At 44.1% G+C, this 72,089-nt stretch overlaps 2 protein-coding genes across 19 annotated transcripts in view; one reads left to right on the top strand and one right to left on the bottom strand.

Moving 5' to 3' along the window:
- The window catches only part of LOC118357847 (nuclear receptor corepressor 2-like), a 145,901-nt gene extending 136,975 nt beyond the window's left edge, over positions 1–8,926 (top strand). For all 14 annotated transcript variants that reach the window (XM_052478728.1, XM_052478720.1, XM_052478727.1 and 11 more), the window contains 8 exons: positions 2,276–2,415; positions 2,579–2,778; positions 3,081–3,203; positions 3,362–3,504; positions 3,607–3,660; positions 4,372–4,584; positions 4,861–5,037; positions 5,621–8,926. In XM_052478728.1, coding sequence (XP_052334688.1) covers positions 2,276–2,415; positions 2,579–2,778; positions 3,081–3,203; positions 3,362–3,504; positions 3,607–3,660; positions 4,372–4,584; positions 4,861–5,037; positions 5,621–5,799 — 1,229 coding nt within the window. In that variant the 3' untranslated portion in view covers positions 5,800–8,926. The remainder of the gene's footprint in view (positions 1–2,275; positions 2,416–2,578; positions 2,779–3,080; positions 3,204–3,361; positions 3,505–3,606; positions 3,661–4,371; positions 4,585–4,860; positions 5,038–5,620) is intronic.
- A 15,725-nt stretch (positions 8,927–24,651) lies between these two features.
- On the bottom strand, positions 24,652–35,212 carry LOC118358263 (refilin-A-like). Of its 5 annotated transcripts, none has more exons than XM_035735868.1 (4): positions 34,871–35,212; positions 34,425–34,791; positions 27,497–27,606; positions 24,652–27,224 (listed from the first exon to the last, which is right to left on the bottom strand). In XM_035735868.1, the coding sequence occupies exons 2-4, from the start codon at positions 34,635–34,637 to the stop codon at positions 26,891–26,893; spliced, it is 657 nt and encodes a 218-aa protein (XP_035591761.1). In that variant the 5' UTR covers positions 34,638–34,791; positions 34,871–35,212; the 3' UTR covers positions 24,652–26,890. The 5 variants fall into 5 exon arrangements, with proteins under 5 accessions (XP_035591761.1, XP_035591759.1, XP_035591763.1 ...); XM_035735866.1 differs by having other exon boundaries at positions 34,916–35,212; XM_035735870.2 differs by lacking the exon at positions 34,871–35,212 and adding an exon at positions 27,695–27,824 and having other exon boundaries at positions 34,425–34,562.
- Positions 35,213–72,089: the final 36,877 nt, after the last annotated feature.

The following is a 72,089-nucleotide window of genomic DNA, read 5'->3' as shown; positions in this document are numbered from 1 at the left end:
CTGTTGTGAAGAAGTTTAAAGCCGGATTTGGATACAAAAAGATTTCCCAAGCTTTAAACATCCCAAGGAGCACTGTGCAAGCGATAATATTGAAATGGAATGGAAGGAGTATCAGACCACTGCAAATCTACCAAGACCTGGCCGTCCCTCTAAACTTTCAGCTCATACAAGGAGAAGACTGATCAGAGATGCAGCCAAGAGGCCCATGATCACTCTGGATGAACTGCAGAGATCTACAGCTGAGGTGGGAGACTCTGTCCATAGGACAACAATCAGTCGTATATTGCACAAATCTGGCCTTTATGGAAGAGTGGCAAGAAGAAAGCCATTTCTTAAAGATATCCATAAAAAGTGTCATTTAAAGTTTGCCACAAGCCACCTGGGAGACACACCAAACATGTGGAAGAAGGTGCTCTGGTCAGATGAAACCAAAATGGAACTTTTTGGCAACAATGCAAAACGTTATGTTTGGCGTAAAAGCAACACAGCTCATCACCCTGAACACACCATCCCCACTGTCAAACATGGTGGTGGCAGCATCATGGTTTGGGCCTGCTTTTCTTCAGCAGGGACAGGGAAGATGGTTAAAATTGATGGGAAGATGGATGGAGCCAAATACAGGACCATTCTGGAAGAAAACCTGATGGAGTCTGCAAAAGACCTGAGACTGGGACGGAGATTTGTCTTCCAACAAGACAATGATCCAAAACATGAAGCAAAATTTACAATGGAATGGTTCAAAAATAAACATATCCAGGTGTTAGAATGGCCAAGTCAAAGTCTAGACCTGAATCCAATCGAGAATCTGTGGAAAGAACTAAAAATGGCTGTTCACAAATGCTCTCCATCCAACCTCACTGAGCTCGAGCTGTTTTGCAAGGAGGAATGGGAAAAAATGTCAGTCTCTCGATGTGCAAAACTGATTGAGACATACCCCAAGCGACTTACAGCTGTAATCGCAGCAAAAGGTGGCGCTACAAAGTATTAATTTAAGGGGGCTGAATAATTTTGCACGCCCAATTTTTCAGTTTTTGATTTGTTAAAAAGGTTTGAAATATCAAATAAATGTGTCCCACTTGTTGTTGATTCTTCACAAAAAAATACAGTTTTATATCTTTATGTTTGAAGCCTGAAATATGGCAAAAGGTCGCAAAGTTCAAGGGGGCCGAATACTTTCGCAAGGCACTGTACCTAAATCACTAAAGAGAAAGCTGAGGTTGTGTGTGTCAGTCGGTGTCAATATAAACCAGTGTGAAATGTAGTAGGAAACGGTCAGGCGAGCCTGCCAGGATGCATCACGAGAATAACGCCCCACCAGCCACCAGACAGACAGACAGCCTCCCCGGGGCTCCAGACAGCGTTGATCATCCTCTGGAGGGGGGTGGAGGTGGGGGGCAGGGAGAGGGCGTAACGGGTGGTGGAGAGACCCATAAAAAGATCCTGGGGGAGGGGGGGTGCTGCAGCTTCTGGCCCCCAAATCTCTGCATGTCCTTATTACGCCTCACTGTAATTTATTCTGATTTTTCCACATGCAAACCGCTCAATGCGGCTTTTCCATCATTAGAAATGCAATATTGTTTTCTTGTTTTTCCATTTGTAAAGCTATGTGCTACATCAATATTTATGACATGCCTATAGGGAAAGTGTGTGCATGTCGAGGCCAGATGAGTGTTGTGGTATAACATGCTGTAAGAGGTGTATATAATCATACACACACATATATATATATATATATCACACACACACAGAGTGTACAAAACATTAAGAACACCTTCCTAGTATTGAGTTGCCATTTTATGTCACCGCTAAGCTTGTCAGTGATTTATGCTTCTCTCCTTTGAGGAGAATTCAGTACATGAATAAGTCCGTAGTGTTCTGAAGTAGCTTGACACATCCAACGCCACTGGCTGACAACACTTTGAGGATTTCTGCAGCAGGAAACCTATCGTTAGGCTCTTATGCACAGCAGATGTGTCACTTATGCAATGTTTATCGAGCACACCGTATGCTGTGCACATAAGGGACTTAGAATAAACAAACAAATATATATATTTTCTATCATTTTACAACAAGCTCTCGTCAGTTTTCACCTTTAGAAACAGGGAAAACTAATACACGGTAGTTAGACTTCCTGTAAACTGCGTCTTCAAACTGACCCAGAAAACTGAATTTTCACCTTCTTTGTCCCCTCTGTGTCTACATGGTGGTGCTGCTTAATGTGTGTGTGTGTGCGCGCTGTGGGCACCACCCTGTGTGTATTGTCCTGTCCCCTCAGTTCAACAGAAGATGATGCCCATGGAGCAGCACGGTCTGTACCGGCCTCCCTCTGAGGAGAGGCTGTCCCCGGGCCAGCAGCCCCAGTCCCCCCTGGTCAAAGGCAGCCAGAGGGTGGTCACCCTGGCCCAGCACATCAGTGTAAGCCCCCACACAACTACAGGAATATATTTTACATATCATATCACTGTTACATTTACCGTACAGTTCTTCTTAAAGTCTGTAGGAATGAGAAGCAGACAGGACGGAAGGAGAGATGCTGTGTCTGACCTGTATCTGTGATGTGTGTGTGTGTGGGGAACAGGAGGTGATCACCAAGGACTACACCCGGCAGAGCCAGCAGGCCCAGCAGCAGGTCCCTATGCAGCAGTCTTACCATAGCAACTCTGTCCTGGACCTGACCCGGCCCCCCAGCGCCCCCCAGGCCCCACCTGCCTCCCAGGAGCCCAGCCAGGGGCCTCGCTACACTCCAGAGGGAACCAGCGGGGATCGTGCCCGAGACAGGTACTGGTCCAAACTTTATACTGTATATGGCACAGCTCTGTATCTTCCTAAGGGTGTCGCATGTTAAGTACTACGTTTAATCCTATGTGGAAATGCAGATACCGAAATATTACTGACATTAAATGATATTGAATATTGTTTAGATGACTGCATAATCAGCCAGACCACATTGGCTCGTGTGTGTGTGTGTGTGTGTGTGTGTGTGTGTGTGTGTGTGTGTGTGTGTGTGTGTGTGTGTGTGTGTGTGTGTGTGTGTGTGTGTGTGTGTGTGTGTGTGTGTGTGTGTGTGTGTGTGTTCCCAGGTCCCCACCTCAGCCCAAGGTGTCACCTGTCAATATGTCTACAGACGGCATTGAGCCCGTGTCTCCTGCCGGAGCCATGTCTGAACCAGAGACACAAGGGGCCTCCTACCCCAACGAGCAGGGGTAAGGTTTCACCCTACCTCCTTCCTCACACAGATAGAAATCATTCTCTAGACTACTCTTGGTAAAAAAAAAAAAATATTTAAAAAGGAGGGAAATAGCCGTAGTGTAGGAAGCAGTAGTTCTCCGGACGCTAACTAGATGTGGTCATCTCCCCACAGCATGGGCTCTCGCTCCCCTCCCAGCACCTCCCAGCCCCCAGCCTTCTTCAGCAAGCTCACTGAGAGCACCTCGGCCATCGTCAAGTCCAAGAAACAGGAGATGATCAAGAAGATGACCGTGGTCGGCAGTGACGCCGACTTCAGTGAGTCCCACCACCACAGTGACAGCATACAGCATTGGTACTGTAGATACTGTAGTCATAGACAGAGAGACTATGCTCTAAATATACTGTTTCCACATCCAGATCCTGGTCAGCCAGGAACAGAGATTTTCAACATGCCTGCCTCTACCACTGCAGGTAAGATACATCATTTCTAGAAATGATCGTGGGATATTAGTGGGGAGTGGTGGATTATTGTTACTCTCAACCACAATGTTGTATAATGTGCTTAGAGTAGTAGTTTTTCTGTGATTTAGGCATGGTAGACTGTTAGCGAGATGTTCTGTTTATGTGACTCTGTTGTGGTATAGATCAGCATGGTACAGCAGAGAGGTTCTCCTCCAGTTGGTATACATATGGCCATGTTCCCCTGATGAGCCCCTAGCTGACACAGCTCGGCTTTTGGCTGCGGCTCCGGGGCATGTGCATCAGCATGGCTACTCACAGGAGACTGGAGAGGGCAGGAGCTACATGCTGGATGTTATTTAGAGTCCATCACCTCTCTCTCCTGTGGCTATCCTCTGGAGGCTCATAACCTACATAATGCCCACTGACAGACTGAAAGCTGCGTCAGCACAAACCAACATGTCTCTCTCCATCTCTCTCTGAGGATGTGCTGACTGGACTTTTCTTCCCCTCTCTGCTGTTCCACTCTCTTTCTCTCACTCCCTTTTCTTGCTTTCTCTTGTCCCTGTCGTCCTTTTCTCTCCCTTACTCCTCCGTTCTCATGTTGGCCCTTTTCCATTTGTCTTCTATTTTACCATATCCTCTATCCATGTTTCTCTTTCGCTCTCTCTCCCGCTACTCAATGCCCTCTCTAACTTCCCCCTGCCACTTCCTGCCTCTCAGGACCTGTGAGTATACGCAGCCACCCGGCTCCCGAGGTGTCCGGTAACACCATAGGGCTGGAGGCCATTATCAGAAAGGCCCTGATGGGAAAGTATGATGAACAGGCCGAGGAGCGCCCTCCCTCCTCCAATGCTATTAACCCCATGGTTGCCAGTGTGCCTGCCGCTATGCTCCCTGCTGATGGACGGACGGAGGACTCTTACTCACTGCAAGGTGTGATATTACCTCGTAAATCTCCCTCTGTCATAAGCCTCCAATCCAAGTCGCAGGGCTGTTGGGTGGATTGTATGTACTGGTGTTCAGAGGGCTCAGTATTTCCATTATGAAACAGTACTGTATGTGTAACAAATCAAGTGAATTATTAATTCTTTCAGCTTTGCTAGACTAGTTTCTCACAATTTTAACTTCAGATGTATGGTAGATAAATGTGAATAGAACTGTCCACTAAACCACAGGGCTGCGTTGTGTTCTCTGTCTCTTTTTGTGTAGGTGGGGGGAAACCAAAGGGCAGCGGGCGTTCTAACGGGCGGAAGGCCAAATCCCCCGGGCCGGGCCTGTCAGGGGGGGAGAGACCCTCCTCTGTGTCCTCTGTCCACTCTGAGGGGGATGCCAACCGCCGCACGCCTGTCACCAACCGTGTCTGGGAGGACCGGCCCTCCTCCACAGGTACTGCTGCTGCCCCCACTGCCCCTCTCACCTCCTATCAACATCTCATCTCTCACTGCCCCTTTCACCTCTATCAACATCTCATCTCTCACTGCCCCTTTCACCTCTATCAACATCTCATCTCTCACTGCCTCTCATCTCTCACTGCCCCTCACCTCTATCAACATCTCATCTCTCACTGCCCCTCACCTTTATCAACATCTCATCTCTCACTGCCCCTCACCTTTATCAACATCTCATCTCTCACTGCCCTTCACCTTTATCAACATCTCATCTCTCACTGCCCTTCACCTCTATCAACATCTCATCTCTCACTGCCCCTCGCCTCTATCAACATCTCATCTCTCACTGCCCCTCTCACCTTCTATCAACATCTCATCTCTCACTGCCCCTCTCACCTTCTATCAACATCTCATCTCTCACTGCCTCTCACCTCCATCAACATCTCATCTCTCACTGCTCATATTCAACTGTATCAAAGACCGGAAACCCATCACCTTTAAACCGTGTGAACTGCATTCTGCTGCCTATGGCATCATGGTCAGTACTCAAGGATTTATTGTTGCTTTTCTTCCTCTTGCAGGCGCAACACCCTTCCCATGTAACCCCCTGACCATGCGTTTCCCAAGTGGCATGCCGGTGTCAAACCCCTCCCCCACCCCCTCTGGACAGATAGGGGCTCAGGGCCAGGGCAGGTCCTGGGAGGAGGAGCCCAAGCCCCTGCTGTGTTCTCAGTATGAGACCCTGTCTGACAGTGAGTGAGAGACCCTGCCATGGAACAGAACAGCACCCGCCAACTAACCACCTCCACTGCTGCTGCAGGAACACACGTGACACACACACACACACACACACACACACACACACACACACACACACACACCATTCCACTCTACAGCTCCATCTCCACCCAGCAAGGGAGTACGACAGGACCTGACCTCTGGGCCTCCCATCTCACACAGCTGACTGACGATCACAAGCACCGATGGTGGTGTGCTGAAACACTGCTGCTCTGTGTGTTAGTGTTTCAGTGTATGCAGTCACTCCAGGACTACTCTAAAGGACAAATCACTTGTTTTTTTTTTACTTCATTTTTCCCCCTCTTACTGGCCTTATTGATACGGACACATCAACTCATGCGCTTGTTTGTATACTGTTCTAGTGTCTTCTACGGTTTGTGGAAGGGACTTGGTACGGCCCCATAATCTGATGCTCATGTGTTTTTCATTTGGCCCGCGGAGTGATTCACTTGCCCTGGTCAAGGATGGATGTGTCCTCTGCTTGTACAGGAAGCCTGCTCTGTTCGGCCATGTCAGGGCTCTAAACAGGGATTCAACCTGGATCTTCAGCTTGGAGAAGCCTGCTGCCTCCTCTGACCAGCAAACCCAACCATAGTGGACATGCATCAGCACAGAAGTGTCTGTCTCTCTCTCTGTCTGTCTGTCTGTCTCTCTCGCTCTTTCGCCAGTGACCCCTTGGACAGGGTGCGAACCACACAGAGTTCTATTTGGAAAGGTCTGCTAGGGAAGTGGTCTTCCTACACTGGGTCATTTCACTGTGCGGAGGGCAGGCGGACAGGCATGTAGCCAGGCATGCCATCTATTGTACAGTACTGTGGACACTGAGTTCAGACGGCCTGTGTATTTCTACTACTGTTAGAATGCATCAGATGATGGACAGGAGGAGAAAACCAACACAGGAAAACAATGTCTTTATTTTCTTTTCTCCTTTTTAAATCCAGTCAGTCCAGTCCTGTGTTTGAAAGTGAGCTGAGACCTTTAGTACTTTTGATTGTGAATGTTTTGATGGTGTCAGTTTATCTCTTATTTTCAATGATCTATCTTCGGGGGTTTACAGGGTATACATGCTGTCCATTGCTGATGTCATCATACATTTGAAACGTTACTGGAGGACGGTGGTGGCATTATGGTCTCCAGACATCTAATAGAGAGAGCGGTCTGTGGGTGTGATGGACGGCACGAAGAGACAAGTGACACTTTCTCACTGTTTTTATATCAACCACATCTGTGTTTGTTGAGAATGTTTTTGGATGTTAAGCACTTAGTTGTCAATTTGTTCACAACGGCATTTTTAGGAATCTGTTTTCGGGCAGGCGAGAATGGACTGGAGAAGACGAATGTAGAGTCCTACTGTGGAGGCGTCCTCCTTTAACATCTCTTTCATTTGGTCTTGCCACCAACATTCTTTAGTGCTCCCAAACTCCAGCGACAATCACAGTTCTAGTGAAACATTACCTAGTCCGCTTTGAGTGGGTGGAGACCAACCTTAAAGCTGCTTTAGGGCAAATTTCCCAGCATCAGAGTTGGAATTTGCTTGCATTAAAGAGGTGACAAATGAAAGCCATCAATGTTTCTATGCCTCTTGGTCCATGGCGGTGCTGGCTGTGGCTGTAGTGTGAGTCCCAGCTGGCCTGCTGGAAGCCTGTCTCTTGGAGGGAACTCCTAATGTCTCTAGGGGCTGCCTGTTGTGACAGTCTGACCTCTGATCTTTTACTGTCTAGAGGAAGAGGAGCTCCGCCTTACGCCAGGCCAGATGCACCTTCTTATCGAGACCTGATTTTGTACAGTTATAAGATATTTCTAGTGTTAAGTGCCATTTATTTTACATAATACAGTACTGAAGTTACCAAGTGACGCACAATTTTCTTTTCTTTTTTTTCCTATTATTTTTCTTCATGCCAGGGTTATACGTGTCCATGCAGGGAAATGTTGAAACCAAGAGCAGATGAAACGTCCCTCTTTTGATTTTTTTTCTTCTAAATCTGTCACAGCCTTAGCTCTTAACTGTCACACATTCTGTCATGATCCTGATTCAGAGGAGGTTTAAAAGTCCAACAGTTTGGTGTTCATTTACCATGTGTGATTTTAAATTTGTACCCATTTTTTAAAGGCCCTCTCTTTGTTGTTGATGTGGTATGTGACAGTGTTCATGGCTTGTAATTGAGTGTTGAAGCAAGAGACTCACAGCTATTCTCAGTGTGACTGTTGTTGAGGGCGACTGCGGTGTGTTGTCCTGTCCGGGCCACTAGTTGAGAGCGGGTTGAGTTAGTCATGATGGAGACTTGTTAGTCATGAACATGTGTAACAGTTGTTGGACTGCCTGTGCTCTCCTCCCCCTTCATCTTCACTGGATAATGTAACGCTTCTTACCCTGGCTACCTCAACTGGTCATGTTTTACATCTAGTCAGTCAAGGTGGAGGTCAAATTAGACGTTTAGAACTGGGCCCAATAAAACAGTTTCGGCCTCTCTACTTGTATATCAATTTACTATTCATTAAGTCGTTGGGAGAGCAAAGTGACAGTACATTTTGACATGATAGGAAGACAGAACCATATCTACATTTCAGCTAAATAAATAGCAGAGGAAACTAGAAGAATCAGTTTGAAATGTACTGATGTGTATTTTAAGGATGGATGTTTTCCCCCTCTGGTTTCTGTTTGTTCTTTAAACTGCTTGCTTTGATTACTGTCATGTCACTCTCCGTGCTAGAAGTTAGCCTTTCATTTGTAATGAAAATAATCATTCAAGACGAACGATAAACCAATTAGTCGGATGGCCGATGCGATCCCTGTATTGTACAAGGGTGGGCGGGAGAGATGGCATTGACAAATGTTCAACCATATTGTGCATAATGATTTCTTTTTTTATTATTATAACCCACTGTATAATAGCAAGGATTGTATATAGAACTGAAAAGATGTAAATATTTATGTGGCTTGCTGCAAGGTTGGTATTTACAGAAAAACTATTCGCACTGTTTAATTCTACATGCCCACCAGCAAGCTTTGTGGAGAGCAGTGTAACAATGAAAATTAAAAAAACACTGCCTTAATGTTTAAATAAAAAGCTTATTGCCATTGAAACTTATGCTGTCTTTTTGTGTACTTTGACTGTCATTTATTACAGTGCTAAATGTATATCCCATTGAATAGCCTATTTAATAGAGGTAGACTCGGCGATATGACGTAGATGCAGAAAGTAAACTGCGTAGTTAGTTGTTGCAGAAATTGACCCAGAGTGTTGAAGCGCGACACTCCTCCGCTGTTTTAGTGCCCTGTCGACCACGTGAAGTGAACCCTTGCACATGCGTAGGGTGTGTGAGAGCAAAGTCTTCCATCGCTCATCTCAATGATCTGCGGTGCTGCTCATGGCAAAGTGATTTTGCTGAGTCTACCTTTTAAAACGAAAGTTAAAGCATTAGACTATAGATGACGCAGACGGCTATCTTAGGGGAAACAGGAACTATGATCACAGTAACCTTGTTCCCAGGCTCAATTGCTACTGCATGGCAGCCGGCCAGTTTACCGATCACTATACCTGTACACAGACAATCTGTAAATAGCCCACCCAACTATCTCAGCCCCATATTGTTATTTCACTTTTTGCTCTTTTGTACCCCAATATCTCTACTTGCACATCATCTGCACATCTTTCACTCGTGTTAATGCTAAATTATAATTATTTCGCCTCTATGGCCTATTTATTTCCTTTACCTCCCTAATCTTCTAGATTTGCACACACTGTACATATATTTCTCTATTGACTATGTTTGTGTAACTCTGTTGTATTTGTCTCACTGCTTTGCTTTGTCTTGGCCAGGTCGCAGTTGTAAATGAGAACTTGTTCTCAGCTGGCCCACCTGGTTCAATAAAGGTGAAATAAAATAAAATATTATGATCACAGTAAATACACTGAGTATACCAATCATATACCATATACCAAACATTAGGAACACCTTGTTTTTATACTCCGTGCAGTGGAAACCAGCTACCACAAGTGGGTGCTAAACTCTTATTTGATGTGGGTGTTGTGACGAGGAGCTGCCTGCATAGTTTTGCCACACACCACTTCTCTGACACACTGAGTACCATTAAACACAGGAAAAGGAATGTCACATTGCCAATCAAATGATTGGTTAATGAGGGGGTTAAATGCAGTGATCTGAGGACATAAGGTCATCTATCCTTCACTAACTGTCCAGACCTTGTGATTCCTTTACTATTCTCCCCTAACCCTACCACCCCTCCCCTAATTGGAGTACACTAATGGACAAAAATACTTCCAGCTTATACATACTACATTTCACTGACAGTATATTTTCCATTGGTTTTCTTTTGTTTGTTTTTAGTCCCAGCCTTCTGGTACCCTCAACCCCTCCCATATATCTCTAAACACCATCCAGTCCCATCCTTCAGCTACCCTCAACCCCTCCCATATATCTCTAAACACCATCCAGTCCCATCCTTCAGCTACCCTCAACCCCTCCCATATATCTCTAAACACCATCCAGTCCCATCCTTCAGCTACCCTCAACCCCTCCCATATATCTCTAAACACCATCCAGTTTCGTTTTCTAGCTGTCATCTATTTTTCTACTGTCCTGTGATGTTTCACAAAAGTTCTGAACCTTTCTATTCTCATTACGGCTGTCCCCGATTTTTAAAAAAATGTTGGTTGACTGGTCTTCTGACCAATCGATTGCTCGACATTTTGTATGTGTATTTTTCCAATTATAGACACCCTATGTGTTTTAATAAAATCAGCTGTATGCATTGAGCGTGTCTGCTACTTTAATCTTACTATTTGATGCCTCGGGCGCCAAAGATCTAGATCAACTGAATAAAAATAAATAAAAAAACGTAACCTGACCCAACTATTCTCCTCCCGCTCCTGCTGGCTTTCGCAGATACTGCCATTTCTCTCCTGAAGTTGCGACAATAGGCTACAGGAGGAGTCGGCAACCTTTCTCATGTGGAATGCCAGTTCTGGTTTTCATATGCACATTTTTGTTGAACAGTTTCATTTAATTTATAATAAAGTCTTCATATGTGAAAATCCTTGTCATGTGGTTAATCAACATTCTATCCAGATCTAAATGAAAATCACACAAACCTAAAAAGTGACTTATATTGCCAACTATGTAAGAATATCCTACATAAAGCCAAGAAATGAAAACATTGCCGTCTGCAGGTAGAACATATCCTGATCAAAATAAATATCCTAAAAATCACATTTGCTACCCATGGCCTGTCTGCAATGACCTTGATACATTGTAACTATCAACTATTAACTTGGGTCTGGCCAGAAGCTTGTTCCCAAGCAACATTGTATAATAAATATATTCTGGGCCCTCAGTTTCCTGTGCCAGGGAGCTCCGGACAAACACAGCTGTAGGTTATTTGCCCAAGGGATATGAAGAAGTGCTTGACTTGAGCACCTGAACTGAGTACAGCACCTCAAATTGTAAAATGCTTGAGCTCCTGTTCCTCTTATAGTATATTAACTCCAAAGTATTGTGGAGCTCCTGCACCTAAATATAAACAGGACCAGCACCCAAAATGAGTACCGGAACCTATTTCAGTCCAGGTCAAGCATTGATAAGAGGCCTATTTTATGACGTTTCCACTGTATCAGCGCATTGTATTTTTCCCTTTCACAATGAAGTGATATCAAATGGGAGAAAGCTAGAAAGTTTTTTCAAATACATTGAAGTATTGGAATTCTAAAATGGATGTAAAAACAGACTTTGTTTGCTTGCTTTTTGAGGTGAAGAAAACATAACTTTGAGAAGCTCCACAGGTCATTATTAGTGGTGTGGCATTAACCCAATCAGAAATATTATCAGATCACCTAATGTCAGCGGTGGAAAAAGTATCCAGTTGTCGTACTTGAGCAAAAGTAAAGATACCTTAATAGAAAATTACTCTATTAAAAGTAAAAGTCACCAAGTCTAAAAGTATTTGGTTTCAAATATACTTAAATATCAAAAGTAAATGTAATTGTTAAAATATACTTTAAGTATCAAAACTAAAAGTAAAAGTATAAATAATTCCACATTCCTTATATAAAGCTAACCAGACAGCATCGTTTTCTTTTCTTTTTTATTAGCGAAAAAGCAAGGGGCACCGTCCAACATTTACAAGTGAAAATCAGGAGCAGTAGGGATGACCAGGAATGTTCTCTTGATAAGTGTGTGAATAAGGACATTTTCCTTTCGAGCTAATCATTTAAAATGTAATGAGTACTTTTGGGTGTCAGAAAAAATTTATGGAGTAAATAGCACATTATTTTCTTTCGGAATGTAGTGAAGTAAAAGTTGGCAATAATATAAATAGTAAAGTTAACTACAGATACCCCCAAAGACTACTTAAATAGTATTTTTGGTTATTTTTTTACTTAAATTTACATGCCTACATTTGAGCGCATGCCAGGTAGCCTATAGGCCTACTTCTATGCATAATCAGGCCATGTAGCCTATAGGCCTACTGCTATGCATAATCAGGCCATGTAGCCTATAGGCCTACTTCTATGCATGATCAGGCCATGTAGCCTATAGGCCTACTTCTATGCATGATCAGGCCAGGTAGCCTATAGGCCTACTTCTATGCATGATCAGGCCAGGTAGCCTATAGGCCTACTTCTATGCATAATCAGGCCAGGTAGCCTATAGGCCTACTTCTATGCATGATCAGGCCAGGTAGCCTATAGGCCTACTTCTATGCATAATCAGGCCATGTAGCCTATAGGCCTACTTCTATGCATAATCAGGCCATGTAGCCTATAGGCCTACTTCTATGCATGATCAGGCCATGTAGCCTATAGGCCTACTTCTATGCATAATCAGGCCAGGTAGCCTATAGGCCTACTTCTATGCATGATCAGGCCAGGTAGCCTATAGGCCTACTTCTATGCATAATCAGGCCATGTAGCCTATAGGCCTACTTCTATGCATAATCAGGCCAGGTAGCCTATAGGCCTACTTCTATGTATAATCAGGCCATGTAGCCTATAGGCCTACTTCTATGCATAATCAGGCCAGGTAGCCTATAGGCCTACTTCTATGTATAATCATGCCAGGTGGCCTATAGGCCTACTTCTATGCATAATCAGGCCAGGTAGCCTATAGGCCTACTTCTATGTATAATCAGGCCATGTAGCCTATAGGCCTACTTCTATGCATAATCAGGCCAGGTAGCCTATAGGCCTACTTCTATGTATAATCAGGCCAGGTAGCCTATAGGCCTACTTCTATGTATAATCATGCCAGGTGGCCTATAGGCCTACTTCTATGTATAATCAGGCCATGTAGCCTTTAGGCCTACTTCTATGCATAATCAGGCCAGGTAGCCTATAGGCCTACTTCTATGTATAATCAGGCCAGGTAGCCTATAGGCCTACTTCTATGTATAATCAGGCCAGGTAGCCTATAGGCCTACTTCTATGCATAATCAAGCCAGGTAGCCTATAGGCCTACTTCTATGTATAATCAGGCCAGGTAGCCTATAGGCCTACTTCTATGCATAATCAGGCCAGGTAGAGGTTGTGGGGGTGGTGTGGGGGCTGTGCTTTGGCAAAGTGGGTGGGGTTATATCCTTCCTGTTTGGCCCTGTCCGGGGGTGTCCTCGGATGGGGCCACAGTGTCTCCTGACCCCTCCTGTCTCAGCCTCCAGTATTTATGCTGCAGTAGTTTATGTGTCGGGGGGCTAGGGTCAGTTTGTTATATCTGGAGTACTTATCCTGTCCTATTCGGTGTCCTGTGTGAATCTAAGTTTGCGTTCTCTAATTCTCTCCTTCTCTCTTTCTTTCTCTCTCTCGGAGGACCTGAGCCCTAGGACCATGCCCCAGGACTACCTGACATGATGACTCCTTGCTGTCCCCAGTCCACCTGGCCGTGCTGCTGCTCCAGTTTCAACTGTTCTGCCTTATTATTATTCGACCATGCTGGTCATTTATGAACATTTGAACATCTTGGCCATGTTCTGTTATAATCTCCACCCGGCACAGCCAGAAGAGGACTGGCCACCCCACATAGCCTGGTTCCTCTCTAGGTTTCTTCCTAGGTTTTGGCCTCTCTTGGGAGTTTTTCCTAGCCACCGTGCTTCTACACCTGCATTGCTTGCTGTTTGGGGTTTTAGGCTGGGTTTCTGTACAGCACTTTGAGATATCAGCTGATGTACGAAGGGCTATATATATACATTTGATTTGATTTGATTTGAGGTAGCATATAGGCCTACTTCTATGTATAATCAGGCCAGGTAGCCTATAGGCCTACTTCTATGCATAATCAGGCCAGGTAGCCTATAGGCCTACTTCTATGCATAATCAGGCCAGGTAGCCTATAGGCCTACTTCTATGTGTGCACGTCCTTACTCAACATTGACAGGAGCGCTCCAAACAAAAGACAATGACTACATTGACAGTACTCGAAAATGGAATTCAGTCAAATGTATTTCTCACAAGTGTAGCATAGGTTGTGCACTCTGCGAATAATGTGTCCACTCAGACAATGAGAACAGGAACACTGGAATAATAATATTTAATGCATTAAAATTAAATTATCATTAACCAAAGTAAAAAACATTGTATATTAGAAATTGTAGGAATTAACAGTAAATGTACTACTGGTGATATATGTAATGGGGAATTGATATACACTAACAATCAAACGCAAACAATTCACACATCGAAGTTATAAAATAATGAATGTGCACAAATTGGTGGGAGAGAGCATTCTGCAGGGAGAAGTGCATTGTGCATCTTGGTGCATGGTCAATCTGACGTCTGCATTGACCATGCAGCACTTCATATGGCCTCAGCAGAAGTCAGGGCATTCATACTTCTTGCGCTTCCAGCTGTTGTCCTTGACAAATAAAGTGGAATTGAGTATTTTCTGGTGGATTCAAATGAAATTGCAACCATTGCTTGTTTTAAAACAATCCGGTTCAAGTTCAACATTCAGAGACTTGTCCTGTAGCCACACCTGTGTTGTCTTGGCTGTGTACTTAGGGTCGTTCTCCTGTTGGAAGTTAAACCTTCGCCCCAGTCTGAGGTCCTGAGCGCTCTGGAGCAGGTTTTCATCAAGGATCTCTCTATGCTTTGCTCTGTTCATCTTTCCCTCGATCCTGACTAGTCTCCCAGTCCCTGCCGCTGAAAAACCTCCCCACAGTATGATGCTGCTTCACCGCAGGGATGGTGCCAGGTTTCCTCCAAACATGACGCTTGGCATTCTGGCCAAAGAGTTCAATGTTGGTTTCATCAGACAAGAGAATCTTGTTTCTCATGATCTGAGAGTCCTTTAGGTGCCTTTTGGAAAACTCCAAGCGGGCTGTCATGTGCCTTTTACTGAGGAGTGGCTTCTGTCTGGCCACTCTACCATAAAGGCTTGATTGGTGGAGTGCTGCAAAGATGGTTGTCTTTCTGGGAGGTTCTCCCATCTCCACAGAGGAACTCTGGAGCTCTGTCAGAGTGACTATTGGGTCCTTGGCCACCACCCTGACCAAAGCACTTCTCCCCTGATTGCTCAGTTTGGCCGGGTCGGGTCAGCACTAGTAAGAGTGTTGGTGGTTCCAAACATCTTCCATTTAAGAATGATGGAGGCCACTGTGTTCTTGGAGACCTTCAATGCTGCAGACATTTTTTGGTACCCTTCCCCAGATCTGTGCCTCGATCCAATCCTGTCGCAGAGCTCTACGGACAATTCTTTCAACCTCACATTTGGTTTTTGCTCTGACATACATTGTCAACTGTGAGACCTTATATAGGCAGTTGTGTGCTTTTCAAAATCATGTCCAATCAATTGAATTTACCACAGGTGGATTCCACTCAAGTTGTAGAAATACCTCAAGGATGATCAATGGAGACAGGATGCACCAGAGCTCAATTTCAAGTTTCATAGCAAAGGGTCTGGATACCTATGTAAATTAGGCATTTCTGTTTTATTTGTATACATTTGCAATAATTTCTTCAAACCTATTTTAACTTTGTCATTATGGGTTATTGCGTATAGATTGATGAGTGGGGAAAAAACATTGAATCGATTTTAGAATAAGGCGTAACATAACAAAATGTGGAAAAAGGGAAGGGGGCTGAATACTTTCCGAATGCACTGTATGGTTTTTTAAATTTATTTTTTATTTCACCTTTATATAACCAGGTAGGCAAGTTGAGAACAAGTTCTCATTTACAATTGCGACCTGGCCAAGATAAAGCAAAGCAGTTCGACACATACAACGACACAGAGTTACACATGGAGTAAAACAAACATACAGTCAATAATACAGTAGAAACAAGTCTATATACGATATGAGCAAATGAGGTGAGATAAGGGAGGTAAAGGCAAAAAAAGGCCATGGTGGCAAAGTAAATACAATATAGCAAGTAAAACACTGGAATGGTAGATTTGCAATGGAAGAATGTGCAAAGTAGAAATAAAAATAATGGGGTGCAAAGGAGCAAAATACATTAATAAATTAAATACAGTAGGGAAAGAGGTAGTTGTTTGGGCTAAATTATAGGTGGGCTATGTACAGGTGCAGTAATCTGTGAGCTGCTCTGACAGTTGGTGCTTAAAGCTAGTGAGGGAGATAAGTTTTTCCAGTTTCAGAGATGTTTGTAGTTCGTTCCAGTCATTGGCAGCAGAGAACTGGAAGGAGAGGCGGCCAAAGAAAGAATTGGTTTTGGGGGTGACTAGAGAGATATACCTGCTGGAGCGTGTGCTACAGGTGGGAGATGCTATGGTGACCAGCGAGCTGAGATAAGGGGGGACTTTACCTAGCAGGGTCTTGTAGATGACATGGAGCCAGTGGGTTTGGCGACGAGTATGAAGCGAGGGCCAGCCGACGAGAGCGTACAGGTCGCAATGGTGGGTAGTATATGGGGCTTTGGTGACAAAACGGATTGCACTGTGATAGACTGCATCCAATTTGTTGAGTAGGGTATTGGAGGCTATTTTGTAAATGACATCGCCAAAGTCGAGGATTGGTAGGATGGTCAGTTTTACAAGGGTATGTTTGGCAGCATGAGTGAAGGATGCTTTTGTAATGCTCCGGGTGTCGTGGGTGTGGAGTCAAAATGCAGGAGACAGAGTTCAATGCTGTGCGTCTTTTACTAGCACCAACGCACCACAGGGTGCTCACAAAAGTAACGTTCCCAAACACAGGGGAAAAAATACAATGGAAAAATACACGACTACGCACTAAACACGTACCTCTACAACAGAGCCGAAGGTTACAATGAAAATAATCCCGCACAACAACCAGGCGGGCCGGCTGTCTAATAAAGACAAACTAATTAAACATGAACAGGTGCTACCACTAAACATACAAGGAGGGAGAGGAAAAACAATCAGGGGCAGCTAATAGGCCGGTGATGACGACCGCCGAGCGCCACCCGCCCGGGAAGGGGAAACACCCTCGGTCGGACTCGTGACAGTACCCCCCTCCTGACGCGCGGTTCCCGCAGCGCGCCGACACCGGCCTCGAGGTCGCCCCGGAGGACGAGGTGCAGGGCGATCCGGATGGAGGCGATGGAAATCCCTCAACATGGATGGATCCAAGATGTCCCCCACCGGTACCCAGCACCTCTCCTCCGGACCGTACCCCTCCCAGTCCAAGAGGTACTGCAGGCCCCTCACCCGGCGTCTTGAGTCCAGAATGGCCCGGATCGTGTACGCCGGGGTCCCCTCGATGTCCAGAGGGGGGGGAGGGACCTCCGGTACCTCACTGTCCTGCAGGGGACCAGCTACCACCGGCCTGAGGAGAGACACATGAAACGAGGGGTTAATACGATAATAGGAAGGGAGTTGTAATCGATAACACACCTCGTTTATTCTCCTCAGGACTTTAAAGGGCCTTACAAACTGCGGACCCAGCTTCCGGCAGGGCAAGCGGAGAGGTAGGTTTCGGGTCGAGAGCCAGACCCTGTCCCCCGGTACAAACACGGGGGCCTCACTGCGGTGGCGGTCAGCACTCCTCTTCTGCCATCCACTCGCTTGTCGTAGAGATTCCTGGACGGCCCTCCAGGTCTCCTTGGAGCGCTGTACCCATTCCTCCACCGCAGGAGCCTCGGTCTGGCTCAGATGCCATGGTGCCAGGACCGGCTGGTATCCCAACACACACTGAAAAGGGGACACGTTAGTAGAGGAGTGGCGTAGTGAGTTCTGAGCCATTTCAGCCCAGGGAATGTATCGTGCCCACTCCCCTGGCCGATCCTGGCAATACGACCGCAGAAACCTACCCACCTCCTGGTTCATTCTCTCCACCTGCCCATTACTCTCGGGGTGATAACCGGAGGTCAGGCTGACAGAGACCCCCAAGCGTTCCATGAACGCTCTCCATACCCGAGACGTGAATTGGGGGCCCTGATCAGAAACGATGTCCTCCGGCACCCCGTAGTGCCGAAAGACATAATGCCTCCGCAGTCTGCAGGGCTGTAGGGATACCGGGCAACGGGAGGAGACGGCAGGACTTAGAAAACTGATCCACAATCACTAGAACCGCTGTGTTCCCCTGAGACGGCGGAAGATCGGTCAGGAAATCTATGGACAGATGTGACCATGGCCGCTGTGGAACGGGGAGGGGTTGTAGCTTCCCTCTAGGAAGGTGCCTAGGAGCCTTACTCTGAGCGCACACTGAGCAAGAGGAGACATAACCCTTAACGTCCTTAACCAACGTAGGCCACCAATACCTCCCCTGAAGGCTCCCCACTGTCCTCGTTACCCCAGGGTGACCCGAGGAGGGTAGGACGTGAGCCCACCGAATCAGCTTGTCCCGAACATCAAGCGGCACGTACCTTCGCCCCGCTGGACACTGAGGAGGCGCGGGTTCAGCCCGTAACGCCCGCTCGATGTCCGAGTCCACCTCCCATACCACTGGGGCTACCAGCTTTGAGGCGGGAAGGATGGGAGTAGGTTCGGTGGACCCATCCTCGGTGTCGTAAAGGCGGGACAGTGCGTCAGCCTTCACGTTCTGGGAGCCCGGTCTATAAGACAAAGTAAACTGGAACCGGGTGAAGAATATGGCCCACCTCGCCTGACGTGGGTTAAGTCTCCTAGCTGCCCGAATATACTCCAGATTCTGGTGGTCGGTCCAGATGAGAAAAGGGTGCTTAGCCCCCTCAAGCCCGTGTCTCCACACCTTCAGAGCTCTAACCACCGCTAGCAACTCCCGGTCCCCCACATCATAGTTACGCTCCGCTGGGCTGAGCTTCCTTGAGAAGAAAGCGCAGGGGCAGAGTTTTGGTGGCGTACCCGAGCGCTGTGATAGCACGGCACCCACCCCAGCCTCGGACGCGTCCACCTCCACTATGAATGCTAGAGAGGGGTCCGGATGCGCCAACACGGGCGCATCAGTGAACAGCGCTTTCAACTTGTTGAATGCTCTGTCCGCCTGTGCTGACCACTGCAATCGCACCGGGCCCCCCTTCAGCAGTGAGGTAATGGGAGCCGCTATCTGGCCAAAACCCCGGATAAACCTCCGGTAGTAGTTGGCAAAACCCAAAACCGCTGCACCTCCTTTACCGTGGTTGGAGTCGGCCAATTACGCACGGCCCTAATGCGGTCACCCTCCATTACCACCCCGAGGTGGAAATGCGATATCCCAGAAAAGAGACGGCTCGTTTAGAGAACACGCATTTCTCAGCCTTGACGTATAGGTCATGCTCCAGCAGTCTACCAAGCACTTTGCGCACCAGAGACACATGCGCGGTGTGAGTGGCCGAGTAGATCAGAATGTCATCGATATAAACAACCACTCCCTGCCCGCACAGGTCCCTGAGAATCTCGTCTACAAAGGATTGGAAAACGGCTGGAGCATTCTTTAACCCATACGGCATGACGAGGTACTCATAGTGGCCGGATGTAGTACTAAATGCGGTTTTCCACTCGTCTCCCTTCCGAATACGCACCAGACTATACGCGCTCCTGAGATCCAGTTTTGTGAAGAACTGCGCTCCGTGGAACGATTCCACCGCCGTAGCGATGAGAGGTAGAGGGTAACTATACCCCACTGTGATGGCGTTTAGACCTCTATAATTGATACACGGACGCAAACCTCCCTCCTTTTTCCTCACAAAAAAGAAACTCGAGGAGACGGGTGAAATGGAGGGCCGAATGTACCCCTGTCCCAGCGACTCCGTGACATATGTCTCCATTGCCAACGTCTCCTCCTGGGACAGTGGGTACACGTGACTCTTGGGAAGCGTAGCGTCTACCTGGAGATCTATCGTACAATCCCTTCCCGGTCGATAAGGTGGTAATTTAGTCGCTTTCACTTTACTGAAAGCGATTGCCAAATCGGCATACTCGGGGGGAATGCACACCGTGGAACCCTGGTCTGGACTCTCCACCGACGTGGCACCGATGGAAACTCCCAAACACCTTCCAGAACACTCCTCTGATCACCCCTGGAGAACCCCCTGTCTCCACGAAATTTTAGGATTGTGCCGGGCCAGCCAGGGAGTCCCCAGCACCACTGGAAACGCAGGCGAATCAATAATAAAAAAAATGATACGCTCCCTATGATTCCCCTGCGTCACCATGTCCAGTGGGACCGTGGTCTCCCTGACCATCCCTGACCCTAATGGCCGGCTATCTAGGGAGTGCACGGGGAAAGGAGAATCTATCGGCACCAGCGGAACCCCTAACTTAAGGGCGAGTCCGCGATCCATAAAGTTCCCAGCTGCGCCTGAATCGACTAGCGCCCTATGCTGGGAAGAGGGAAAAAATGAAGGAAAGAGATTAAGACAAACATATGGCCAACAAGGGGTTCTGGGTGAGTCTGATGCTGACTCACCTGGGGTGACCGAGAAGCGTTCCGCCTGCCATCTCTACTCCCAGACGGACCCCCCCAGCACCGATCAGACGTGTGCCCTCTCCGACCACAGTTGGTGCAGGGAAGGCCACCTCCTCCGATACCCCTCGGCGTAGCCCCTCCCAACTCCATGGGAATGGGAGCGGAGGGGCTGGGTGGTGGAACGCACAGAACCCTCTCTGAACGCCCGCGGGCAGCCAGCAGATTATCCAGTCGAATGGACATGTCGATCAGCTGATCCAGTGACAGAGTGGTGTCCCGACACGCTAACTCCCGGCGGACGTCCTCTCGGAGACTACACCTGTAGTGGTCCATAAGGGCCCTGTCGTTCCACCCAGATCCGGCTGCCAAGGTCCGGAACTCCAGCGCGTAATCCTGGGCGCTCCTCTTCTCCTGCCTGAGATGAAATAGTCGTTCTCCCACCGCTCGGCCGTCTAGAGGGTGATCAAACACGGCACGGAAACGGCAGGAAAACTCTGTGTAGTGCTCCCGCGCTGAGTCTGGGCCATTCCAGACTGCGTTCGCCCACTCCAGAGCACGACCCGTGAGGCAGGAGATGAGGACACTCACCCTCTCTGCTCCTGAGGGAGTGGGTCTGATGGTGGCCAGGTATAGCTCCAGCTGAAGCAGAAACCCCTGGCAACCCGCCGCCGCTCCATCATAAGCCCTCGGTAGCGTCAGACGGAGGGTGCTGGAGTCGGGAGATGGGGAGTCCGGAACCGTGGGTGCCGAAGGTGGAGAGAGGAGACCACTCTTCTCCCATCTTTCCATTCTCTCCATCACTTGATCCATCGCGGATCCGATCCGATGGAGGACGGTGGTGTGGTGGAGAACCCGTTCCTCCATCGATGGGAGAGGGTTGGCTGCTGCTCCTGCTGACTCCATCAATCTGATAGGTGCGGGATTCTGTAATGCTCCGGGTGTCGTGGGTGTGGAGTCAAAATGCAGGAGACAGAGTTCAATGCTGTGCGTCTTTTACTAGCACCAACGCACCACAGGGTGCTCACAAAAGTAACGTTCCCAAACACAGGGGAAAAAATACAATGGAAAAATACACGACTAGGCACTAAACACGTACCTCTACAACAGAGCCGAAGGTTACAATGAAAATAATCCCGCACAACAACCAGGCGGGCCAGCTGTCTAATAAAGACAAACTAATTAAACATGAACAGGTGCTACCACTAAACATACAAGGAGGGAGAGGAAAAACAATCAGTGGCAGCTAATAGGCCGGTGATGACGACCGCCGAGCGCCACCCGCCCGGGAAGGGGAAACACCCTCGGTCGGACTCGTGACAGCTTTGTTGTGAAATAGGAAGCCAATTCTAGATTTAACTTTGGATTGGAGATGTTTGATATGGGTCTGGAAGGAGAAGTTCAAATTGTTTGGGTACAGACCTGGATAGTAGGACAGAACTCTGCAGGCTATCTTTGCAGTAGATTGCAACACCACCCCCTTTGGCAGTTCTATCTTGTCTGAAAATGTTGTAGTTTGGAATTAGATTTTCAGAATTTTTGGTGGTCTTCCTAAGCCAGGATTCAGACACAGCTAGAACATCCGGATTGGCAGAGTGTGCTAAAGCAGTGAATAAAACAAACTTAGGGAGGAGGCTTCTAATGTTAACATGCATGAAACCAAGGCTATTACGGTTACAGAAGTCGTCAAAAGAGAGCGCCTGGGGAATAGGAGTGGAGCTAGGCACTGCAGGGCCTGGATTCACCTCTACATCGCCATAGGAACAGAGGAGGAGTAGAATAAGGGTGTGGTTAAAAGCAATAAGAATTGGTCATCTAGAACATCTGGAACAGAGAGTAAAAGGAGGTTTCTGGGGGCGATAAAATAGCATCAAGGTATAATTTACAGACAAAGGTATGGTAGGATGTGAATACAGTGGAGGTAAACCTAGGTATTGAGTGAGGAAGAGAGATATATTGTCTCTAGAAACATCATTGAAACCAGGAGATGTCATTGCATGTGTGGGTGGTGGAACTAATAGGTTGGATAAGGTATAGTGAGCAGGACTAGAGGCTCTACAGTGAAATAAGCCAATAAACACTAACCAGAACAGCAATGGACAAGGCATATTGACATTAAGGAGAGGCATGCTTAGTCGAGTGATCAAAAGGGTCCAGTGAGTGGAGAGGTTGGTTGGGGGTCACGGCGATTTAGACAGCTAGCCAGGCCATCGGTAGCAAGCTAGCATAGGATGGAGGTCTGTTATTATTATATTGTTATAGCCACCCACCTCTTGCATTCCGTCAGTAAATTAGTGGGGTTCCGTGTGGTAGAGGGGATCCAGGTATAAATGTCCAGAGTTAGCGGTGGAATTCCAGGGACATGGAGAGAAAAATTGGTCCGGTATGTTCCATTCCGAGCCGCGCCGTACAAAACTGGCGATAGATTTTCGAGCTAAAGGATAGCTGATGACCACACACCGTGGTTAGCTGAATACTAACGATTTGCCAGTAAAGAAGCTGACTAGCTTCTGAACTAGCTTCTGATTAGCTTCTGAACTAGCTTCTGGCTAGCTCCTGGCTAGCTTCTGGCTAGTTTCTGGTTAGCTTCTTGGAGTTTCTGGCTAGCTTCTTGGAGGATTACAGATTTGAGGTAAATAATACTTTTTTATAAATATAAATTGGTGAGGCGGATTGCAGGAGAGTGTTTTGAAGATGAGTTTATGGAACATTTTTTAATTTATGTAAAAAAAGTTGTAAATATATATATATACGGGACGGGACACGACAAGACGAGGACAAAAGACGTCTGAACTGCTATGCCATCTTGGAAGATTTTTGGTTAAAGTACTTAGCTTCTTCTTTCAAAAATATTGTTTGGTGAATCATGGATGACGCCGAGTTAATAAATCCCCAGGGGGTAAGAGTGAACTCTAGTAACCTCCTGAAGGTGACTAACATGAATTTGTTCCTCCTTATAGGGACAAAAGGTCGACCATCATGGACTTCAACCCATGTTATTACTGGAATAATAGTACAGTAAATTCTTATATGGAGCACTTTTGGATCATACCAGAGCCATATATTTATTTCTAAATAGGTGATACCATCTACTCTAATGTTGCCATGTTTATCCCTCTCTTCTTCTCTGCTGGGACGACCTACAATTTCACCACTGACTAGCTAGAGGAACAATTGAGAGTAGAGCCTTTAGTTGTAAAGTCTTGGTTGGACCCAAGCCCCAGTCACAGCTCCTGTGTGACATCTTAATCCTGTCTGGTGCTATTAGCTTCAGAGTGAGGGAGGAGGTGCTGGTAGATTTGTGTTACTGAGGAGACCATGGGGCTCCGAGGTACACACCCAACCCCTCCAATGTGCCCTATGCAATAGGAGAGAGGAGATCTGCTGTTATTTTAGTATCACTTGGATATTTAGGATATTAATAGGATGGATTAATGGGACGGAATAATGCTTGAGTTACTCGTTTACGGTTTTTAAAAAAAAGGAAAAATCACCAGGAATTCAGCTAAAAATGTGTTTAATTTAGGAAAGCTGTTCAAGTATTCCCATGAATAAAAAACTAGACTTGATTGTGTCTCAATATAATCAAGGTATGAAATTATTATTATCATATACAATCTCTTTGTTAATTATGTTCCAACCCCCGCCATCCACTCACAAAAATTGGCACACAGTTGAATCTAGTTGCCCAACCCTGCCTTAAAGCATGAGGCAGGGCAGAACCTTCAACAGTTAAGAAGTTGCGCCACATTTAATGTGACTTTTTCCCTGGCGCGTTATGTCTGTGGAACTTTCTTTTTCCTGTACTGCTGCTGGAGAGATGATATTGCTTTCCATTGTGGTTGAGATCTTAATAATAGAGCTGTATGCATTGTTTGTTACGGGCCCTCTCTTTAACTTCGGACATGCCGTGGGAATTCTGTTGTGAATTGAAGTTAGGTTGTCTACATTGCAGAGTTCCAGGATTTTAGGCTCTTTCAATATACTGAAAAGGAAATGCTGAAAATACACGTGACCATAGTGCAGTTTGGGTTTTGATATTTGGTCTTTTATTCAATTAAAAGATTTTTATTCAATTAAATTATTTTTTATTTTCTCAAAACAAAAAAAGATGATTGACACAGGAAATATACAAAAATATAAAGAGAATTATGAAGTGCCTCGATGCCACATATACAACAGGAAAGTATTTTACAAGAACAAAATCAACCGTTAGGAAACACTAACATCAATAATTAAAGTATCTTACACAAAACAACCAAATGCTTTGAAACCCTTAGACTTCCATCACCTCAAACGTATAACTTCTCACATACCTCCTGCCACATCACAGAAATCCACAGCAATCTTTCCACTGAACGGCCTTTTTCTGTACCAGCCACTGTAATACCTATGGTTCAAACCATCAGTATTATAAAGTTGCTGTTGCACTTGTAACATTTACAGTAGACCTCATTACTCAGAACAGCTTGACCCTTAAGAAAGCCTCCAAAACAGAGCCTCTTAACTTTCTCTCACTTTCTTCTGTCCATATTCTTTAGTGTATAAAACACACCTTTGTCAATTTTCAAAACCTACATTTTTTTTCATTACAAAAATAGCTCAGGATGTAAATTAAAAGTAGAAAATGCAAATTTTCTATGAAATAAAGTAGAGAGAGAAAAAAAAATGGAGGTAAGAGATCTGAATTCATAATACAAGGTTGAATATTTACCAGGTTCCATAATCCATATATATAAAATAGACTAAAAAACTGTTGTGAGCGAGATCAGGCAATTCTTAATACAAATAAGAATTTATATTATTTTCCTACAACACCTGACAGCTGTGAATAAATCTAAGCCACCCATTTCACTATCCTGTATATAACAACAGTGTGCTGGAGAGAGTAACATGTTTGGATTTTTATGGTCGTGTTTACCAGTCTGCCAAACAACCTGGATATCAGGGGCTAGAGCCATGTCTTAAAATAGAAATGTTCCTCAGGTTTTCCCAGCTCTGCTCTCCCTCCTTCTCTCTGGCTCCAACTTTGGCATTTCCAACTGGCAGGTTGACTTGTAGTTATGGCAGCGACAACAAGCATCTCCTTCTCCAGAGGCAATCTATAACAGAAACCTTGACTCTCTGCCTGCTGTTGAAGGTGCCTCAGACTCCATTTCTGATTTGTTGTAGAAAATGGCATGGATAATGTGATATTTTCATTTGAAGCTAGAATCCTTAGTTGCGACATCCATTTTTAGACCTTTTAATTAATGATATATACACCCATTGATTCTTGAAGAATATAACTTAGAAATGCCTCTTGAACTTAGTTCAACTGTCATACCCCATCAGAACCCTAAATACAAGCTTGTTTTACTCCAATGTAAACGTAAACACTGTAAAGCCTCAACACATGGTGTAAACTAGTCAGTCTTTGCATCCATGCTCGGTCTATGAATTTGTGGTTACATTTCTCCAGGCCCATCCCTCAGCTTTTTACCAAAACACAGTGACCACTTTGTTATTGTTTCACTTAAGGATTCTAGCTTTAAAATGCCCCAGTGTCTATCAGACTAAAAAGGCACATTCTAGAGTTTGAGGTCACTAATGAAGATGTGGTTTGGTGTCTGTCAAAGCAAGATGAGTTTGTCGTCACTGGGCATCTTTTGAGAGACGACAATGATGTACTCGTGACACCCGGTTGTAGATCTAATGCAAGAGTCGTGTTTGAGAGTCTGATGAGGATGTGTCAAACACATTACTTCCAACTAGGGTGAATCTGTCTTTGTAACAAAATCTTTGGTCCAATCTTTTCACCCCCCCCCCCCTCCTTTTCAGAATACCCACAATTTACACAATGTTAAAATAAGTGCAATCAAGCTATTAGACTGCTTTGCACGCATCTGTGTGGATTCACATGTCAGCTTTTGAGCATGAATATGTCAATTTCTATAATTAATCTTTACAGTCAAATAAGGTGTGTAACGTGGTACCGTCAACCCCCAGAGTCATGCTCAACTATCAGAGATGTTCCTGGAGAGAAGAGGCAGCAGACTGGCAGCGCTCTGCCTCACAAGACAAATTAACATGAAGGACAACTCATTAAAGGCCTTTGTGATTCGATGTACTCCCCCCTACAATATTCCTTATACAGTATGCAATACTACCACCCTCTGTGTGTCAGTCTATCAGTCTTCCTGTGTGTCCACCTGTCTGTCAGCCTCTGTGTGTATCCAATCCACAACAGTAGGAATGGCCAGGCAGGTCAGGTCTGAGATCAGGTTTAGAGGTCCTCAGCATAGATGATGCAGGGGCTGCTGTCCTCCCTGGACTTCAGCTGGACGGTGGAGACAAACCACCGTTGGGAACCCGTAGCGTTGTAGTTGAGTGTGGTGCGGTAAGTGTTCTTGGCATGTTTGGGGTACACAATGGTGGTGCTTTGGTAGTGCAGGGGCCTCTGACGGGGCTCTAGGTACACCTGGGACTTGTAGCGCCGCCAGGTGCAGTTCTGCACGGCCACCACCATCTCGCTGTAGGAAGTCACCGTGGGAACGGGAGCGCAGTACACCTGGTCCCGGTAGTGCCTGTCTGAGTCGTACTTCACTTCAGAGTTACACCTGGAGAGTATAACCAAAAACATGGGATTAAGTGTTGAAGAACCAAAGTACTTTGACGAGTAATACATTCGATAGGAAATAGTATAGAAGCTGATCACTAGATGGCGCTGTTAAGAGGTGACTACTGAGTAGGGTAGAGAAAAGCTGCCTTCAAAATCCTGCTGCATCAACCTGTACATTAAAAAGGCAATTACAAAAGTCCATTAAAACTACAGTAGATGCTTGTTTAATACCAAGTAATTATTTGTGTGGTTTGGTGAAGGGTCACTCACTTGATCTCTGTTTCAGGTTTGGGGTTGACCTCGATGCTCTCACCAAAGAACACAGGGTACATGCGTGTCCTCGGGTCCGTCCCCGTTGAGTTCAGGAGAAGGTACGGCAGCTAGGGGAAGATTTAGGTATGAGGTTAGGTAGGCCATTTTTATAAATCCATCACATTACCCTCTGTTTATGTGTAAAAATGAACCTACTGGTGGTGAGGGAAGTGTCTTTGACATGTTGAAGAGGGAAGTAAGTTGGCAGAATCCATTCTTCAGGCAAGAGTGGGTGTCAGACTGTCCTGGGAGATCCCACTACTGATACACTACTAGTGCTCTCTACCTAATATAGAAAACAGTTTATTTAGCTGGCAAAGATACAGGCTCTCAATACACCGAGAATAGGACCTCCCACATGAGGAGTTCTGTGCCATCTCCCCCAGCATTCACACAACACAGCGACAATAGCTGAGCAAAGCCTGGCTAGAAAGAGTAGGTGGTGTCTACACAACAAGTAGCAAAAAGAATAGTACACCACTTCCCTTTCTCATTCAGATAATTACATAGAGGGACAAGGCGATATGAAGTGTTGCAGTCGCTGTAAATCTTTTTTTCCCCCCACTGAGCCCCCACAGCAGCCTAGTGGTATGCTTCAGAAGGGACGAACAAAGCCAGTCAGCCAGCCGGCCTGTCTGCATGTGTAACTGAGTGGGTTAGCTGAGAGCGTCACACCGCCTCTGTGTCTCCTGGACCTGGGCACGGTCACTGCTCAAGCAATCAGAACCGCTCTGCTCCCCTTCACTAAATCACCCCACAGAGAGCCTCCAGTCTAGCCAACATGGTGGTCCAAGACAGGAGAGGCTACTGTCTGTCTGCACTATACAACAACCTCTGTCCCAGAGGACACATACATGAAGTTCATTTTAGAGTCAATTGAAATCAAATTGATGGAGTCTTGTAGTCAGTGTTGTCAACCTTAGGGCACTGTATGCATCTCAGAGTTTCTCACATACAGTACAGCAGAACACAGTGTGACAACCTGGTTAGACTATGTAATCAGAGGGTCAAATACCTCTGCTCCAGGATTGGATCACTTGTTACACCTATCTGAGAGACCCTGCAAGAAGGCCACTGCATAGGGACTCTGCTGTCCTGTCCCACCATCTGCCTAGAGACCAAAGTCAGAAGCACAAAGCCATACACTGTAGCTACCGCTTCTGGAATCAGTTAGCAAATTCTAAATCCTTTGCCAACTATGTTCAGTGCTGCTGTCTGAGCCAAGAGGCAAGCATGACGTCCAGTCAACATGCCATTCAGACAATACATGTTTCGTTGAGAGTTTAAGATGTCAAACTGATGCTTTTAAGTGTAATTATGGTACCTTTCCAAAACAAAACTTCCTGAATTCTCTCTCTCGTTACAAAAGTTTAGATAGAGACATTAACGTAACAACTTTGCTCTCCAACCTCACCTCTCCCTAACAGCTCGGAACAAGCCAAAGGCACAGCAGAGATGCCGCCCAAGTGAGCTGTGTGCTGCACAGTGATGTCTTACCCAACCCCCCCCCCCCCTTGGGCTGTGCCGTGGTGGAGATCTTTATGGGCTATACTCAGCCTTGTCTCAGGTTGGTAAGTTGGTGGTTGAAGATATCCCTCTAGTGGTGTGGGGGCCACAGTGTCTCCTGTCCCCTCCTGTCTCAGCCTCCAGTATTTATGCCGCAGTAGTTTGTGTCAGGGGGCTAGGGTCAGTTTGTTATATCTGGAGTACTTCTCCTGTCCTATTCGGTGTCCTGTGTGAATCTAAGTGTGCGTTCTCTAATTCTCTCCTTTCTTTCTCTCTCTCGGAGGACCTGAGCCCTAGGACCATGCCCCAGGACTACCTGACATGATGACTCCTTGCTGTCCCCAGTCCACCTGGCCATGCTGCTGTTCCAGTTTCAACTGTTCTGCCTTACTATTATTCGACCATGCTGGTCATTTATGAACATTTGAACATCTTGGCCATGTTCTGTTATAATCTCCACCCGGCACAGCCAGAAGAGGACTGGCCACCCCACATAGCCTGGTTCCTCTCTAGGTTTCTTCCTAGGTTTTGGCCTTTCTAGGGAGTTTTTCCTAGCCACCGTGCTTCTACACCTGCATTGCTTGCCGTTTGGGGTTTCAGGCTGGGTTTCTGTACAGCACTTTGAGATATCAGCTGATGTACGAAGGGCTATAGAAATACATTTGATTTGATTTGATTTACTGTACCCCCACTTAACCTGTGCTGTAACCAATAACCATGCTGTTAATCCCTGTAAATTGATTAATTCCCACTGTGTGCTGCTGGCACAGCGTGGCATCATCTCATTAAAAGAGTGTGATTGGCTTGTCTATTGTTCTCTGGCTGGAGCAGCATCCTGGCTGTTTATCCAGGGGAATGCATTTTGTTGGCCGCTTTTGAAAGTATAAACATACTTGTGAATGTAGGTGGGCTCCAGGCTAGGGGCCCCTCCATCTACTGTACCCAGGCAGAAACAGCACACATACGGAACTCATTCCCCGGAAGCACAACTCTACCCACCCAGTCAATGTGGTGTGCAGCCAAGCACAGGCTACATACAGTACAATAGACACTCAATGTGCAACTCTCAACCAATCGAGGTAGATCACGAGAACCTGGAGTCAGGAAAAACTCTGCCCATCATCATCACACAGTAAACTGCTGACTGAGTAGAGAGAGTAGAGGTCGTCAAGTTCCAGCATCACTATGAATATCAACTCTAAAGCTGGAGCTGGAACGTAATGACACACGACACGAGTCTCCTTTCTGTCCTACACTCTAATCCAGTGATAGCCCTGACTTAGCTCCTTGACTGGGCTGGAACTAATCTACACCCCCCCCCAAAAAAAACATGTTAGCTCAAGTACCAAAGTGGTTATACAGAGACAGGGAGATGGAAAGTAATCATATTGAGCTATAACCATCTAATAACCAGAATGTAATGTCGGGGTTTTACTGTGAAATAGAGTAATGTCTTCACAAGGGGATCCAGTTGTCAGCGCTGAGCTACAGTAGTCAATCACTCTGTTGAAAACCTGCTAAATGTCAAGTTCAGTGTCTTCAGTGTCTAGTAGTGACCACAAAATAACTACATTTCAATGCAGTTTATGCATCCATAGTATATATTTAGCAACAAACACAGTGTGTGTGTGTTAGGGTTGTCACGATACCAGTATTGTGATACTCAGACGTATCGTGACAAGGAAACAAAGCATAAAGTGGACTAAATTTGAAAACAAGCAGCCTGACATTGTCACCCAGAATCACATGTTTATTGTCCAAGCTATAGCACACAACAGTTTAGATACAGCAGCTACAACGAGTTTAGTCTGCCTTGTGTTTTCCTTTTTGCCATGGAAAATCATGTATAGCAGTATCGCGATACTGGTATCGTGACAACCCTAGTGTGTGTGTGTGTATTCATCTGTGTTTAAATTCAAATACAGAGGTAATGAAACGCTTATGCAACAGCCTGCAACTGCTCTTGCAAGTATGTGTGTCTCAAAAACAGAACTTTGGGATTGTTCTTAGGTCACATACAAAAACCACCACAAAGAGTAGAACTGCGGAAAAACTCTTTATGCAAGTGCATGAATGTCTGCCAATGCCAAGCATGCACGTACTGTATATAAGCTCAAACTCACATAAAAATGCTTTGAAAGCTTTTACTAATGGAATGGGTTGATTTTTTTTCCACACACACACACAATCCCATGAAAGGTATTGGAACCAAAAGCAGATTCAGCCCCTATCAAAGCTGCTTTTATGAGGAGAAACCACAAAGCAGGGGAGCTCCACCAATCCCCACATCCAGGGGATTAGAACCATATCTCCTTTCAGGCCTCAACAAACCAGTGTCACGCAACTCCAGTCTACTGTATTGTACTGCATGTGGTGTAGGCTGCTGGCTAAAAGCACATTAAAATGCCATCTAGACCTGTATGAACATGTTCCTTTGACAGTTAAATTAGGAGTTAATAGAATCGACCTTTGTTCCTCAATGGGATTACTACTTTTCACTCAAATCATGGCAAAAGATTGATTAAAAAAAAGTTATTCTTCTTAACCAAAATTACACATAATTGCATTTCTTGATCAAATACACTGAACAAAAATATAAAAACACAACATGTAAAGTGTTTCATGTTTCATGAGCTGAAATAAAATATCCCAGAAATGTTCCATATGCACAAAAAGATTCTCAAATTGTGTGCACAAATTGGTTTACATCCCTGTTTGTGAGTATTTCTCCTTTACCAAGATAATCCATCCACCTGAATCCATCCACCAAACAGGTGTGGCATATCAAGAAGCTGATTAAAAAGCATGATCATTACACAGGTGCACTGGGAACAATAAAAGGCCTCTCTAAAAAGTGCAGTTTTGTCACAGATGTCTGAAGTATTAAGGGAGTGTGCAATTGACATGCTGAGTGCAGGAATGTCCACCAGAACTGTTGCCAGAGAATTGAATGTTCATTTCTCTACCATAAGCCGCCTCCAACATTGTTTTTAGATAGTTTAACAGTACGTCCAACTGGCCTCACAACAGCAGACCACGTGTAACCATGCTAACAAAGGACGAACACATCCTACTTCTTCACCTGTGGGATCGTCTGAGACCAGCCACCCAGACAGCTGATGAAACTGTGGCTTTGCACAACCAAAGAATTTCTGCACAAATGATCAGAAACGGTCTCAGGGAAGCTCATCTGCGTGCTCGTCTTCCTCACCAGGGTCTTGACCTGACTGCAGTTCAGCAACATAACCGACTTCAATGGGCAAATACTTACCTTTGATGGCCACTGGCATGCTGGAGAGGTGTGCTCTTCATGGATGAATCCTGGTTTCAACTGTACCGGGCAGATCGTGTGTATGGCATTGTGTGCACGAGCGGTTTGCTCATGTCATCGTCGTGAACAGAGTGCCCCATGGTGGCGGTGGGGTTATGGTATGGGCTGTCATTAGCAACAGACAATGAACACAATTGCATTTTATCAATGGCAAATTGAATGCAGAGAGAGATACCGTGATGAGATCCTGAGGCCCACTGTCTTACCAATCATCTGCCGCCATCACCTCATGTTTCAGCATGATAATGCACGGCCCCATGTTGTAAGGATCTCTACACACTCACCAGACATGTCACCCATTGAGCATGTTTGGGATGCTCTGGATCTGTGTACAACAGCCTGTTCCAGTTCCCACCAATATCCAGCAACTTAGCACAGCCATGAAGAGGAGTGGGACAACATTCCACAGGCCACGATCAACAGCCTAATAAAGTCTATATGAAGGAGATGTGTCACGCTGCATGAGGAAAATTGTGGTCACACCAGATACTGACTGGTTTTCTGATTGACGCTCCTACTTTTTTTTTGAAGTTATGTGACCAACAGATTCATATCTGTCTTCCCAGTCATGTGAAATCCATAGATTAGGGCCTAATGCATTTACTTCAATTGACTGATGTCCTATTAACTGTAACTCAGTCAATCTTTGAAATTGTTGCATGTTGCATTTACATTTTTGTTCAGTATCATAACAAATAACTTGTGTGCCCTTTCCCAAGTGTGAGGCACTAGACACACGAGAGCTATTTATTGGGGATTTCATGCCAAAGCATATGCCTATATGGGCTGTCAAGTTTCCAAGCTGGCATTGGCTGCTGTGAGAAAGTACAGCCAGGTTAAAAGGTATTTATACTGTTTGAGTAGAAGCAGTGTGGTCGACTAGAGGTGATTGACCTGAGAGTTGTCAGTAATGGTGACCACAACAGACACAAGGAGCTAATCACAACCATACTGTTTTGTCCCCTCTCCCATTGCTACCACCACACATACTCACACATTGACCTAGAGTTTTTTAAATGTTCTTTACATTCTGATCTTTTATTATTTCTTACTGTTGTTGCATTGTCGAGAAGGAACCTGCAAGTAAGCATTTTGTTGGACGGTGTATCCCATGTGTATCCCGTACATACAACTGGAAACTTCTGTTTGTTTCTATTGGTTACGTCAACCGTGGGTTGCCATTGACTTGCAAAGTATTCCATCATGAATGGGACAGACAGAGGGATGGTTGACATCCTGTGTGACTCTTGTAACATTCCTCCTCGACTCTATATGGTTAAATATTCGCTCAAGAGACAAGAACATATCAATACAATTGAGATTTCTGAGATGTTATATTTTTCTTGGAAAGTACAGGTTGATGCTTATCCCTTTTATGAAACATTAACAGGATGTTTTGAACACTGCTTCTCTTTTCTTCAGTGGAAAGTTAATTATTACAGATGACAAAATCCCTGCAAACAATGGCATCTGTTTTTACAGATTAAACACATTACTACAGAGAAACTTAGCTCATTTCTGGTTATTTTTCACCCAGTCCTTAAAAAATATATATATAAAAAAAATGTACAACACATTTGTTTCCTACATGTGTGATCTGAGGGAATGCCTATCAATATCAATTATCTTTAACAACTTGTTTAGAATTGTTTTAGATTCAGGAATCCAATGAATATTCCAGTGAAGCCATGTCAATCCATTTAAACTATTTGATTTCTAAAGATTATGCTTCACCAGAAAAGGTCTAGGCCTGTGTGTTGCACCAGTGAAATCCCTGCAGTAAAAGGACTACTATATGTTTATGAGTAGGTAGGCAATATGCTAGTTCATGTTTCTGTCCAAAACAAAACATTAATAGACATACGTACACGACGGTTACAGCAACTGACACATGGTTTAACAAGTCATCAGAGGCTAGATAGGTGTATTTCTCTCTTGTCTTGATCATACACATTCAGGGAGTTTATCTGCTTTTTGGTGAATTGTGCACAATGCGCAGAGCCAACAGCACTTGTAAGCTATCAAAACAAATGATCGACTGTTGCTTACCAGTTTGCCTTTGCTCTCCTTTTTATAGTATCCATGGTTCTCGACTGGCGTTGAACAACTCCCGGAGCGCGACTCGAGCAGACCTGGAGACAGCGAATAGAAGGGCGGACTTGGACTCGGAGGGAGTCCCGAATCCGGACTGTCAAGCAGTCCCTCCCGATTCTTTCCTTTCAGACTATCATCCATAGCTTGTAAATGTAGGTGTCCCACCATTTCTGGGAGAGCTCAAAACAAAAACCAGGCGAAGGCACTCAATGCGATATTGGGTCAACCAATTTTCTAGAAAGGCTGCAACCGAAAATGCGCACAAATCCCTTCATTCGGAGACGGGAAATCCCTGGTAAAAGTATTCGTTTAAAGCAGATTTCTGAAAAAGAACAAATTGCAAAAGAATTTCTGAATATTGCCATTCCATTATAAAACCATAACTTTAATTTGCCACGTACTTATCTTGTCTTTTTGTGCCAGTATTAGGCCTATCATTCACAGACCTTTGATTTGTTATCCTCAGGTAACGGATTTCTCCACCAGGCCGTGGGTAAACAGTATTTTCGTCAAAACAAATACTCTCAAATAAGTTTGACAAGCGATAAACTAAAATTTAAACTCCAAAAACTCCGTCACAACTAATCAGCAATTCTATAGTGTCGCTCTATAGTCCGTAATCGACCCAAAGAGAAATGAAATTCTTTCTTTTTTAATCGCTCACTGTAACGCCGCAGTCTATCTGGTAGTAATCTGTCCGTTTAGAGCTCTGCGCTGAACTGAATAGCCGGATCTCGGAGAGGTCCCTCTTAATGAGCCTGACAGCATTTTTGCACCTGGAGCAAATCCAGCCCTGATGATCTGGATCAGTTCCAGACACCGCCGACAGGGAGAGCACGTACGTCCTTACGTACGCTCCTCCTAGGCTGGTTGGGGTTGTCTGATTGATACCGACTACACTATTATAGCATACTGTACTTTAATACTGTCATAACCTAGTAACTCAGGGAAAGTGGGATTATTGTGAGGGTAGCTATACAATAAAGAAAGCATAGCGTGAATAGCATATGAGCTACAATAAGCAGTGCAATTTACTACACAAATTATTGATCAACTGTGTTAATTTCATGCCTTTAAAATGTATAATGCACTATCACTCTAAACTATTGTGACCATATCATGTATGTATACATTGAGTTGTTTGTTTGGCTGTTGTTGTTATATTCTACCTTTCTGTGCATTGTCTCTGTTCTCTATTACCGTGGAACAAATATCCAGAATGCCATTCAACTCTGACAAGTCCCCTAGAGCCAGATTAAATGAGGTGAATGTGTATCATTCAATGGAAATACCTGTCCACTCTTCTCACAGGATAGAAGCAGCACGATGAGACTGGACTCTGTAACCCTGTAGACTGGTGAAGGAGGAGATGAAGATACAACATGAAGGTATTCAGTGGAGTAATTACTGTATTTGCAGGTTGACATGACCAAAATCAATGTCCCAACAGTTGGAAAAATGCATTTTCATTTGGCATCTTATGCCAGCACCTGATAGTTTGCATGACCTATTTTCCCTTCAAATTGTGTGTGTGCATGCGTGTGTGTGCATTTGTGTGTGCATACTGTATAAATATCTTGCCCAGTATATTTCAGGACTGGGTGGGGACAGGGTGGGAACGCTGTATGTCTCCCAGTAACTATATGAGTATGGAGCTACCGAGGAGCTGAGAGCTCTAACCGTCAGGATAGTCTTCACAGTCCAGCAGGATAAAGAAATGAACCCTTGTTGAAGGTTTCCCCCAGCATAAATGTCTGTGCCCCCATAGGCATACAGTTACTCTTACCAACATCAACCCTGCCAAAATGTAAATCAGACCATAAATACACAATTCAGAGCATCAGTGGAGTGAGTGTGTGTCTAGGGAAGTTGATTGTGTTGATGGTTCAGCAGCTCTCCATGGTGATTACAGCAGATTGCCAGGAAATCATGCATGATGTGTTTTGGGGTCCTTATAAAACTATGATAAGTCTGTGTTTTGCTTTGTTGTCTAAGATCTATGATTTTAGATGAATGTTAAGCTTGCACACGTCAACTTGTTTGCTTATGGGTGTTTTCATTCTCCTAGTATTATTGTGAGGGAGTGGAGCTGTGGCAGGAAGTGTAGCCTTTGCTGTGGGAGTAGTCAGGAGTTCACTGTGTCAGGTGTGTCTTTGTGGCAGCATCATGTCATCATACAGGTATTCCATGTTCAAAAGAGCGCATCCCAGTGATCTCTATGCTTTTAAAAGATTATAAGAGATTTGACACAGATTAGCCATAATGCACCAAGACACAGCAGGCTTATACCTAGAAATAGATGGCATTTTCGGGCATTTGAAAAGGCCCCCTTAAAATATTAAAAACAGTTGCACAAGACTGGGCACAAACTCATGATACTCGGAGCCGGAGCACGCTGCTTAGACTACTGCGCCAACACAGTTCACCCATGCTCTAGCAAGCCGTGAGAATACTTGATGATAGTTGATGGAAACAGCGTGTTGTTTTTAAGCCTTTCCCAAACCATAACCTTAAAACGTCTTCAGGATCTGACCCTTTTTCCTTTTTTTTTCAATTTTTCGCCTAAAATGACATACCCAAATCTAACTGCCTTTATCTCAGGACCTGAAGCGAGGATATGCATATTTCTGATATCATTTCAAAGGAAACACTTTGAAGTTTGAGGAAATGTGAAATTATTGCAGGCAAATATAACACATTAGATGTTGTAAAATATATTTTTTTGTACCAACATCTTTGAAATGCAAGAGAAAGGCCATACTGTATTATTCCAGCCCAGGCACAATTTTCTATGTGCAAAGTTTTAGACGGATCCAATGAACCATTGCATATACAGTATGTTCGAAATGTTGTATCAAGACTGCCCAAATGTGTCTAATTGGTTTATAAATACATTTTGAAGTTCATTATTGTGCACTCTTCTCAAACAATAGTATGGTATTCTTTCACTGTAATAAATACTGTAAATTGGACAATGCAGTTAGATGAGCAATAATTTAAGCTTTCTGTCCATATCAGATACAGTATGTCCTGGGATGTTTTTTTTTGTTGTTACTTACAACCTCGTGCTAATCACATCAGCCTACATTAGATCAACCGTCCCGCAGGGGGTTAATCATTCAGAATTATTAGCTAAACTTAACCCTTTGAGCTGTTTCTGTTTTAACCCTGTAACCATGCAGAATTAATGAGTTAAAAAAAAAATGTTCATCCATAATATGTCTAATTTCGAAGGAAAACGACGAGATCTTGTTGCACACAGTATGAGCATGTTTTGTGGGCATCATACTGAGGTATGTATGCAGACTGTTATGTTTGGACAGAAGTACAGTATGCAATGTCTTCTGTACTGTATCCCCCCACACTGCAACACAGCAGTGGGATAACTTTAAAACTGAAAAAGTATAGCTAAAGGTATTTGGAGTAGCTCATTCCTTGGCGGCAGGCTGTGGATATGGGGGTAGTGTCTCTGACCAGATTGTGCAGGCTATGATGGGGGTGGTTTTGGTCTAGCATCAGGAGTGGAGTACAGGATAGGACCTTTGCTCTTGGGTTCCAAACCGGGGAACCGGGGGGTGAAATGGGGGGTAACCCTGGGGGGCTTGACATTTGTCTCCGACAGGAGGAGGGAGGGTGGGGGGCAGGAGAAACCATGAAACCATGAAGCCAGGCAGCCATGAAGCCAGGCAGCCATGAAGCCAGGCAGCCATAAAACCATGAAGCCAGGCAGCCTGCTAGTGATTCATCCCTGTGTGCTCCATCATCCCTCCTCCTGCGCTCTCAGGGCAATCACTCACATCCTGCTCCCCACCTCACAGCCCCTGGCACACACACACACGCACCCGCGCACACGCACACTCACACACACACACACACACACACACACACACACACACACACACACACACACACACACACACACACACACACACACACACACACACACACACACACTCTCTGCATCACTCTCACTGAGCTAGCCCCCTGTCTGTGCTCACAGCCCAGCGCCAAGCCAAGTGTGTGGAGGTGGAACTGGAACACAGTACAGGTATGTGTGTGTGTGTGTGTGTGTGTGTGTGTGTGTGTGTGTGTGTGTGTGTGGTGTGTGTGTGTGTGTGTGTGTGTGTGTGTGTGTGTGTGTGTGTGCGCGCGTCTACAGTGTCTTCAGAAAGTATCCGTGCCCCCTGACTTATTCCAACAACATTTTTGTTGTGTTACATCCTGAATTCAAAATGTATGAAATATATTTTTTCCCCCAATCCATTTACACACGATGCCCCATAATGATAGGGTGAAAGCATGTTTTTAGAAATGTGTGTGTGTGAGTTTGTGTGAGTGTGTGTGTGCGCGTGTGTTTGTGTGTGAGAGAGACAAAATACCAGATAAATAAAATGATAATTGTAAGAAAAGCAAGTTAAGGCTTGAATTTGAGTGTGTGTGTATGTGTGTGTGCACACGTTTGTGTGCGTGTGTGCATGCGCACGTGCATGCACATGCATGTGGTGTCTGGAATAGCTGTCAATGTAAACAAACCACTGCGAGGCCATCCTGGCTCGTCGCCACTGGTTTCACTGTGGTTTCTACACACACAGCATGTCTCGCTCTTCAGACTGTCCAGTCATGTATCCTGGGTATGTAGCATACAGGTGTTCATTTTAGACTTTTCGCTTTGCGCACAATGTACACATAACACTAGGCGATTGTTCAGTGTGAACCTCTGTTCTATTGGAGCCTGTGTGGCTGCACACTACCACACAGTTTGTGAACACAGTAGATTGATGTATAAGGAACAGTAGTCAGAGTGTGATCTAAAACTGACTCCATGATGGATGACACTGGCACTTTCTAAATATACCATCCGATTCACAATGCACCTCCCTGCTCTGGATAGTGCATCTGGTTTTAATGTTTGGAGACCCCTGGGCAGATCTGGAATTTTCAGGCTTTGGGATACTCTGTACTCTGCAGGTTGACTTTTATTGGGATGAGTCTTATCCTTGAGGCAGAACTGAGCAATTTCCGCTAGATGGGCCAGCTGCAAAGTCAAAACTGACTATATTGTAAAAATGGATGGGGGGAAAAAGGTCCTAATTTAAGGTTAGGTTTAGGCATTAGGTTTAGCAGTGTGGTTAAGGTTCGGGTTAGGTATAAAATCAGATGTTATGACTTTGTGGCTGTGCCAGCTAGTGATCACTCTGCAGAGCTGCCTCCAGAACAATATTCATTACAAAAAAAGCTAACCTGACTTTCCTCTACTCCCCCTTCATCAACAAAACACCCCCCACCCCTTCTCTCTGTAGAGAAGATCCAGCCCTGACCATACGCCTACCCCACAGAGCTGGCTTGTTGTTTGCAAGTATGCACTATCCTGTATCTGACTGTGTGGGAGTGTTTAAATGTTTAAGTGTTTACCTGTGTATGAACAGTAGAGTATCTGACCGTTATATTCATTCAGTGAGAGTAGACAACCATGTGTTTTAACTGACTTGTAAACATATCTATTCTAAAATATGTCTGCGGAACAATGCAAATTGATGGCAGCATATTGTTTCGCGTGCTGTGTCCCATGCCCTGTTGCTTTTCCCCTTTATAGCATCAGAGCTGAGCTGAGCAGTGCCCTCAGGCCTCACAGCTGTTAGCGTCGCATGCAACGAGCTCGTCCACACTTATCTGTAATCAGTGATTCACCTGTTGACTGACCGCTTCCTGTGACATTATCATTTCCGGACCATTCTGTTTGAACAGAGAATAGGTCAATAAGGGAATGGCCTTTGTTTACTGTGTTACAGTTTTTATTTTTATTTATTTTATTTAACCTTTATTTAACTAGGCAAGTCAGTGAAGAACAAATTCTTATTTTCAATGACGGCCTACCAAAAGGTAAAAGGCCTCCTGCGGGGACGGGGCTGGGATAAAAAATGAAAAATAATTCAAATATAGGACAAGACACCACAACACTACATAAAGAGAGACCTAAGACAACAACATAGCATGGCGTCAACACATGACAACACCACATGGTAACAACACAACATGACAACAACATGGTAGCACCACAACATGGCAGCAGCACAAAACAGGGTATAAACATTATTGGGCACAGACAACAGCACAAAGGGCAAGAAGGTAGAGACAGCAATACATCACGCGAAGCAGCCACAACTGTCAGTAAGAGTCCATGATTGAGTCTTTGAATGAAGAGATGGAGATAAAAAACAGTTGGGTTTGTCTGTTTTACACAGCTAACTTTCACAGTGTGATTTGGTTTAAGAATATATGTTCTGAATATGCTAGTTGGTTTTTGGACTTTTTAGGTACCAAATGTCAAAAATGAATTACCATTTATGTGCAATTAGTTACCAATGGTGTACTTAGTTAGGTCCTCACAGTCAGTCCACAAACGTCAATGTACTGTGGCTGTGGTGACCAAGCAAAGCCCTCAATGCATGAGTGTCAACTCAATAGACTATTAGATGTAAAAAATGAGAATTGAATGATGGACTTTGTGGTTGGTTGACAAAGCAAAAGGTGTGTGGATTAGCAGGAGAGTAAATACAACTGTACCATGTGACTGAGATGAATGTAGTGGAGGTGACGTTGGCCATGTTGGGGCTGAAAGGACAGAAATATAATAGCTGTTGGTATAAGAACACCAATTCAGTTCCTCTCCCATTCATTCATTACTATTAAAACATGTTAATTTCCATATCTCCACAGAATGGTATGTACCTTTCACCTGGCTCCATATGCACAGAAACAAACTCCCACTGTTCATCCTCCTGACAATGGCACGGCCTGTTTGCTCAATGTGTTTGCACAGGTTCTCTGTTTGGAGATGTGTGGGTGTCGACTCAGGTAGCCAAGGGTGGGAAACAAATCACTCTTTCTGTTTGTAAATGGAGAACTCCCGGCCCAGCAAGTATAACATTACAGTTTTTTTCGATTGCTAAACGACAGTGGGCACAACTGGAGTCACATGTGCAAAACTCTAACTACAGTCTGCACTACCAACAGTCACCTGAGCTAAACAGTTCACATCACCTGCGAAACTCATTCCAAGCAACACAACTCTTAACACATGGCTCAAAACACGCTCAGTGTAGCCAAACACTATGCAAAACCCTCACTGAGATAACACACACTGTCACTCAGAACACACTGAGAGTAAAAACACTAGCATCAAACACCAATACAGAAAATACAAACTTTTCATCTTTACAGTTTGAACAATTTCAGTGACTTCATACAAAGTAATATTTTCTTCAAAGAAAAAGAGTGACATTCTTTCACATGATTTATTACAATTTTTAGAACATAACAATTCTTTAAGGTAAATGAAAATGAGCAGTTTGCTTCAATAGTCTGTAGTAATTTACAGAATTACAGTAATGAGAAAAAAAAGGTAGAAACTAAAAGTACATACTGTAATTCGAACAAATAATTGAGGGGCTAATCCTGCCTCTCTCTAATGTTTTCTCTTGCCATGCACCCTGGGTGAAGAACCTTCTGGAGTGCCTTATCCATCCAGAGAAAAACTCCTCTATTGGGTTGAGGAAGGGTGAATATGCAGGCAGGTACAAAACCATAAATCTGTGATGTGCTGCAAACCAATCTGTGACAGCTGCAGAGTGGTGAAAAGCAACGTTATCGCAAACTATGACAAAAACTTGGGGGTTTCTTACTGGCTCCCCCTGTTCTGCTGGCACTAGCTGAGCATAGAGCTGTTCTAGGAAAGCTATAAGCCTTTCTGTGTTGTATGGGCCAATGAGTGGTGTGTTGAGAAGCAAACCATCATTGGCCATTGCAGCACACATGGTGATATTTCCCCCCCTTTGGCCTGGAACGTCCACAGTGGCCCTTTGACCTATAACATTCCTTCCTCTGCGCCGTGTTTTGGCAAGGTTAAATCCAGCTTCATCGATAAATACAAATGAATGTGGTCTTTCCAGTGCTTCCACCTCCATTACTCTCTGAAAAACAGTAAGTGCACAGTTTTACTGTAGAAATGCTAGTGTTTTTTTTTTACTGTAAATATTTTGTATAGCTGTGTACGTAACCTCAGATGTTGGACATATTGGACATATTGATATCTTTGCTCTTTTACCCGTTCACTGTTTCTCTCGAACGGTACAGTGTATAACTGTTTCATTGTAACTTGGTGTTTCTTTAGGACTCGAGCAATAGTTGTTGTGCTGACAGAATTTCAATTTTCAAATATATCATTATCAGCCAGCACTCTATCTTGAATCTCCCGCAGTTTTATTGCATTGTTGACAACAACCATGTCAACAATAGCATTTTCCTGCGCATCTGAAAATATTTTTCCTCTTCCCCCTGTTGGGGGCAGCCTATGGGTCCTGTTGTAAAAATATATTTTACAGTCAAACTTACTGTAATATATATATGTGTAAATATTCTATAATTGCAATACAAAATGGATTCCTGTAATGTTTTCATTTACTGTAAGGATGTAACTCTCACCTGTTTGCATGATGGAAAATTCGCATTACAGATGCCACTGTGGATCTTTGCAGATTGGGTTGCACCCTCAACCCTGCCTCTCTCAATGAGACCATGGTTCACGACATGGTCTATAAGTGTAGCCCTTATTTCATCTGAAATAACAGCTCTTTGTCTTCTTTGTCTTCCTCCACGCATCCGCCCTCTCCCTGCCACCCTTCTCCCTCCACGAACCCATCTTCCCTGTTCCATTTCCAAAATGAGTCTTTCTGAGCTCTACCTATATATACTGTAATATGTGTGTGTGTTCACTAACAAGTCTAAAACAAGACACCTGCTTAGCCTTTCAGCTGAAATTGCAATCAGTAGTGTTTGAAAGGCACAAGGCTGAAATCCATTCCGTTTTGAATGTGTGGTTCACAGTTTTGACAGCAGTGTGTTAGCTTTGAACAAAGTGCTGTAAATCCACAGTGTTGTGCAGGTTGTGGTTAAAGTCATGGGATAAGTGTGTAGAGTTTTGAAAACTGTGTTCAAGCAATGAAAAATGAACTAGAGTTTGGTCCACATGAACTGCTGCTGTGCAGACTGTAGTTAGAGTTTTGCACATGTGACTCCAGTTGTGTCCACTGTCGTTTAGCAATCGAAAAAAACTGTAATGATACTCAGGCACACAACCTTCACACCCCCATAAATAAATATATATGCCCTCCCCAATTCTAAAACCAAATTTGCCCCCCTGATGATACTGTTGTTGCGCTGGTCCCTGGAGTGTAAGGCAATATTCACCTGACTGTGATACTCAAAAAGGGTTCCGCCCTTAGTTTAAACATAACAAATAATGTGATTTTACTTCCTATTCTGATTTATGGCATGGATCTGTGAAGTTCAACCCTATATTAAACATTTTAAAAACCTTATAGACATGTTATCTTTAAGATAATTTTTTACCTCTGTGAAATCATTTGTTTTCGTTGAGGGTTAATGTTCTTGTGTTCTTGTGTCAGATTGACAGCACACATATATTGTTGCATAAGGCTGGTTGTGCTTCCCAGAGTACTTTGTTTTTGCACTCCAGCCTGCAGGGATATAATGACAAGCACATTACCACCCATGTCTGCCATGGGCTCCATGTGATTGGAGGAATTCCCCTAGTTTCAGAAAGAAATGTCTGTCTGTGTGTGTGTGCCTGTGTCTGTGTCTGTGTGTGCCTGTGTCTGTGTGTGTGTGCCTGTGTCTGTGTGTGTGTGTGTGTGTGTGTGTGTGTGTGTGTGTGTGTGTGTGTGTGTGTGTGTGTGTGTGTGTGTGTGTGTGTGTGTGTGTGTGTGTGTGTGTGTGTGTGTGTGTGTGTGTGTGTGTGTGTGTGTGTGTGTGTGTGTGTGTGTGTGTGTGTGTGTGTGTGCCTATGTGTGTGTGTGTGTGTGTGCCTGTGTCTGTGTGTGTGTGCCTGTGTCTGTATCTGTGTGTCTGTGTGTGCGTGTGTGTATTGGGTATCAGTTAGGTTAAGGTCAGGTGAACCACATTCCCTTAAGAGGAAGAGAAACAGAAAGAATAAACAACATCTAATTTGACAAGGCTGCTACAGTATTATGATCCAAATTACATGCTTAACACCCCAGCCATCCTACAATCTAAGCTTTATGCCCTCAATCTCACACAAATGATCTATGAACCTACCAGGTACAACCCCAAATCTGTAAACATGGGCACCCTCATAGATATCATCCTAACTAACTCACCCACTAAATACACCTCTGCTGTTTTCAACCAAGATCTCAGCGATCACTGCCTCATTGCCTGCATCCGTAATGGGTCTGTGACCAAATGACCACCCCTCATCACTGTCAAACGCTCCCTAAAACACTTCAGCGAACACTTCTAATCGACCTGGCCGGGGTATCCTGGAATGACATTGACCTCATCCCGTCAGTATAGGATGCCTGGTTATTCTTTAAAAGTGCCTTCCTCACCATCTTAAATAAGCATGCCCCATTAAAAAAATGTAGAACCAGGAATAGATATAGCCCTTGGTTCACTTCAGATCTGTCTGCCCTTGACCAGCACAAAAACATCCTGTGGCGTTCTGCATTAGCATCAAATAACCCCTGTGATAATGTTTTATTTTTTTTAACCAGGCAAGTCAGTTAAGAACAAATTCTTCTTTTCAATGACAGCCTAGGAACAGTGGGTTAACTGCCTGATCAGGGGCAGAACAACAGATTTGTACCTTGTCAGCTCGTGGGTTTGAACTTGCAACCTTCCGGTTACTAGTCCAACACTCTAACCACTAGGCTACCCTGCAACTTTTCAGTTAGGAACCAATATACACAGGCAGTTAGGAAAGCTAAGGCTAGCTTTTTCAAACAGAAATTTGCATCCTGTAGTACAAACTCAAAAAAGTTCTGGGACACTGTAAAGTCCATTGAGACTAAGAGCACCTCCTCCCAGCTGCCCACTGCACTGAGGCTAAGAAACACTGTCAATACCGATAAATTTACAATAATTGAGAATTTCAATAAGCATTTTTCTACACCTGGCCATGCTTTCCACCTGGCTACCGCAACCCTGGTCAACAGCCCTGCGCTCCCCACAGCAACTCGCCCAAACCTCCCCCACTTCTCCTTCACCCAAATCCAGATAGTTGATGTTCTGAAAGGGCTGCAAAATCTGGACCCCTACAAATCAGCCAGGCCAGACAATCTGGACCCAAATCCAGATAGTTGATGTTCTGAAAGAGCTGCAAAATCTGGACCCCTACAAATCAGCCAGGCTAGACAATCTGGACCCTCTCTTTCTAAAACTAGGTGCTGAAATTGTTGCAACCCCTATTACTAGCCTCTTTTCTGAGATTCCCATAGTTTGGAAAGCTGCCGCGGTCATCCCCCTCTTCAAAGGGGGAGACATGCTAGACCCAAACTGCTACAGACCTATATCTATTCTACCCTGCCTTTCTAAGGTCTTTGAAAGCCAAGTTAACAAACAGATTACCGACCATTTCGAATCTCACCGTACCTTCTCCGCTATGCAATCTGGTTTCAGAGCTGGTCATGGGTGCACCTCAGCCATGCTCACGCTCATAACCGCCATTGATGAGAGACATTACTGTGCAGCCGTATTCATCGACCTGGGTAAGGCTTTCGACTCTGTCAATCACAACATTCTTATTGGCAGACTCAACAGCCTTGGTTTCTCAAATGATTGCCTCGCTTGGTTCACCAACTACTTCTCTGATAGAGTTTAGTATGTCAAATCGGAGGGCCTGTTGTCCGGACCTCTGGCAGTCTCTATGGGGGTGCCACAGGGTTCAATTCTCGGAACGACTCTCTTCTCTGTATACATCAATGATGTCACTTTCGCTGCTGGTGATTATTTGATCCACCTCTACACAGACGACATCATTCAGTATACCTCTGGCCCTTCTTTGGACACTGTGTTAACTAACCTCCAGACGAGCTTCAATGCCATTACAACTCTCCTTCTGTGGCCTGCAACTGCACTTAAATGCAAGTAAAACTAAATGCATGCTCTTCAACCGATCGCTGCCTGCACCTGCCTGCCTGTCCAGCATCACTACTCTGGACGGTTCTGACTTCAAATATGTAGACAACTACAAATACCTATGTGTCTGGTTAGACTGTAAACTCTTCTTCAAGACTTACATTAAACATCTCCAATCCAAAATTAAATCTAGAATCGGCTTCCTATTTCGCAAACAAAGCATCCTTCACTCATGCTGCCAAACATACCCTCGTAAAACTGACCATCCTTCTGATCCTCGACTTCGGCGATGTCATTTACAAAATAGCCTCCAACACTCTGCTCAACAAAATGGATGCAGTCTATCACAGTGCCATCGTTTTGTCACCAAAGCCCCATATACTACCCATCACTGTGACCTGTATGCTCTCGTTGGCTGGCCCTCGCTTCATACTCGTCGCCTAACCCACTGGCTCCAGGTCATCTACAAGTCTATGCTAGGTAAAGCCCCGCCTTATTTCAGCTCTGGTCATCATAGCAGAACCCACCCGTAGCACCCGCTCCAGCAGGTATATTTCACTGGTCACCACCACAGCCAATTCTTCCTTTGTCTGCCTCTCCTTCCTGTTCTCTGCTGCCAATGACTGCAAGCTGGAGACTCTTACCACCCACACTAGCTTTAAGAACCAGCTGTCAGAGCAGCTCACAAATCACTGCACCTGTACATAGCTCATCTGTAAATAGCCCATCCAATCTACCTCATCCCCATATTTTATTTATTTATCTTGCTCCTTTGCACCCCAGTATCTCAACTTGCACATTCATCCTCTGCACATCCTACCATTCCAGTGTTTAATTGCTGTATTGTAATTACTTTGCCACCATGTCCTATTTATTGCCTTACCTCTCTTATTCTACCTCATTTGCACATGCCGTATATAGATTTTCCTACTGTATTATTGATTGGCTGTTTGTTTATTCCATGTGTAACTCTGTGTTGTTGTATGTGAACTGCTTTGCTTTATCTTGGCCAGGTCGCAGTTGAAAATAAGAACTTGTTCTCAACGAGCCTACCTGGTTAAATAAAGGTGAAATAAGTAAAATAAAAATGTATATTTGCAATATACACTACATGACCAAAAGTATGTGGACACCTGTTCATCGAACATCTCATTCCAAAATCATGTGCATTAATATGGAGTTGGTCCCCCCTTTGCTGCTATAACAGCCTCATCTCTTCTGTTAAGGCTTTCCACTAGATGTTAGAACATTACTATGGGGACTTGCTTCCATTCAGCCACAACAGCATAAGTGAGTTCGGGCACTGATGTTGGGCGATTGGACCTGGCTCGCAGACGGCGTTCCAATTAATCCCTAAGGTGTTCGATGGAGTTGAGGTAAGTGCTCTGTGCAGGCCAGTCAAGTTCTTCCACACCGATCTCGGCAAACCATTTCTGTATGGACCTCGCTTTGTGCATACATTCATTGTCATATTGAAACAAGAATGGGCCTACTCCAAACTGTTGCCACAAAGTTGGAAGCACAGAATCATCTAGAATGTCATTGTATGCTGTAGCGTTAAGATTTCCCTTCACTGGAACTAAGGTGCTTGGCCCGAACCATGAAAGACACCCCCACACCATTATTCCTCCTCCACCAAACTTTACAGTTGGCACTATGCAATGGGGCAGGTAGAATTCTCCTGGCATCTGCCAAACCCAGATTTGTCTGTCGGACTGCCAGATGGTGAAGTGTGTTTCATCACTCCAGAGAATGTGTTTCCAGTGCTCCAGAGGCCAATGGCGGCAAGCTTTACACTACTCCTGCAGAAGCTTGGTATTGCCCATGGTGATCTTAGGCTTGTGTGCGGCTGCTTGGCTATGGAAACCCATTTCATGAAGTGGGTGTTGCAACTGAGGACAGCACTCTGCGGTCACGTTCTGTGAGCTTGTGTGGCCTACCACTCCGCGGCTGAGCCGTTGTTCCTAGACATTTCCACCTCACAATAACAGCACTTACAGTTGACCGGAGCAGCTCCAGCAGGGCCGAAATTTGATGAAAAGGTGGGAAGGTGGCATCCTATTACAGTGTCACATAGAAAGCCACTGAGCTCTTCAGTAAGGCGCTTCTACAGCCAATATTTGTCTATGGAGATTGCATAGTTGTGTGTTCAATTTTATACACCTGTCAGCAACGGGTGTGGCTGAAATAGCTGAGTCCAGAAATGTTGTATATATCGTGTATATTTGTAACATGATGCAACAATGCAATATTTCTATTTAGTCTAAGAAACAAAGTTACTGTAGACTGCAGCACTGTAAGCCACAGTGAAGTCTTCTGAAAGTCTTTCGAGCTGTGGGTGGTGGTACAGAGTGTTTTTTGAAGGAGCCACTGATGAGTTGGAGTAGAATAACTGAATCAGCATGGGCTGTGAGCTGATTGAGCCCTCTGTTAGATCCCTTAGAGCTAGTGGTGGCTCTCTAAATCACTCTCAGTCCCCCTGTCAAAACCACTCAACATCTCTCTCTCTCTCTCTCTCTCTCTCTCTCTCTCTCTCTCTCTCTCTCTCTCTCTCTCTCTCTGTGTGACCTCTGAACTCAGGGATGGACTGTTTGCTTGTCCTCTGGTGCTGATGCTCCCTTCCTTCCTGTCCTTGTCATGTCTCTTGCAGAAATACATGTATTTTTTTTCTCTGTCTTTCTGTCCATATATGGGTTCCATGTGTCAGGCTTCATACCTCAGTGTTTGTTATCTGCCAGTTAAGCTGCAGACTGTGGTAGAAAATAGAGATCATTTGAAGCCTTTCCTTTCAGTGGCATATTTGACTGGAAGTGTCTGGGGAAAAGCTCTGCCAAGTAAAAACATGAAAGGGAAGCAAATTCCTCAAGTCTTTACCATCACATTTAGGAAGCAGTGGGCCAATAGCACAAACCTCCAAACACCACAAGGCACGGGCCTACTAAAACCCCCCATAGCTCTCAACCTGCCCGGAGCCAGCATCGTTACCATCAAATACAACCTCAGTCATTTCTCATACAGATGTTGAGTTTTCTTGAATATCAAAGTGAAATGTTTCAACTGTTCTGCCTTATTATTATACGACCATGCTGGTCATTTATGAACATTTGAACATCTTGGCCATGTTCTGTTATAATCTCCACCCGGCACAGCTAGAAGAGGCCTGGCCACCCCACATAGCCTGGTTCCTCTCTAGGTTTCTTCCTAGGTTTTGGCCTTTCTAGGGAGTTTTTCCTAGCCACCGTGCTTCTACACCTGCATTGCTTGCTGTTTGGGGTTTTAGGCTGGGTTTCTGTACAGCACTTTGAGATATCAGCTGATGTACGAAGGGATATATAAATACATTTGATTTGATTTGAAATGGTGATGCATCATGACGAACATACTGTGTATACGATCATGACTGGCCTGATCTGATACTGCTAGGAGTGCCAGAGGTGTAGTTTGGTTTGGTATGATCCTGTCAGGCTTTTCTCTACTTTTCTCTACTCACCCAGTTGTTCTCCAGTCACTCCCCCAGCCAGTCAGCCAGGCAGGCCCTTAGGGCAGGATCCTATGTGTAAGAGACCCATCTGCACTCAGACATCCCTCAGCTATTGCTCAACACAGCTGTGGGTGAACAGCCTGTGTTTAGATGTTGCCCCGGTCCCAACCTGTACACACGGATACACTGCCACATCACACACACGCATGTGCACGGTGTGGGTGTATTTACTGCACCATTCCAAACACACACACATTTATGCATACACTGACACGTACACACAACCACATCTACACTACTGGACAAAAGTTTTAGAACACCTACTCATTCAAGGGTTTTTCGTTATTTTTACTATATTGTAGAATAATAGTGAATTTGTAAGTCGCTCTGGATAAGAGCGTCTGCTAAATGACTTAAATGTAAATGTAAATATCAAAACTATGAAATAACACATATGGAATCATGTAGTAACCAAAAAAGTGTTGAATATATCAAAATATATTTTATATTTGAGATTCTTCAAATAGCCACCGATGCCTTGATGACAGCTTTGCACACTCTTGGCATTCTCTCAACCAGCTTCACCTGGAATGTTTTTCCAACAGTCAAAATCAAATCAAATCACATTTTATTGGTCACATACACATGGTTAGCAGATGTTAATGAGAGTGTAGTGAAATTCTTGTGCTTCTAGTTCCAACAGTGCAGTAATATCTAACAAGTAATCTAACAATTCCCAACAACTACCTAATACACACAAATCTAAAGGGGTGAATGAGAATATCAAAATCAAATAAAATCAAATCCATAAACTTCCGGCGCCGACAGAGATGGCCACCTCGCTTCGCGTTCCTAGGAAACTATTCAGTTTTTTGTTTTTTTAAGTGCCAATGTCCAGTCTCTTGACAACAAGGTTGATGAAATACAAGCAAGGGTAGCAAAGGGTAGCATTCCAGAGGGACATCAGAGACTGTAACGTTCTTTGCTTCACAGAAACATGGCTCACTGAAGAGACGCTATCGGAGTCAGTGCAGCCAGCTGGTTTCTCCACACATCGCGCCGACAGAAACAAACATCTTTCTGGTAAGAAGAGGGGCGGGGCGTATGCCTTATGGTGTGGTCACAAAAGCATACAGGAACTCAAGTCCTTCTGTTCACCTGATTTAGAATTCCTCACAATCAAATGTCAACCGCATTATCTACCAAGGGAATTATCTTTGATTATAATCACAGCCGTATATATTCCCCCCCAAGCAGACACATCGATGGCTCTGAACAAACTTTATTTGACTCTTTGCAAACTGGAATCCATACATCCTGAGGCTGCATTCATTGTAGCTGGGGATTTTAACAAGGCTAATCTGAAAACAAGACTCCCTAAATTGTATCAGCATATCGATTGCGCAACCAGGGCTTACAAAACCTTGGATCACTGCTATTCTAACTTCCGCGATGCATATAAGGCCCTGCCCCGCCCTCCTTTCGGAAAAGCTGACCGCGACTCCATTTTGTTGATCCCTGCCTACAGACAGAAACTAAAACAAGAAGCTCCCACGCTGAAGTCTGTTCAACGCTGGTCCGACAATTTGATTCCACACTCCAAGACTGCTTCCATCACGTGGACTGGGATATGTTTCGTATTGCGTCAGACAACAACATTGACGAATATGCTGATTCGGTGTGCAAGTTCATTAGAATGTGTGTTGAAGACATATTCAATCAATCCCTATCCCAGTCTGCTGTTCCCACATGCTTCAAGAGGGCCACCATTGTTCCCAAGAAAGCTAAGGTAACTGAGCTAAATGACTACCGCCCCGTAGCACTCACTTCCGTCATCATGACATATCACCTCCACCCTACCTGACACCCTAGACCCACTCCAATTTGTTTACCGCCCAAATAGGTCCACAGACGATGCAATCTCAACCACACTGCACACTGCCCTAACCCATCTGGACAAGAGGAATACCTATGTGAGAATGCTGTTCATCGACTACAGCTCGGCATTTAACACCATAGTACCCTCCAAGCTCGTCATCAAGCTGGAGGCCCTGGGTCTCGACCCCGCCCTGTGCAACTGGGTACTGGACTTCCTGACGGGCCGCCCCCAGGTGGTGAGGGTAGGCAACAACATCTCCACTTCGCTGACGCTCAGCCATCTCCTGTATTCCCTGTTCACCCACAACTACATGGCCATGCACACCTCCAACTCAATCATCAAGTTTGCAGACAACACCAAAGTAGTGGGCTTGATCACCAACAACGACGAGACAACCTAGAGGGAGGAGGTGAGGGCACTCGGAGTGTGGTGTCAGGAAAAACAACCTCTCACTCAACGTCAACAAAACAAAGGAGATGATCGTGGACTTCAGGAAACAGCAGAGGGAGCACCCCCCTATCCACATCGAAGGGACAGCAGTGGAGAAGTTGGAAAGTTCTAAGTTCCTGGGCGTACACATTACAGACAAACTGAAATGGTCCACCCACACAGACAGTGTGGTGAAGGCGCAACAGTGCCTCTTCAACCTCAGGAATTTGGCTTGTCACCCAAAACCCTGACAAACTTTTACAGATGCACAATCGAGAGCATCCTGTTGGGCTGTATCACAGCCTGGTACAGCAACTGCACCGCCCTCAACCGCAAGGCTCTCCAGAGGGTGGTGTGGTCTGCACAACGCATCAGCGGGGGCAAACTACCTGCCATCCAGGACACCTACAGCACCCGATGTCACAGGAAGGCCAAAAAGATAATCAAGGACAACAATCACCCGAGCGACTGCCTGTTCACACCACTATCATCCAGAAGGCGAGAACAGTACAGGTGCATCAAAGCTGGGACCGGGAGCTTGAGAAACAGCTTCTATCTCAAGGACATCAGACTATGGGGGTGCCACAGGATTCAATTCTTGGACCGACTCTCTTCTCTGTATACATCAATGAGGTCGCTCTTGCTGCTGGTGAGTCTCTGATCCACCTCTACGCAGACGACACCATTCTGTATACTTCTGGCCCTTCTTTGGACACTGTGTTAACAACCCTCCAGGCAAGCTTCAGTGCCATACAACTCTCCTTCCGTGGCCTCCAATTGCTCTTAAATACAAGTAAAACTAAATGCATGCTCTTCAACCGATCGCTACCTGCACCTACCCGCCTGTCCAACATCACTACTCTGGACGGCTCTGACTTAGAATACGTGGACAACTACAAATACTTAGGTGTCTGGTTAGACTGTAAACTCTCCTTCCATACCCATATCAAACATCTCCAATCCAAAGTTAAATCTAGAATTGGCTTCCTATTTCACAAACAAAGCATCCTTCACTCATGCTGCCAAACATAACCTTGTAAAACTGACCACCCTACCAATCCTCGACTTTGGCGATGTCATTTACAAAATAGCCTCCAATACCCTACTCAACAAATTGGATGCAGTCTATCACAGTGCAATCCGTTTGTCACCAAAGCCCCATATACTACCCACCATTGCGACCTGTATGCTCTCGTTGGCTGGCCCTCGCTTCATACTCGTCGCCAAACCCACTGGCTCCATGTCATCTACAAGACCCTGCTAGGTAAAGTCCCCCCATATCTCAGCTCGCTGGTCACCATAGCATCTCCCACCTGTAGCACACGCTCCAGCAGGTATATCTCTCTAGTCACCCCCAAAACCAATTCTTTCTTTGGCCGCCTCTCCTTCCAGTTCTCTGCTGCCAATGACTGGAACGAACTACAAAAATCTCTGAAACTGGAAAAACGTATCTCCCTCACTAGCTTTAAGCACCAACTGTCAGAGCAGCTCACAGATTACTGCACCTGTACATAGCCCACCTATAATTTAGCCCAAACAACTACCTCTTTCCCTACTGTATTTAATTTATTTATTTATTTTGCTCCTTTGCACCCCATTATTTTTATTTCTACTTTGCACATTCTTCCATTGCAAATCTACCATTCCAGTGTTTTACTTGCTATATTGTATTTACTTTGCCACCATGGCCTTTTTTTGCCTTTACCTCCCTTATCTCACCTCATTTGCTCACATCGTATATAGACTTGTTTATACTGTATTATTGGCTCTGTTTGTTTTACTCCATGTGTAACTCTGTGTCGTTGTATGTGTCGAACTGCTTTGCTTTATCTTGGCCAGGTCGCAATTGCAAATGAGAACTTTTTCTCAACTTGCCTACCTGGTTGAATAAAGGTGAAAAAAGACTGCTAAACAGCAATCACTAACTCAGAGAGGCTGCTGCTGCCTACATTGAGACACAATCACTGGACACTTTTTAATAAATTGATCACTCGTCACTTTAAACAATGCCACTCTAAATAATGCCACTTTAATGATTAACATATCTACATTACTCATATCACATGTATATACTGTGTTTTATACCATCTACTGCACCTTGCCTATGCCACTCGGCCATCGCTCATCCATATACTTATGTACATATTCTCATTCACCCCTTTAGATTTGTTTTCAGTGTGATGGCGATTGAGTCATCTGTGGACCTGTTGGGGCGGTATGCAAACTGAAGTGGGTCTAGGGTGGCCGGTAAGGTGGCGGAGATATGATCCTTGACTAGCCTCTCAAAGCACTTCATGATGACAGAAGTGAGTGCTACGGGGCTGTAATCATTTAGTTCAGTTATCTTTGCCTTCCTGGTTACAGGAACAATGGTAGCCATCTTGAAGCATATGGGGACAACAGACTGGGATAGGGAGTGATTAAATATGTCTGTAAACACACCAGCCAGCTGGTCTGCGCATGCTCTGAGGACGTGGTTAGGGATGCAGTCTGGGCCAGCAGCCTTGCGAGGGTTAACATGTTTAAATGTTTTACTAGTCTTGAAGGAGTTCCCACATATGCTGAACACTTGTTGGCTGCTTTTCCTTCACTCTGTGGTCCGACTCATCCCAAACCATCTCATTTGGGTTGAGGTTGGGTGATTGTGGAGGCCATGTCATCTGATGCAGCACTTCATCACTCTCCTTCTTGGTCAACTAGCTCTTACACAGCCTGGAGGTGTGTTGGGTCATTGTCCTGTTGAAAAACTAATGATAAGCAAAACCAGATGGGATGGCATATCACTGCAGAATCGCCACAGCCCTAGTTGGATGTACTCCTAAATTCGCTAAAACGACGTTGGAAGCGGCTTACGGTAGAGAAATTAACATTCAATTATCTGGCAAAAGCTCTGGTGGACATTCCTGCAGTCAGCTTGTCAATTGTATGCTCCCTCAAAACTTGAGACACCTGTGGCATTGTGTTGTGTGACAAAACTGCACATTTTATTGTCCCCAGCAAATGGTGCATCTTTGCAATTATCGTGCTGTTTAATCAGCTTCTTGATATGCCACACCTGTATCCTGGCAAAGGAGAATTTAATTTAACCTTTATTTAACCAGGCAAGTCAGTTAAGAACATATTCTTATTTTCAATGACAGCCTGGGAACAGGCTGAACAACAGAACGACAGATTTGTTCCTTGTCAGCTCAGGGGTTTGAACTCGCAACCTTCCGGTTAATAGTCCAACGCTCTAACCACTAGGCTACGCTGCCGCCCCAATTGCTCACTAACACTGGTGTAAACAAATTTGTGCACAAAGTAAGAAATAAGCTTTTTGTGTGTATGGAAAAATGTAGGTATCTTTTATTTCAGCTCATGAAACATGGGACCAACAATTTGTTGCATTTTTATTTTTGTTCAGTGTATTTATTTTCATTAGCATATGTGCTAACATGCATCTATAGGTCCAGTGCGGCCATATTTGATTGCAGCAACATTTTTTCTCTCCAAAACCATTAAATGTAATGGTTTTGTAATGGTTTTGTAATGTAAATCTAAGTACACAATATGGAGTGAATGTGACGTATGGTTTATGAGAAGATGGAGAGGAGAAGATTAATCATTGCAGATTGAGCATTAGTGTTACATATGCAAAGAATGAGTTGTTAATAGTTTACTTGTTGAGATAATAAAAACAGTTTCAGTGTGGTCCCATCGTAGGGACTTCCATGACAGCAATGACATGTTTCAAGTTGATAGGCCACTGTGGAGTGGATTTACAGTGGATTAAATTGACAGGTAAAATCAGATTCTTTATTTGTCAATAACTCAGCCATCTTTTGACCAATCCCTTAGCTTTTCTTGAACTAAGTTAAGACTTGATTGTCATGCCCTGATCTGTTTCACTTGTCCTTTTGCTTGCCTCCACCCCCCTCGAGGTGTCGCTCCTTTTTCCCCATTACCCCCTGGGTATCACCCCTCATCACTGTCAAACGCTCCCTTAAACACTTCAGCGAGCAGGCTTTTCTAATCGACCTGGTCCAGGTATCCTGGAAGGATATTGACTTCATTCCATCAGTAGAGGATGCCTGGTTATTCGTTAAAAGTGCTTTTCTCACCATCTTAAATAAGCATGCCCCATTCCAAAAATGTAGAACTAAGAACAGATATAGCCCTTGGTTCACCCCAAACTTGACTGCCCTTGACCAGCACAAAAACATCCTGTGGCATACTGCATTAGCATCGAATAGCCCCCGTGATATGCAACTTTTCAGGGAAGTCAGGAACCAATATACACAGTCCGTTAGGAAAGCTTTGGGACACTAAAGTCCATGGAGAATAAGAGCACCTCCTCCCAGCTGCCCACTGCACTGAGGCTAGGAAACACTGTCACCACTGATAAATCTACGATAATCAATTAATTCAATAAGCATTTTTCTACGGCTGGCCATTCTTTCCACCTGGCTATCCCTACCCCGGCCAGCAGCTCTGCACACCCCGCAGAAACTTGCCCAAGCCTCCCTATAAGTCTTTGCTAGGTAAAGCCCCACCTTATCCCAGCTCACTGGTCACCATAGAAACACCCACCCGTAGCACGCGCTCCAGCAGGTATATTTCACTGGTGATCCCCAAAGCCAACACTTCCTTTGGCCGCCTTTCCTTCCATTTCTCTGCTGCCAATGACTGGAACGAATTGCAAAAATCACTGAAGCTGGAGACTTATATCTCCCTCTAACTTTAAACTCAGAGCAGCTTACCGATCACTGTACCTGTACAGAGCCCATCTGTAAATAGCACACCCAACTACCTCATCCCCATATTGTTATTTTTGTTGTTGTTGCTCTTTTGCACCCCAGTATTGTTAATTGCACATCTATCACTCCAGTGTTAATGCTAAATTGTAATTATTTCACCTCTATGGCCTATTTATTGCCTTACCTCCCTAATGTTATACATTTGCACACACTGTACGTACATAGACTTTTTCTATTGTGTTATTGACTGTACGTTTGTTTATCCCATGTGTAACTCTGTTTTGTCACACTGCTTTGCTTTATCTTGGCCAAGTCGCAGAGATAAGTGAGAACTTGTTCTCAGCTGGCCTACCTGGTTAAATAAAGGTAAAGGTTGCCAGGTCAACCAGCGTTTTTCAGCTCCTGCTTTTCCCCAGTCTCTTTTTCTCATCCTCCTGGTTTTGACCCTTGCCTGTCCTGACTCTGAGCCTGCCTGCTGTCCTGTACCGTTGCTCCTACTCTGGATTTCCAACCTTTGCCTATCCTGACCCTGAGCCTGCCTGCCGTTGTTACGGTTTTCTTCTGTCGAAAGAGAGGAGGACCCAAAATGCAGCGTGGTTATTCATAAGCATCTTTAATGAAGGATGAAAAATACGAACAGTATACAAACACAATAAACGTGAAAAACCAAAACAGCCCTATCTGGTGCAAACAGCCACAGAGACAGGAACAATAACCCACGAAATACTCAAAGAATATGGCTGCCTAAATATGGTTCCCAATCAGAGACAACGATAAACACCTGCCTCTGATTGAGAACCACTCCAGGCAACCATAGACTTTCCTAGACTACTATACTACACACAACCCAATAATTCTAATAAACCCCTAGACAAGACAAGACACATAAATCACCCATGTCACACCCTGGCCTGACCAAAATAATAAAGAAAACACAAAATACTAAGGCCAGGGCGTGACAGCCGTCCTGTACCTTTGCCCCGCTACTCTGGATTGTCTACCCCTGCTTGTCTTGACAGGTCGTTTGCCTGCCCCGTTGCTGTAATAAACATTGTTACTTCAACACAGTCTGCACTTGGGTCTTACCTGAAATGTTATAATTATTATTTTAAGCATCAACGTTACAGAGTCAAAACAGTAAAAAAAAATTGTAATGGCTTTGATGATCCTACAAAGTTTCAAGATTATAGGCCATTGTGGAGTGGATTTATGAAGGATGTAAATTGAACACTAAATCCGATTCTCTGATTTAGCAATGACTCAACCATCTCTTAGCTTTTCTCAAACTAATTTAATTAAAAGATGTACCATGGGCCTACATATCGAATTTGATGTTATTTGGACTTATGTTTCATGAGAAGTTTTTTTAAAGTTTTCCAAAATCTCCAAGATGGAGGAAAATCCAGCCGGTCGAACCGTATCAGTCCTTGAGGCAAATGTGTTCAACATTAGGAAAGACAGCAATGAGCAAATTTTCAAGTCTCTAGGTCAAACGGGCGACGGATGTGAGGGTTTAACACTGCTTATAACAGCCCTCCTATATGCTAAATCGGTGCCATTCATTTTGACCAAGTTACTCACAGCCTCAAGTTTCTGTGTGCCAAATTAGAAAAAAAGTTGATCTATGCTCGAGTTATTTGACCAAGTCAAGGAAACAAAATACTTGAATAATAACAATATGTTTCACAGCTTCACTGTGAACCCCTAAATATAGAGAAGGTTTTGACACTCATTTACTAGTTTGTGGTACTGTATCATTGGTACGGTATTGTTACAGCATATGAATGAAATAGCTGGTTCAACCTATGTTTTCCCTACCCCATGAGAGAGTATGGGAGCCTTTTAAAAATCTCCATAAACATTCAGCTCCTGCTGAAAGATATCTTACGTCATTTCAGTTTTTTTCTGCACTTCAACTTCTCACTGTTTTTCAGAGCTCACAATATTACCTGCAATTTCATTCATTTCTCACACATTTTTGTATTCAGCTGGAGGTGCAGTCTAGGGTTGAATAGCAGGAACAAGATAACCCAGATTTACTGAAATCTCCCACCCAAACCCACTCCATTTTCCTCAGATAATTGAATTTGAGAAACCAGTCAATTCTATGAACAGCAAGACGTGAAATGGAACTGTTAAATCAGCCTGTATGTGATGTTGAAATCTGGCATCTCTACGGCCTTCTCACTGATATCTGCTTGTTCAATCATCAACGCTCAGGGTGGGGACAGACTACACATCTCCAAATGCATCTATCATCTCATCATGGTAACATTTTTTCTTGTGACAGGTAGTCCTACATTTGCTGCAGCATAGCCTATGCTACTGAATTCATGTATATTTTACACATCTCCATCTAGCTGTCGGTGTCACCTTATTTTTTTTATTGAAAAAAAATACAAATAAATTGAGGCTGCAGAGTGTAAAAACAACATATCACTTTAATATTGTTGCTTTAAATCAGTGTGTGCGTGAGCATGTCCCAACAATACAGAGAGAAAATGAGTGAGCCACTGCGGATGAACAAGTGTGACCAAGGCCAGACCTCCTCTCACTCCTGCGTTCCCTTAGCCGTCCATCAATTTTAATGGTGAGGGCGATGAGGGAAACGAGGTCCGCCGGCAATTCCCGAGCAGCTAGGTCCTTTATCACCTCAGATAGTCCATGAAGGAAGCTATCTAAACGGGACTCCGGATTCCAGGCACTCTCGGCGGCCAACGTGCGAAAGTCAACTGTGTAGTCTGCCACCCTGAGAATTTTGACATAAATACAGCAGTTTATGGGCCGCCTCTCTCCCGGATACCGGAGAATCGAACACCTTCCTCACCTCTGCCATTAAAATCCTCCAGATGATGACAAATGGCGGATTGATGCTCCGAAACAGCCGTCACCCAGGAGAGCGCTCTTCTCGACATTAGCGTAATAATATATACTATCTTAGATCGGTCCGAACGAAAAACAAAGATGGCTGTACCTGAAAAATAAGAGAGCATTGAGAAAGAAAACCCCGGCAGGTACCAGGAGGAGGTAAGCAGGGTTCTTGAGGACCCGGGGCAAGCTGTACAAACTCACCACTCACAGGGAAAAAGTTTGAGTGGTTGGGGGTTCTCAGAGCTAACTCCCTGATTTGCTCTATAACACCCTTAAACCCCTGGTCATGGCGTTCCGTCAGGGAATGAAGCCCTTCCAGAAGGTCCTGAAGTAGATCCTCATGCCTCCCAATGGTGGCTCCCTGCAGGGAGACAGTGTTGCGGAGCTGGTTCAGGTCTGCTGAGTCTGTCGTGGCCAGTTCGTACTGTAAGGACACAAGGAGATACCCAGATGCAAACACAGGAGGCAGATGGTTAGAGTCCGATATGTTTATTAACAATCCAAAAGGGGTAGGCAAGAGAATGGTCGTGGACAGGCAAAAGGTACAGAATGGCAGGCAGGCTCAAGATCAGGGCAGGCAGAATGGCCAGGCAGGCAGGAATGGAGTCCAGAAAACAGGCAAGGTCAAAACCGGGAGGACTAGTAAAAGAGAATAGAAAAGCAGGAGCACAGGAAAAACCACGCTGGTTGACTTGAACATACAAGACGAACTGGCACAGAGAGACAGGAAACACAGGGATAAATACACCAAAGAAAATAAGCGACACCTGGAGGGGGTGGAGACAATCACAAGGATAGGTGAAACAGATCAGGGCGTGACAAAAACAGTTACATAGTTGAATGGCTGTCACATGAGAACACTGTTGGTGGATCAAAAACATTGTAGTTACTCCACGATACAGAGTGAAAGAAGGAAGTCTGTACAGAATAAAAATTAATCAAAAACATGCATCCTGTTTGCAACAGGGCACTAAAGTAATACCGCAAAAAAGGTGGCAAAGTAATTAACTTTTTGTCCTGAATACAAAGTCTTATGTTTGGGGCAAATCCAATATAACACATTACTGAGTACCACTCTCCATATTTTCAAGCATAGTGGTGGCTGCATTATGTTATGGGTGCACTTGTAATCGTTAAGGACTGGGAAGTTTTTCAGTTTAAAAAATACATGAAATGGAGCAAAGCACAGACACAATCCTAGTTCAGTCTGCTTTCCACTAGACACTGGGAGATGAATTCACCTTTCATCAGTACAATTACCTAATACACAAGGCCAAATATACACTGGAGTTGCTTACCAAGAATACAGTGAATGCTCCTGAGTTACAGTTTTGACTTAAATCTACTTGAAAATCTATGGCAACACTTGAAAATGGTTGCATACTTTGATTTTGACAGTACGTCGATTAAGATAAACAGAGTATGGTGTTTACATGACTATTGCATAATCTGTCTACTGCCGAAATATGTTTAATATGGAATTATTAGTGTGCATGTAAATGTACTCAATGTTGTATGTCACGTAGAGTAGGCCAGAAGGCTAAACTGAAAAACATAACCTCTATCAAATAAAAAGATGGCGGAGCCGCAAAAGTTCTTCTGTGCTTCAGGGTCTTTATTTACATAAATACAACAGAACGGAAGAAATACAACAGTACTGCCATCCATTGTATACATTATGGGGGCACACCTTAAAACTTCTTAGGGCTGCAATCCCGTTAACGGGATCGATATGACAACAGCCAGTGAAAGTGCAGGGCGCCAAATTCAATACAACAGAAATCTAATAATTAAAATTCCTCAAACATACATGTATCTTCTACCATTTTAAAGGTAATATTGTTGTTAATCCCACCACAGTGTCCGATTTCAAATAGGATTTACAGCGAAAGCACCACAAACGATTATGTTAGGTCACCACCAACTCACAGAAAAACACAGCCATTTTTTCCAGCCAAAGAGAGGAGTCACAAAAAGCACAAATAGAGATAAAATTAATCACGAACCTTTGATGATCATCATCAGATGACACTCATAGGACTTCATGTTACACAATACATGTATGTTTTGTTTGATAAAGTTCCTATCTATATGAAAACAATCTCAGTATACATTGGCAATCTCATATACATACACATATACATACACAATCTCATATACATACACTCGTTACGTTCACTAGTTCCAAAAACATCCGGTGATATTGCAGAGAGACACATCATTTTACAGAAATACTAATTATAAATGTAGATGAAAATACAATTGTTAGACATGTAAATATAGATATACCTCTCCTTTAATGCAACCGTTGTGTCAGATTTTTTTTTAACTTTATGGAAAAAGCAAACATTATAAATATTACCTTATCTTTGATGATCTTCATCAGAATGCACTCCCAGGAATCCTGGTTCCACATTAAATGTTTGATTTGTTCGATAATGTCCATTATTTATGTCCAAATAGCTACTTTTGTTAGGGCGTTTAGTACACAAATCCAATCGCTCGTGCAGGTCCAGCCGAACATCGGACGAAAACCTCAAAAAGTTATATTACAGGTCGTAGAAACATTTCAAACTAAGTATAGAATCAATCTTTAGGATGTTTTTATCATAAATCTTCAATAACGTTCCAACCGGAGAATTCCATTGTCTCTAGAAAAGCCATGGAACGCAGGTCGCTATCAGATGCAAGTGGCTGTTCCACTGGTTGTCATAAGGTGTATGCACCAATTTGTAAGTCGCTCTGGATAAGAGCGTCTGCTAAATGACTTAAATGTAAATGTAAATGTATATGCAATGCGCATGATCAGGACCTGACTCTCTGCCAGAACACTGACTCAAAGAGCTCTCGTCCGGCCCCACATCACAGTAGAAGCCTCATTCAAGTTTCTAAAGACGGTTGACATCTAGTGGAAGCCTTAGGAAGTGCAACATAACCAATATCCCACTGTGTATTCAATAGGGGCTGGGTTGAAAATCGACCAACCTCAGATTTCCCACTTTCTGTTTGGATTTCTTCTCAGGTTTTTGCCTGCCATATGAGTTCTGTTATACTCACAGACATCATTCAAACAGTTTTAGAAACGTCAGAGTGTTTTCTATCCAATACTAATAATATGCATATATTAGCAACTGGGACTGAGGAGCAGGCCGTTTACTCTGGGCACCTCTGGGCACCTTTCATCCAAGCTACTCAATACTGCCCCTGCAGCCATAAGAAGTTTTAACAACAATGCTGCTCCCATCAACAGCTCAATCCAAAATGGTCCCTCCTTGAACTGAAAGAGCTTCCTTTTGTAGGGGAAGCCCCTCCCATCAGAACATACCCATCACTAATTAATTAAGAAATTACCTTCATCAAGCCTACATTTTCCACTCAGCTAAACATAATGAATTATATACATTGCAACACGTTTCTCATGATACAATATACCAATATAACACATTTACAGAATCCCATCCTTCTTGACATGGAGTCTTCCAATATGCCTATTCACATGAACGAGCCATTTGGGACAGGCACCACAAAGCCATCCCGATTACTGTAGCTCTGGTCCTTATCCCAGCATACCCAGAAGCTACAGAGTTGGAGAGAGAGGAACAGAACCAAACAAACAAAGCGCTCATCCATAACATTGGTAAGTACAATAAACGTTGTTTAAATTAAACATGAATGCATGTCTATATATTCTTTATACCATCAACTGCTAAGAATAAAGTGAGAAATGTATGTACTAAGATAGTGAAGTTAACTTGTGTGTCGACCCACATTGTTAACATAGCTGATAACGTAGCAGGGAGGCGAGAGGAATGTGTGTGTGTTACATGGAACCCAAACCGGCTGCGCAAGTGTGCCATCGTGCATACATTTATCTTGTCCCCCCACACCAAACGTGATCACGACACGCAGGTTAAAATATCAAAACAAACTTTGAACCAATTACATTAATTTGGGGACAGGTTGAAAAGCATTAAACATGTATGGCAATTTAGCTAGCTTGCACTTGCTAGCTAATTTGTCCTATTTAGCTAGCTTGCTTTTGCTAGCTAATATATCCTGGGATATAAACATTGAGTTGTTATTTTACCTGAAATGCACAAGGTCCCTCCGACAATCCGTTTGACTGTGATCCTGGCTCAGCTGACATGCCGGTAAGTGAAATCGAACAGCTGATTGAGCTGTCATGCAACCAAATGCATTCACTGGTCACTACGGATGAGTTTTGGTTCCTGACTCAAAGGGTTTACCCTGCTGTTTCCCTTTGAGCATCGTTCCCGTGTTCAAAACAGCTGGGAACTCGTAAATCCCTGACTTCCAACTTCAGTGCGTTCAAGACAAATGGGAACTCGAAGAAAAAACAGTTTTGAATGATCATCCAACTCTGGAACTCGGGCCTCTTTCTAGAACTCTGACTTTCCGACCTAAAGATCACTGACATCACGATTTGACCATTTTTCAGAGATCCCAGTTGTTTTGAAAACACCATAAAACTCATGGTACTCTTTGCCAGCTCATATCTGTGGGAAGCTGGATTCAGTGCTCTCATCTGCATTAAAACCAAATATCAATCCAGGTTGGATCTGACAGCAGACAGCTGTAGACCATGCCACTTGACTTTGACAATCTCCGATGCGACATGCATCAAGCACACCCATCTCATTTGTGGTGGTGAGATAAGATTTGCCATTGATGGACATAGCCCCACATTAAAATGATGTGTTGGTGCGTTGAGAAGACAATCTGAAATACTGTTAGAATATCTTTCAATTGATTGCCATAGTCCCAAATAAAAAAGTGAACATTGGCTGTTAATTAGGCAATTTTTTTCACATAGTTGGGGTCGCAAGAATTTTCTAAAAATCAAAATGGGATCATGGGACAAAAAGGTGGGGAACCCCTGCTGTAGGTTGTCTCATCATTATCGGTGGTCAGGCCTACCACCGTCGTGTAGTCGGCAAACTTAATGATGGTGTTGAAGTCGTGCGCGGCCACGTAGTCGTGAGTGAACAGGGAGTAAAGGAGGGGACTTAGCATGCACCCCTAAAGGGCCCATGTGTTGAGGGTCAGTGTGGCAGATGTGTTATTGCCTACCCTCCCCACCTGGGGGGCGGCCCGTCAGGAATTCCAGGATCCAGTTGCAGAGGGAGGTGTTCAATCCCAGGGGCCTTAGGTTAGTGATGAGCTTGGAGGGCACTATGTTTCTGAACGCTGAGCTGTTGTCAAAGAACAGTATTCTCACGTAGGTGTTCCTTTTGTCCAGATGGGATAGGGCAGTGTGCAGTGCTATGGCGGTTGCATCGTCTGTGGATCAATTGGGGCGTTATACAAATTGAGTGTGTCTAGGGTGTCAGGTGAGGTAGGGCTGTCTGCTGCCCCCTTTGGAGGAATTGCGTGCCCATAGTAAACAGAAAAAAAATCTGTCAAAAATTGCTAATATATGCATATAAAAAATATTATTGAATAGAAAACACTCTAAAGCTTCTAAAACAGTTTAAATTATGTCTGTATGTAAAGCAGAACTCTCAGGGCAGTCATTCTCCCAAACTCTCTCTTGTCATCATAAAAGTTGGCCCAACTTTGACGTCATCGCCTCCACCCTTCCCAAGCACCTACAGACCCAGGAATAGTTTCTATGTCTTCAGCGCGATGTCTGATTTCAATGGGGCTTCTCATTGTGAGAATCGCATGCTCACGAGAGTTTTGGCAGCCGAAACCTTTCGGTCACGCAAAAAAACAGGTTACATTCATGCGCGCTCTCCTCCGGTGATCTCTCTCTTCCAAGATTGATTAAACGATGCTTGTGTTTCTGTTCGTCCTCAGGATTGTTGTGCACCTTTATAACATGCTAAAGCTTAATTCTGAACATAGTTTGACAAGTTTAGTCAACATATAATATGTAATTTCGACGTTTTGGTGCGCATCCACTTGACTTTTGGCTGCATTTCAACCGAAATATGTCGTGTTTGATAACCGAAAGACACAGACTTCAAAACTAAACGCTGTTTTTGGTAAGTATAATTCCTTCCAGGTCTTCTGATGGAAGAACAGCAAAGATAAGGGAATATTTATGTGGTAAATAAAATGTAAATGTAAATGTGGGTTTCTGTGGACTCCAAGATAGAGGAACCATAATGTTAATTTCTGAGCGCCGACTCATATTATAGCCTAGTGAACGAATTCTGTAACGTTAAAAATAAATGTAACACAGCGATTGCATTTAGAAGAAGTGTATCTTTCTATATATATGTAGAACATGCATATTTAGTCAAAGTTTATGATGTGTATTGCTTGTTATCTGACGTTATCTGCCGGAGCTATCGTCATTTCTCCGGACATTGGAGTAGCATTTTTTGAACAATGCGTCATTGTAAACAGAGATTTATGGATATATAGCATATTATTGAAAAAAACACAAATGTACTGTGTAACATGTTATATTACTGTCATCTGATGAAGATTTCAAAAGGTTAGTGAATTATTTTTCTTTTAATCCTGCGTTTGTTGATTGCATATTTTGTTCAACTTGGCTATGCAAATTAGCTGTGTATTCGGTGGTGGTTTGACGTAAATATGTGCTATGTTTTCGCCGTAAAACATTTTAGAAATCTGACTTGCTGGGTAGATAAACAAGGTGTTTATCTTTCATTTGTGCTATTGGACTTGTTAATGTGTGGAGGTTAAATATTTTTAAGAATATTTTTGCGTTCCATGCGCCACCTTCCAGCTGAACGTGGGAGGGGCTCGTTCCCAAATGGGAACACTGAACCTCAACAGGTTTTAACTAGCCTCTCAAAACACTTCATGATAACAGAAGTGAGTGCTACGGGGCGATAGTCATTTAGTTCAGTTACATTTGCTTTCCTAGGTACAGGAACAATGGTGGACACCTACCTCACCTAAAACGGAATGGATTCTGCCACGCTACAGAGGCGCCTAACCCAGCAAGAGGAGCATATGGAGGAAATCTGCCATCTTCTCCGCCAGCCTATCCCTACTCCTCCGATGCCCGGTATCGTAACCCATAGCCCTCCTTCATTCATATCCATGTTTGGAAAATATTACGGTTCACCTGGAAATGTCAGGGATTTCTGATGCAATTTTTGACTCTACTAAGCCTTTTCCTAGCTTGTTTGTGAAAACCAGTTATAGCCTTCAGTCCTAGTTTTGAGTCACCTGCCTGTTTGCCTACCTGTGTATGACCATGTTTCAGAGGATGCATGGCTCTCGACCTTCACCTCTCCCGAGTCCGTGCGGGAGTTGAGGATGCATGGCTCTCGACCTTCACCTCTCCCGAGTCTGTGCGGGAGTTGCAGCGAGACTGTAACTACCAATTGGGTATCACGAAAATGGGCTAAAAAAATATATGAACACATGAATTTATTTGATCATCATAACTGAGATATGAAGATTTGTGTTGACATATTTCAAGGAGTATCATCACCATGGTGAAGTGAAATCTGTCTGGCCTCTGCAGTAGGAGGAGGACTGGAGACCTGGTGAAATGTATACAGCAGTCAGCTAAAGCTGGTTAAGCCGTCTGGATGGTAACAACTCAGAGCCTAATTTGGACACAGAGCGGCCCAAGGAGTCTGTCTACTGGCTTCAAAACCACACACAAGCCTGTGCGATCTAGTTAATTAAGATTTAATAAGATTGATTGAGGGAGTATGTGCCACAGCTACAGTATATGGCTTTTGCCTACAGCTTGCCCTCTGGTTGAACAGGATATGAGGATTCAAAATTGAGCTCCAGCTCAGTAGCTGGTTTTGGCAGTGAGTGTGGTCTGGTGTGTGGGGCTGGAGTCTAGACTGAGGTTGCACTGTAACCACCGTCCTACCAATCCACACGGACCCTAACTGACCCCAGGACAGGGCTAAAAGGCAGCCAACAGCAGCAGCCAGCAGCTGCTCTCTCCATCGCCTTTCCTTTCTCTCTGAGTGCTGAGGTGAGAAAGGAACATGTGAGCAGCCAGTGCAGGAAGTTAGGAATCAAGATTGGGGAAGTTCTTTACTACTTTCACTCTCTCAGGTCATTTCTCTGTACCTTGATAATATTTGCACAACACGTAGTAGGTTAGACTCTTGATGGCCAATAAGGAAATTCATGATAGGATTGGTGCATAAGCTAGAAGTAAAGAACCCAGAATATGGCGGAAACGTGCACTCTGCAGGAGGAGTTCAAACAACCACTCAAGTTTTTTGCTGATCTCTATTTGCTATTCTACTGTAAGAGCATGGTTAATGAATTTAATATGCAGGTTTTGGCATTTTTTCTTTTGACTGATTAAAAAGTACAATATGTTTATGGCTTGTGCTGCCTGCCATGCCTTTACAGTGGGAGTTGATGTTATTTGTCAATGAGCCTCTCGTGATGAATTTGCCTTTCCATATCTGTGCTAGCAACACTGTATTTAACAGTATTTACTACCTTGTTGTTGTGCAGTAATACCACCTGTAGTGAATCCGGTGTCGTTTTGCCGGTCAATTCATAAACCATGTGCCATGTAATTGGTACATTGAAAGTTTCTTTCCAACAATTTTGCAATTTATATGGCACAACTGTCAATGAAATTCCTTAAATTAAACTGGTATATATTTTTATTTATCAAGTTTAACCAAGTTTGGTCTTAATGCAGGGCTGACAGACAAGTTCCTTACCTTAATGTTTAGTCTTGTTATGGCAAGTCAGCAATTCACTAAAGGAACATGTTTTATCCTGAAACTGTAAGACTGGCCAATTCACTAAAGGGACATGTTTTATCCTGAAACTGTAAGACTGGCCAATTCACTAAAGGGACATGTTTTATCCTGAAACTGTAAGACTGGCCAATTCACTAAAGGGACATGTTTTATCCTGAAACTGTAAGACTGGCCAATTCAGCCAATCATCCAATGGAAACCTTTGCTCAAAGTCTCCATTTTGAGTAAATGGCAACATTTCACATTTTTTTATGTGAGAGCAAAACATGATTGTTTCTTTGAAAATGTGTGATGTTTCCACTCTGAGACCCTGGGGAGCTCCCCGTCCCTCTGCCTCGCTCCACTGTGGAATGGTGGAATGGGATGTGGCGTTGATTATCTCCAATGTTGGTCCACCCTAGCCTCGCAAAGCCGCCTGATCCCGCAAGCCTACATTAAACGCTGCACGGATATCAGATTTGAATGTATGCTCGCGGGATCAGGCAGCTTTCCGAGCCTAGGTCCCCCCTCAACAGCAGAGATTTCATGTTTTGACCTTTTAACAGAGAACCATGAATCTGTGTTATATAAATTCTGTACCTTCTGTACATTCTTTACATTGCAACTTGAGTCCATTTAGTGTCATGTTGAATGAACAGCCTTTTATTTCTATTGTGAATATCTGGCATCAACTTCTACTGTGTACATTTCTGACTGTGCAATATATCTTAACTTGCTAAAACATGATCTGTTAACACATGTACTCTGTACTGTTAGGCCTTCTAAATACATGTATTCACTTTGTATGATGGAAGTGATGGCTGCTATTGAAGGTGCTGTTAGAATGTGTTAACTAACCAGTGTCTGTGTGCTGTCCCCCAGTGTGTTTCTCTGAGTGAAAGGGTTATGGTTCCTAAGAGATTAAATTGCTTCCTTACAGCCCCAAAAATGGCGGAGCATGCTGAGTTTAATTGCTCCAAATTGTAAATTGGTGGGAAATCAAAATTACAAGTAAGTGTTTTCCAGCTATTGTACAACCAAATATGTACCGTATGTGGGTGGTGTTTCAGCCATCTACAGTTCAAAGAAGGACCACAGATGTTTACTTAAACATTTGTTTGTGCTCAATTGCTGAAATCGGGGACTTAGTGGCTGATGCAGCGCTGCAGTACACCACTAAAAGAGAGACAGCAGAGAACTGCCGAATCAAGGGATTTTTGAAGGACACATTCTTCCCCCTCAGATCTCTCAGCACTCAGAGCCCATAAACATGATGAAGATTTACTACCGATGCAGCTGATAGATATATTTAAAGCCATTACTCTTCCAATGCCAACTCATTGAAATCTCCTCCTTAGGGGACAGTTGGTTAGGTTGATCGTTGTAAGATGTGTCCTTTGATTTATATGTGCCTCACTGTGATAATGGATAAGAGTCTGAGCTAGAGAAAGCTATCTATTCCTCCTCTATTCCTCTGCATTTCAATCAGGATATCCTGTTATGTAATATTATTTACACAAAGGGAAATAATGTGATATTTTGGTGGTGGGAGAGTATGGGAGTTCCTAAACAAATAGTAGTAGCGCGTGGTCTTGAAGGAGAGCTGGTACTGTTTACCATCTACAGGCAGGGAAAGTGAATGTTCAGCTCAACATGCAAGACAAACTAATTTCCGCATTACATTGGTGACAGCGACAAACTTCTCAGCAAAACCCTTTTCTTTTATTGAAACTGTCAGGGGTTCACCTAGGGGTCATGATAGGGGCTGTACCAAATGTTTGATGTATGATAATAATTGATTATGCTGATGTTGTATTAATAGAAGGGGAGGGGTTATAAAACCTAGACTACAGATTAACAATATATATATTCATTATAGAGGTTTAATATTGTCCCACAGTTGTTTTCTAGTCTCTCTGCCTCTTATAAAGAAACGGTCTGATAAATGTGTGACTGAGACAGAACTCTGCAGGGGAGTGTAAGAGATAAGAGACTCGTCAGACATTCCACAATAAATCAACTTGGGGATTGGACATTTACTGCTTAGCCCTTAGAAAACACTGGAACTATTGTATCTCTCTTGCAAGTTTGTATAGCTGTGTATGCATGGGCTTCGTCTGATGAGTAGAAGGTAATGACATATGCAGTGACATCACTAAGGCTGGACTTCGGGAATAACTTGGGACCTTTTCTATTTTGCAGAACTTACACGGAAACATGCGTGCTATGTTCCTGTTGTCAACTTCTGTCTGCAATTGCATTAATAAAGGTTTTTGATTGAATAAATTAAAGATATTGTCTAAATGCTAATTTCACCAATGAGCCAATGATTGACACGGAAAAAGGAACGAACCCCAACAAAACACAAAGTAGAACCCGTAGTTAGGCGTGTGCTTATAATTCAGCAAAACTATACCTCTATCGCTATTCATTTGAACATTTGAGTCACAGCCTGTCTATTCAGTTGACAGGTACTTTGTGTTTAATATAATACCAGGCAAATCAACTCTATCATGTTGGGTTGTTGTTGCTCTCTATTTACTGTACACACAGTGGTGTGTCAGAACATGCCAGCACAGGCATCTAGGGTAGGTCATGCTAATGGTTTTTTATGGGTGCCAAGCACACATCCATAGGCTGGTGGATCGGAACCAGACTGTGACTCATACACACCCAACATTGTGACACCTGCGCCTTCCATGCTGTCATAGGCCCTGTCAGTCTGTCACCACACCCCAGTTTGTGCAAAGCTCCCATTGTGACGCAGGTAGAACATATTTAGCCATGTCTGTCCACATGTCCCATTAGTCAAAGACAGAGAGGCCTTCTCCCTGGTTTTAACTAGACATGTACTGCATGTTCTTCATGAGTCCACCAGAGCTGTCTGGATTTTCATTGATTTACAGTATTTATTGATTTCCTGAGTCTCCAGAAACCAAAGTCTCCAGAAACCAAAAATGTTCTCCACATGTGTCAAAGTCCATTGACAGCATGTGGCACCATTTAATCTAACACATAAAACAACAAGCAGGAAGCATTAAAACCCTCAGAGGTTGGGTTTGTTGCTCTGCAAGGGACCCACTTCTCAATTCACTCTGTGTGCTCTCCACCCAGTGCTCGGGGGGACACAACCCCTATTCAGTGTAGGACACACGGACACATACAGATGCACGGGGACACAGATGTACGGGGACACAGATGCACGGGGACACAGATGCACAAACACACACACACTCCCAAAGGTTGTCTCAAAGCTCTGTGCGTTTCATTAGGGTTAACAGAAGTGGTGTGTGTGTATGTTTGTGTGTGTGTGAGCGCGCTGAGCCCTGAGGGTAGTGAACAGCTTTACTTACTGACTGACACCCAATAGGTTGGTGGCCCTTAGTGTGACTCCCACCATGGTAAACAGTCATAAAGATGCCAGGCATCAGTTACACAAACACAAATAGCTGACTATTCATAGCACTAATGAGAGCTGCCAGGGAGCCCAGGGACAGCAGCGGGGCCTGAAATACACTGTCGCAACTCTCAGAGTTATGACACGGTCCAGCCTGCCCGTCCCGGGACATTAAATCACCGTCGGCCTGGGGA

This window comes from Oncorhynchus keta, chromosome 25, assembly GCF_023373465.1.
Source record: "Oncorhynchus keta strain PuntledgeMale-10-30-2019 chromosome 25, Oket_V2, whole genome shotgun sequence".
Lineage (NCBI taxonomy): Eukaryota > Metazoa > Chordata > Actinopteri > Salmoniformes > Salmonidae > Oncorhynchus > Oncorhynchus keta.
This window is presented reverse-complemented; position numbering and strand designations above follow the sequence as displayed.

Coding starts and splice junctions, on each gene's coding strand:
- LOC118358263 (XM_035735865.1), bottom strand. CDS start 34,637: ATGGTGGGACACCTACATTTACAAGCTATGGATGATAGTCTGAAAGGA. Junction 27,607..34,424: donor AGGAGAGCAAAGGCAAACTG/GTAAGCAACAGT, acceptor ATCTTCCCCTAG/CTGCCGTACCTTCTCCTGAA. Junction 27,225..27,496: donor AAACCTGAAACAGAGATCAA/GTGAGTGACCCT, acceptor TATACTCTCCAG/GTGTAACTCTGAAGTGAAGT.